Source organism: Peromyscus eremicus, chromosome 7, assembly GCF_949786415.1.
Source record: "Peromyscus eremicus chromosome 7, PerEre_H2_v1, whole genome shotgun sequence".
NCBI classification, from domain to species: Eukaryota; Metazoa; Chordata; class Mammalia; order Rodentia; family Cricetidae; genus Peromyscus; species Peromyscus eremicus.
In genome coordinates this window covers 31,132,259-31,203,136 of record NC_081422.1, presented here as the reverse complement: position 1 = coordinate 31,203,136, position 70,878 = coordinate 31,132,259, and the positions used below count along the sequence as shown (strand labels likewise).

At 42.3% G+C, this 70,878-nt stretch overlaps 4 protein-coding genes across 7 annotated transcripts; 3 read left to right on the top strand and 1 right to left on the bottom strand.

Annotated features, from left to right (window-relative positions):
* Positions 1-16,056: 16,056 nt before the first annotated feature.
* Positions 16,057-20,452, top strand: Pate4 (prostate and testis expressed 4). Its single transcript, XM_059267613.1, has 3 exons — positions 16,057-16,145; positions 19,233-19,343; positions 19,669-20,452. The coding sequence occupies exons 1-3, from the start codon at positions 16,079-16,081 to the stop codon at positions 19,788-19,790; spliced, it is 300 nt and encodes a 99-aa protein (XP_059123596.1). The 5' UTR covers positions 16,057-16,078; the 3' UTR covers positions 19,791-20,452.
* Positions 20,453-36,834: 16,382 nt separating this feature from the next.
* Positions 36,835-45,891, top strand: Hyls1 (HYLS1 centriolar and ciliogenesis associated). Of its 2 annotated transcripts, none has more exons than XM_059267611.1 (4): positions 36,835-36,880; positions 38,133-38,185; positions 42,916-43,034; positions 44,613-45,891. In XM_059267611.1, exons 3-4 carry the CDS (start codon positions 43,021-43,023, stop codon positions 45,541-45,543), a joined length of 945 nt encoding a protein of 314 aa, XP_059123594.1. In that variant the 5' UTR covers positions 36,835-36,880; positions 38,133-38,185; positions 42,916-43,020; the 3' UTR covers positions 45,544-45,891. The 2 variants fall into 2 exon arrangements, with proteins under 2 accessions (XP_059123594.1, XP_059123595.1); XM_059267612.1 differs by lacking the exon at positions 36,835-36,880 and adding an exon at positions 36,984-37,246.
* On the bottom strand, positions 39,526-48,175 carry Pus3 (pseudouridine synthase 3). Of its 2 annotated transcripts, none has more exons than XM_059267607.1 (5): positions 48,046-48,175; positions 47,251-47,425; positions 41,728-42,136; positions 41,051-41,619; positions 39,526-40,199 (listed from the first exon to the last, which is right to left on the bottom strand). In XM_059267607.1, exons 2-5 carry the CDS (start codon positions 47,259-47,261, stop codon positions 39,701-39,703), a joined length of 1,488 nt encoding a protein of 495 aa, XP_059123590.1. In that variant the 5' UTR covers positions 47,262-47,425; positions 48,046-48,175; the 3' UTR covers positions 39,526-39,700. The 2 variants fall into 2 exon arrangements, with proteins under 2 accessions (XP_059123590.1, XP_059123591.1); XM_059267608.1 differs by having other exon boundaries at positions 41,728-42,111.
* A 126-nt stretch (positions 48,176-48,301) lies between these two features.
* Positions 48,302-67,279, top strand: Ddx25 (DEAD-box helicase 25). Of its 2 annotated transcripts, none has more exons than XM_059267610.1 (12): positions 48,302-48,442; positions 49,010-49,076; positions 49,329-49,373; positions 49,843-49,978; positions 52,167-52,259; positions 52,368-52,470; positions 54,171-54,285; positions 55,622-55,739; positions 61,892-62,129; positions 63,031-63,193; positions 65,444-65,632; positions 67,081-67,279. In XM_059267610.1, exons 1-12 carry the CDS (start codon positions 48,380-48,382, stop codon positions 67,140-67,142), a joined length of 1,392 nt encoding a protein of 463 aa, XP_059123593.1. In that variant the 5' UTR covers positions 48,302-48,379; the 3' UTR covers positions 67,143-67,279. The 2 variants fall into 2 exon arrangements, with proteins under 2 accessions (XP_059123593.1, XP_059123592.1); XM_059267609.1 differs by having other exon boundaries at positions 48,305-48,442; positions 55,562-55,739.
* Positions 67,280-70,878: the final 3,599 nt, after the last annotated feature.

Genomic DNA, 70,878 nt, shown 5'->3' with positions numbered 1-70,878 from the left:
CACAGAATGCTGTGTTCTTTCCAGTACCTCCCATCCACAGGCATATGATTCTCTCTCATTACTGAAGATCTCGACTGATGACAAAGTGGTTTCTCTTCTCCAAAATCATTCACTTTGAAGAGTCAAGTCAAGATGGTGGAGTGGAAGCCGGCTCTGGGTGACACCAGGATTGAGAACAGTCAGGAAAACAAAGGAGAAACTTCATACTGAAGAGAGAGAAAGAGGAAGCACATCAGAATTCACAAAAGAGTTCATATGACCAGTGAAGATAGTTTCCCAGTGAGGGCAAGGGGAAGTGGAAGACTGGCAAGTTAAGCCAGGTGGCTCTATTCAGAAAGGACCTGGAAGTCAATCCTAGCCACAGAGCAGGCTCATATTTCTCACAACTTTTTTGTTTGTTTTCTTGGGGTTTTTTTGAGACAGGTTTTCACTGTGTAGCCCTGGCTGTCCTGGAACTCACTCTATAGACCAGACTGGCCTTGAACTCATAGAGATCCACCTGCCTCTGCCTACCAAGTGCTGGGATTAAAGCCATGCACCATCATCGCCCAGCTTAGTTCTCATAATTTTTAATCCAAGTGGAAACCTGAGTAACAAGTCAGAGTATAAGGTACTCACTTGGGCATTCTCTGTACCTTGGAGAACTATACCCACATACCATCTCAAAACAGAACATGTTTCTTGGTACAAAGCTTCTCTAGGGTCCTTAAAACAAACAAAAAGAAAATCACAGACTAGAGAGCCTGAAGATATACAGCCATACACCCTGGGTTGGAGCTGGCAACATAAGGTAGTCATGGAAACGGGAGCGCTGAATGCAGACATGCAAAAAAACTCAGATATACAGAAGCACAGACAAGGAAGAACTCATTGGTGGGTTGGTGGGGAGCCCTGCCCTTTCGGTGAAGAAGAGAGTAACATAAGAAACAGATGGCTTTTTGCAATAAGGGTCTGGGGGAGGATCTGGTGTGGTCTTGCTTCTTCTTGGCCATGAAGTTTTCCGTTTGCAGTATTGAGAGCACCAAGTTCATACATGTGGACATTTCCTACAGGTTCCTGCTTTGCATGAGATGTTTAGTGTTGAGCAGGAGTAGAAAGCACGGAGGTGAGTCCACTAGTAACAGCTCTCAGTGCTCCAACTGCTTCCTCTACAACCAACACATTTAGCTCGGGTTTGGTCACGTGAATAGCTCCAGTAGGGGCTCAGATCCATATGGTTGGGCTCTAGATAATGCAAAAAAATCCATGGAGTCTGTTTAAAAGGTGATAGAATTTATTAGGGAGGAAAACTCACTACAGCACAAGAGATTTATCGTAGGGTCCTGGAAAGCTGAGTTACATTCCCATGCTGTTCTTCCACCTGGTCCGTCTCAGCATCCAAACCCATGAAGGAGAGAAGAGAGACTGCGTACATGCATCTCAGGTCTTAGCTGAGAGGCCATGCCCCAGGGTATGTACTTCAAGGTCATAGGCAGATAGAACAATTACCTTCTACATCTCTAGGGCTGTGCTTCAGGATCATAGAACAGATATCCACTATACTTAGAGCATCCTTGACTTTGACCTTACGGACTCCAATATGTACAATCTGGAGCAACTGAGATCCATACTTGCCCATATGCCGCAAAGCTAATGCTGGTCAGAAGTGGTTCAAGATATGCATGGAAGGGAGAGCCAGCCCTAAACTTGTTTCAGCACTGTCAAGCAGCTGACATTTGAGCAGGCTGAAACATAACAGTCTCTAATTTCAACTCACCACACCTACCACCTAGAGAACGGGCTCCAATATTTAGAGAACTCAGAAAGAAGCTGTTCATTTTTCAATGAGATAGCCAAAAAGGTTCAATTATTTTAAGTATAAAGTAGTCCTAAAAGTCAGTTAAGAAATAATAACCCTCAAAAACATATGCACGTTGTAGAGACATGGGAGGTTCTTTGTGCTCATAGAAAAGCACTAGGAATGTTAAACACACAGGGTTGTTCCATCAAAGGAAAGGATACATAACCTGCAATCCCACCCTCCCCGAAGAAGGCTGGGAGCAGATGTGCTTAATAGCCTGGCAACCTTTGAGCTATGTGAGTGGCCAAGACCACACCAGATCCTCCCCCAGACCCTTATTGCAAACTTGTTTTTCTCAGTCAATCAATAAACCCATCTTTATGGAAGGTGTTATGTGAACTTTACATAGAGTTTTGATTTAGTTACATTAGATCTTTAGTTCGCTTACTTTGTGCTTTATTGTACACACAGGATTGAGTTAATCACCAGGGAGATTTTCACCAAATTGTGCTGTGCCTAACTATGCCAAAAATAAACTACTCAGGGTCAGATCCTCTAAGTTTGAACCAACACAGCTTACTTAGTCCTGTTGAATCAAACTACCTTCTTACATTCCATGGATCATTACTCTGCCAACGTTGGAGGTCACAAAGACCCCCATAGGCAAAGAAGGAAGAAACCATTCAAAATAAGGGAAGTGCAAAACCCTGCACAAAGAGAGTCAATTCTTAGATAAGACAAGTGCAAACACTACAGCAAGAATTGAATTTGATTTTCTTCTTATCAGGCTTAGAAGCATTGAAAAGTTTGACAGTCTCTCACATCACACAGGACCACACAAACTATTGGAGAACACCTAAACTGCTAACTTCTGCTCAGGAAGCACTTAGGGAACATCTAGCAACATAAAAATTCAGGTGATTATAAACCCCTCACTTCTTTTTTTAAAAGCATACTCTCATTCTTTAGGATTTGTGATATGTATATAAATATTTTGATCAAATCTGATCCCATACTTTCCCTCCAACTTCTGTCCAGTCTTCTCTTCCACCCCCACATCTCCCTCCTAACTTCATTTAGTCATTTTTTTAAACTACTGAGTCAAATTAGTGAGGCTGGTATATGTATGGGGAGAGGGCCACCACTAGAGCATGGGCAATCTACCCAGATCCACATTCCTGAAGAAAACTAGTGCTCCCTTCCCTAGCAGTCATCAATTACCAATAACTCCTCAGCTAGGGATAGGGCTTCGTGAGCCCCTCTCATTCAAATTGGAAATATGAATTCCTTGATCTTATGCAAGTCTTGTGAATGTACCACAACTCCAGTGAATTTATTCTCAATACCCATGTGGTAGCTCACAACCAACTGTAACTATAGTTCCAGAGAATGTGATGCCTTCTTCTAGTATATGTCATGCATATAAACTCACTCATAAACACACATAAACATGAAATAGACGAATAAGTGAATAGACTTTTCACTAAAAGATAACTATTTAGAGAGCAGTTTATTGCTATGTCACAACAACAAATAACACTAAAAACAAAATAGATTCTCCTCTAGGGTTTATGACTTACCCAACCACTGATTCTTGGACCAGGTAACATTACCAGGTATGTGTTCCATCTTGTGGGGTGGGTCTTAAATGCACTCAGAATGATTGGTCACTCCTGTGGCATTCAAAACTGTGTGCATATCTTGACACACTACTTATTATTGTAGCTCCTGGAGTTCACAGCTGAGTAAAATTGCTGACAATTTCTCTCTCCCAGCGTCATGTAGAGCACTTTCCAGCCCCGGGAAAGCTAGCTATAGGGAGGAAGCCTCCAGCCAAGCATCAGCTTGATTTCTCTGTGTTCTGTGACCAAAGTGTGCAGTGTCTTCAACAATACAGTGATACCATCAGGTTCGAGTGGTGGGTTGAGAGCAATGGATATACCCTGTGTTGTTTGGGGGTACGAGATCTACTTTTAAATTAATCAGTAAATAAACATATTTTAATCAGTAAATAAACATACTTTTACATATATTTACCCAAACAAAGCCATGATCTTTCATGTTAATAATAATTCCAGGACTATAGTTCTATGTGATTCAGATTGACATCATTACTGCCTCTTGAGATGTAACTACCATGACTGCCACTAAATAATCTTATTTGGTTTCCCATTGATAGTTTCCCATCATCTTAAAAACAAGTGAAGTCATTGGTGTTCTGGGTAGCTTTATGATCCAGAAACTTGTACCATCAGTCCTGAGGATGTGCCTGAAATTTTTGGTAAAGCATATATTGTTATATGATTATATTTATATAATTTTATATACTAATATATATTCTTTATAATAAGACAATATATTCATATAATAGGCATAATAATATGTTAATAATATTATTAATATTATTGTATTGATATTAATATAATATGTTATATATCACATTAATCATATTAATTAATATCAATGTGTTATTATCATACATTAATATTATTAATAACATAATATGATATGTTAATGTAACACTATTATATTAATATAGTAATATGTTAGCACTATATAATAAGATATTAATGTAGTATAATATATACTAATATCAATCTATTATATATTTGTAATAAATTAATATATAGTTATATATGTAATCATTGGAATCCACTGGTCTTGCTAGCAGTTAAGACCATGTTTCTGTCAGTAAATATCAACACATGCATTATGGGCATTTATGGAACTACCTTTCTTCTGCCTAAGGGCATTGTGTGGTCTGTTCATGTAAATTGGGACCCAGTGGTTCTGGCATAATTTTTAATATGTTTGTCTTTCCTAGATGATCATCAGTTTTGCCACTACAAGTACATCAAACAGCAAGATATGTTTGGCCAAGAAAGGCGTTTGAGACCCTGATCCAAAGTTGCCACATTTGCTTAGGGACTGGCCTTCTTGACCATTCTCTCGACTTCTGACTTGGTTGTTGCTGTTGTCATTTGTAAAATGTTTTGAACGTGTTTATTGTAACTAGACCAAAATGGTAGAAGGAAATAATTTTAACACGAGGCAACATGAGAGTCAGAATCTCATGGAAATCCAGGACAGGGTCAGAGTTCAGGAAGGCAGACCTGGAGGACCACATGGAGGGATATGACTCTGCTCTATCAAAGGCTGATGGTCTTCAGTTCACGCTCAGCTGTGTGTGGCTGTCCACTCCTGCTCTGTCTCCCTTGGGGTCTCTCTCTCCTCCTGCTGTCACTCACCCTCATCACATCTACTTCCTGTTTCTTCTCTAGTTTGAACCTTTCCCTTAGTTTCTCTTTGAACATGATTTTTGCTTGCTGGGATCATCCTAGGTACAATGAGCATACACAATAATTTCCCCAGTAATCATTTCATCTTGAGATCTTCCTACCAGTATCTCTATTCTGTCCACATGAACTAATTAGCCACACCCCAATGGAGGAATCTGCCATATTTTCCACCTGAAGTTAAGCTCTAATCTCTATCTTATTATTGTAAGATCTGGACGAATCCTCTCTTATTGACACTTCAAGTGTTTTGAAAGTAATTTTTAGATTTAAATGTTATTCTACTTACATAAATATAACATGGTAGAAACTAATAAACAATCACAAATGAGGAAATCAAAGAGGGACATTACTGCTATATCTGAAATAGTATTACAAATAAGTATATGATTATATGATTAAAATAGAGTCAGAGCTGGAAACTCTAAAACATAAGAGAGTTAACCTGTGAACAATGGAAATCTAAAGCAAGTGGTACATGTACATGATGGAATATTATTTAGCTGTTAAAATGAAATTTGCAGGTAAATGGATGCAGCTGTGTTTATAAATTCCTCCAACCATTTTGAAGTCAGCCTACCCACACACTCCATGTCATTCTATTAAATCAATCATAAAAATATCAGTTCATACTGGAACAGAATCTCTTGCTTCTTCATTTTGCTTGTGTTGATTTGTTACCTGGATGAAACACACCTTAACTTTGCATCTACATGGCATCCTTTCAGTTTGATAAGTCCAAGGTAACAAAGCATTTGTGAGTGACTTAATCAGTCCCTTTCAGAGACCACAGTCTTCCTGACTTGCCTGTGCACTACATCTACCAAGGCCTTATTTCCTTCAGAGTATGGCAACAGGACCCGAGCCTAACACTTCATCTGTGGTCTGACTGCTCAGCTTCTCTCTGAGTGGGTAGAACAGTCTTGGGAAAAGAGACAAGAGACGGAAGGAAAGATGATGTTAGCCTTTTACGAGCAGAAATTATTAATCTTTTTCCAAGGCAGACCAAGATGGTAATGATGACAGTGGCAGAGACTAACACCTAAAGGGAGCTATGACTGAATTGGTGTGTGGAAAGTAAGTTAGAGAGTTCCAGGATGTTACAGTTCCTAGACGATGCCTTTTCAGTACCAGCTGCCGCCTTCTCAGCGAAGCCACAAATACGCAGATGAAAGAGCACGACTCTGACCACCTTTGTTTCTGCCTTCCCTGCAGAGTGCCTAAGTCAGTTTGTGAGCCCATAGTTTATCTCATTTGTGTTCATTTTGTTCCTTGTGTCCTCTAGATGCTGGTTTCATGCGTTGAAGTCCCCCACTTTCTCTTCCGTGTCTAGACTCATGCCCTGAACATATCAGATCATCGGGATCATGGCAGACAGACGAACGGCATGACTAGATACAGGCAACCCAGGAAGTTTCAGGGAATGAACCAAAGGTGTTCTGACAGTCCCTAATTACAAGTTTACAGAATCAAATTCCTGGTCTTAAGTTTGCAAATTCTTGTCACTACAGAGCAGATAGACAGTAGACATCACAGGTGTTTCTGTGGTGGGGAGAGAGTGAATAGAGGACCCACTTATCTGACAAGGTTCCCAGAATATGATCCATGTACCTACCATCCATTGCAATCCCTCATGTCATGCTGGCTAGGAAGGTACCCACCACACCCACAGTTAGGACTAAAGCCCAGATTTCCTGCCTGCCTACTCTGTGCCTCCATGGCTCAAAAGGTGAAAAGAACCATTACAGGTATAAGCAATCTCTGAGGCAGTTATCAGGACTTGGAAACTTGTACATGGGTGATGAGGAAGAGAAAGAAACACATATTTAACTATAGGAAACCATAAAGTTGGCCTGGCCTAGCAGCTTTGAGAGGCAGGAATCATAGGTTTTTCTGGTTACAGTCCATGGCTCCTGTTCCCGAGAGAGCCACACACTCTCTCAGGCAGTGGCGGGTTCAGGCTGCTTTCTATTTCTCTGTATGTTCCCTCAATAGTCAAGGAAGCGTGGAAGCTCAACACAATTGGCCTTAGACATTAATCTTGTAAACCCTGTAAAATCTGCAAACATCGTTGTATCCTGGCAGCTACAATTATATTGATCCTGGCAATTCTGTTTCTGATAAAAGTATAAAAAGTCTGATTGTTCTCAATAAAATGTCACAGCCTCAGTCTTGCTGTGGCCCTTCCAATAGGCCTGGTTTAATTCCTCGAAGCTGTATCCGGTGACCTTGGCCCAGTAAAGAGGCGTGGATGCTTACATTTAACGATGCCCAATTTAAGAATGAACATTTAGACATTCGCCAGAATGTTGCCCATTTATTCTTAGAATTCTCTCACAGTATTGTGGGTTTGGATTCTCTGACAGTATTGTGGGTTAGAAATGACCAACCTAGTCTTACTGATGAAGACCAAGGGGGTGTTAGAGATGAAATGGTTTTTCTTATCAAGACAACAAAGGTGCACATCTGTCTGATTCAGCTGGATGTTATCTTTCCAGTCCAGCTCTGTATTTATGGTCTAGAACTGGTTCCCAGGGTTGGTCTGGATGGTCTCTACTCTAGAGACATTACAACAATGATGAGTGGGACACTATGGAGAGCCTTCTCCATCAAATAAAAATGAGTTTCTTTCTGTGAAGCGTGACCCTAATTAGTCTTAACAATAAAAATCTGGAGTCAGGTATCGAGGGTGAAAGCTGAAAGATCAGAGAAGCAGATCCGCAGCCACTAGAGACTTCTTACCTCTATGAATCCTCAAATAGAATGGAGGCTGAGATCCTGTCTCTACCCACCTTATATTCTTGTCTACACCTCCTTAGTGCTGGAATTAAAGGCGTGCACCTCCTAAGTGCTGGGATCAAAGGCATGAGATCCCAAGAGCTAGGATCAAACGTGTGAGCCACCACCACCCAATTCTGTTTCTCTTTTAGACTGGTTCAATCTCGTATAGCCCAGGGTGGCCTTGAACTCCCGATCTTCCTGCTTCCTTCTCCCAAGTACTGGGATTAAAGATGTGTGCCACCACTGCCTGGTCTCTGTGGTAAACTAGTGGCCAGCTCTGCGCTCTGATCTCCAGGCAAGCTTTATTTGTCAGAACACAAACAAAATATCACACATTTCTTCCTAGCAGAGACAACAGTTACTGTCAGATCCCATTGAGACTAGAAGGCTCCATGAGCCTGACTGAGCTCTAAAATTTACATGCCATTGTAGGAAAGAATTCCCATGCTGGTTTGGGGACCTCTTTTATGGGACTCACATTTAGAACATGTGACACTCAGCACAGTCCTAGGGGTTTGGGCTAAGAGCATCATGCTCATTCCTCCCAACAAAAGACCCCTTGTTGCGGCCTAGAAAGATGTCATGGGTGTCCAGTGATTAAATATGTTGATGGGATGTCCAGCTCCACCCAACCCCAGTCTACAGTTTGTCAAGGCAACTCTGAACATATTTCCCAGAATAAAAGTAAAGGAAATTTGGAACTATACCAATTTTGTGAAGAAGTAAATGAAAATCACCTTTATGTCTCTAATTCTAAGAAATGATGTACCATCTTTCCATCCAGTTTTATTTCCCTACATATATCACAAGTCCATGTTAACAAGCACCATCATGGTTGATATATTAATAAATGTGTGGTTCTGACTTTTGCACTTAATATGTTATTGATAATTTTCTCTGTCAGTTAAAGAATTAAAGGCAGGGAAATTTTGAGTGCACCGTGTGGACCTTCCCTTTGCACAGATTTCTAAACAGGATTGTTGCATAGGATTCATTACATCAGCAAAAGGGACCCCAGGTCTGTGTCAACCCTGTTCTCCTATGCCAAAGCACAATGCAATAAGAGATCTGAGATAATAGAACTCTTGGCATTTGGGATTCTCTGGAACCATATAGAATCCTGAGAAAAATCAAGTCTCAGAGCTAGATGAGGTTATGTATACCTTTAATCCCTGCACTCAAGAGGCAGAGGCAAGTAGATCACTGGGAGTCCAAGGCCAGTCTGGTCTATACAGTGAGTTCTAGGATAGTCAGGGCTGCAGTGAGACCTTGTCATGACCAAAAAAAAAAAATAGAATTCAGATGCTTCAGTCAGAGGCCACTTTTAGAGGAGAGGAAGGGACAGCAGCCCAAGGCGTATGGGTGACACTCTGGCACAGGAAAGGAAAGAAACTGGCAGTGGGGGATAGCTGTAAGAGTTGTCTGGAGAAGGTCACACAGCTTCAATATAATTTGCATGTTAGAGTGGGCAGGAAATGAAGAACAATTTCTTCTAGACAGCTTTTGAAGTCTGGGCTGAGGTTCAGAATGGGCTGAGTTTTCTCAGATAGCCTAGCAAACAGATTAGCTTAACTATCAGTCATGGGGAGAAGCCTGGAGCTTCTCCCCCGCAGCCCAGAGTAATCAAAGACACAGTTGCAGGGCTGTGGCCGTCAGGGACCTCCACACATGTGTCTGGAGCCTTGCTTTCTTCCTTCATCTACAGGCTTTCCTTCTTCTAGAAATGTTCTGGAAGTCTCTGAGAGCCATTCCTCTTAGAGGCAAGCTCTGAGGCTCAAGTAGTTTTCTTCTAGAACCCATAAGCTCTGGTCCAGAAAGATTAAAAGAGAACCCGATCCCAGACTAAACCCAGAGTCAGGCAATTCCTAAGTTCAGAGCACCGCACCAGGTCTGCCAGTCCTGCTGTGTTGTCCAAGAAGCATGCTCCTGTGCACTGCCATGACATCCCCTCTAGGGAGGGGACAGATGCTCTACTCAGCTCTTCCCTCAGCAAGGGTCTAGCAGAGGGCTTCAGACTCAGACAATGACCCTCATAACAAAGGATCAGAGCCCCTAAACACTGCAATTCAGATATCCACGACAATTCTCCACATTAGTCTGCCTTGGCCATGACAGAACTCAACCCACAGAAATCTATTTCCTTCTGGTTGGGGAAGCTGGAAGTCCAAGATCAAGGGGCCGACAGGGTCAGCTTTTCTGAGGCTCCTTTTCTTGGCTTGCAGATGGCCACCTTGATGTCTTTTCCTCTGTACATGCAAATCTCCAGTTTATATCCTCTTCTGTAGAGGTACTAGTCATTGAGTTAGGTGCCACCCATATGTCCCCATTTAGTCATAATGACCTCTTTAAAGGCCCTATCCCCAAATATGGTCACTTTATAATATACTGGGATAAGAGCTCAACATATAAACTCAGAGGACACAATAAAATAATTCATTCCATAAGTGGGGCCGTAGTAGAGCAAGGATTAGCATGACCCATGAAAGCGGCACAGAAGTGCATGTAATAAGACACCCTTTACCTTCAGACCTAATTGGAAGAAGTAGTTCTAAAAAAAAATCCCCTCACATGGGACTTATGAGACATAAACAGGAAACCAGAATCAGTATATTGACTTGCTCCTGGCTCAAGCCACTGAGTCCGGGAGGTAGCCAGCCTGAGGCAGAGGGAAACAGGCTCTTATCTAATCTTCCTAGACAAAACACAAATAGTGCAATCATTGTGAAATATAATTTAGCAATTTCTTACTAAATTAAAAAATACTTTTAATTCTCATCCTATGATCCAGCCATCATGCTCTTTGGCGAAGGGATTTAAAATCTATGCCGTCCACACATAGCTGTTACAGCCGCTTTATTGATAATTGACAGGACTCAGAAACAGCAGTGTCCTTCAGTAGAGGAGTGGACAAATAAACACCAGATAAGGGAATATGGCGGTACCATGCTGTGTGCTTGGGTCCTGGACTACAGAATGGGAACATGGGGACTCCTCTCCCTTGCTTCTTGACTTCAGATGCCATGGGACCAGCTGTCTCCTGCTCTTGCTGCCGTGACACCCTACTCTCTGGACTGAACCCTGGGACTGTGATCCCAAATCAACTCCTCCTCCTTTAAGTTGCTTATGTCAGGGCATTTGATCACAGAGACCACAAAGAAACTAATGCGTCATTTTTAGCCACCAGGAAATTGAAAATGAAAACTATGTTAAGATGCCATTTCATCCCAATTAGGTTTTTGTTTTTAATTTTTTTGTCTATTGGTGTCTTGTCTGAATGTATTTCTGTGAACCATACATGCCTGGTGCCCAAGATGGCCAGAATCAGATCCCCTGGAACTGGAGTTACAGATGTTGTGAGCTGCCATGTGGGTGATGCGTCTTGAATCCCAGTCCCCTGGAAGAGCAGCTAGTGCTTATAACTGCTGAGCCATCTCTCCAGCTACCCTGTTGGATTAGTTATCACTAAGAAAACAAAACACTAAACACTGACGAGGCTGCAGAGAAAAAAGAAATCCTTACACAATACATTTGTGTGTATTGATTTTATAAACTGCCACTTTGCCGACGGTGTTTATCAGCTAGCTCTAGGAGTTTGGGGTGTAATCTTTAAGGTTGACTATAGAATGACGTCATCAGCAAGTCGGGATACTTTGACTTCATTGTTCTATTTCTATCCCCTTTATTTCCTCCTCTCATCTTATTCCTCTTAGCTAAGACTTTGAGTGCTGTGTTTGTCCTCATGTATAGTTTTCCACGAAGCTTATCAGAGTTCACTTGTCACTAGCGTTGAACTCTTAGAGTCCCAATCTGTGACTAGTATCTTTCACTCTCCATTTCATTCCTGAAGAAAGTTAATTTTGATATTGCCCAACTTATAGCTCTTTAATGATTTGTGTTTCTCCTGTCTTCTCATTTGATAATTTGCACAAATGTAAAAGCAGGGTTACATTTCCAGGTGGACAACATTGCTAATCAGACTACCAAAGGAACACAAGTCATGAACTCTCCCTTAGCCGGGAATCCTAACAATGGAAGAGGGATGAATTCAGAGAGAAGTCAATAGGCTGAGGACCAAGTAGGAGAATAAAGTAATGGAGATATTTATAGTGATGCAGTCAAATATAGCCATCCTCCTAAGTAAACATTCTCCAAAGGCTTCACAAGGAAACAGATTTACCCTAGCATTGTGCTGTCAATGACACCCAGCATGCCTCCCATGAACAAGAGAAAGTTCTTATAATTTCTCATTCAAATATCATATTTTCTTGTGGCCGTTTTTTAAAACAATATGATTCTCTTTCTCAGGCAACTGCCAACTGCTCCTGCATTTCCAAGAATTATTTCTAAACAAACAGAGCAGAGTGACTGTACTCAGTATGAACAGAGGCATGGATCAAGTATTCTCAGATGTTCATCATGTACCTCCCTGGGGGATGTACTCACTGTTCCCTTTTGTGATATGTCCTTAGACTAGGCACAGAATGTTACAGATCATAAAATCAATTTCCAGAAAGGTTGTTTCCAAGAACACAGAATGCCTACCTGATTTATACATGCTCTCCCAGGAGAGTGCTCACCCTAATTCCACAGTCGTTAGAAAGCTGCTGCACAAAATACCCTATTGTATCTCTGTATTATTTATTGTAAAATTCTTCCTAAAGTTCAACCAAGTCTGCCCTCATCATTTCTACTCATTAGCTAATTTTCCAACTCAGTAAACTGTCACTGATCATTTTACTAAGTGTGAGGCTTTCTGTTAAACAAAGACACTGGTTGAGGACCTTACAGAATTTGAAACCATCTTAAAGAGATCACAGTGTGTCAAACATAGGTGGCTGTTGGGTACCACAAGGGATTAGGATTAGAAAATATTACCAGAGAAACCTCTATTCAAAAAGAAGGACTTTGACCACTCAGTATTGGATAGACAGTTAAGGAGTTTATTCCTGGGAAAAGACTAATCCTCCTCCTCTCAGCAGTCACTAGTTGCCTGTAGTTCTTTGTCACAGGTCCCCATGACATTTTCTCCTTCCATGTTAGCATGTCTTTGGTGTTTTCATTGTTCACATCTTGTATAGGCAGCAATACATCCTTCATGAAGGAAGTAAATCTCCCTGAGATATCATTGGTACAAATTATCAGCCCTGAAATCAAATACACACAAGCAACACTAAAAGGACTCAGCAGATTTTATGTATATATGTGTAACAATAATAATAAAAGAAAAGGAGATGAGGTCTTGAATTTGAGAGAGTAAGGGGAAGGATGCAGAAGGGATTGGAGGGAGGAAAGGGAAGGGGGAATGATATAACTATACTTTAATTAAAATAAAGTTTAACAAATAGAGAGAAAAAGAGGACTTTGAAAGCTAATAAGAAAGTAGTTCAGTGGAAAAGACAGTGAAGGCACCAGAGGAAGAGCAAATGTGAACGGAAAGAAGTTTTAAATAATGGGACAGACTGTTAAAGAAGTGGGTGTTTGCTACTGCACAAATGAAGAAGATATACGGGTGTGAGTAGGCCAGGCAGAGAGAGACGCACCTTATTGCAGAGGGAGCCTTTGGGCAAACAGAAGGGCCCACAGAGATGGTGTCATGATCTTGGTACTGAGAGTGTATAGTGGATAATGTTTTATTTTCTTTCTGTTGCAATGATAAAGCATTCTCACTTTGAATAAAGTCAACTAAGGGAAGAATGAGTTTATTTGGCTTGCACTTCCATGATCCATCCCTGAGGAAAGTTGGGGCATGAACTCAAGGCAGGAATCTAGAGACAAGAGCCATGAAGGAACACTGCTTTCTGGCTCACTCAATGGCTCTCTCTCTCTCTCTCTCTCTCTCTCTCTCTCTCTCTCTCTCTCTCTCTCTCTCTCTCTCTCTCTCTCCTCTCTCTCTCTCTCTCTCTGTATATGTCTGTCTGTATCTGTCTTCTATCTATCTATCTATCTATCTATCTATCTATCTATCTATCTATCTCTGTGTCTCTCTTTGTCTCTCTCTCTCTGTGTCTGGATCACTCACAGGTTCATACTTATCCAGTCCAGGATCACCTGCACAGGAATGGTGCCACCTACAGTGAACTGGACTCTTCTGAATCAATTAACAACCAAGACAATCCCCCACAGACATGACCACAAACTAACCTGATAAAGACAATTATCAAATTGAGTCTTTTTCAAGTGATCTAGGCTGTGTCGAGTTCACAGTACTAAATAGAAAAAAACTGCATAATGACTTCCAAATATTTTTATATCCCAATCTCTGTTATTGGGGAATGTTACTGTTTATGCCCCAAAAGATTATGGTAAGGACAGTGGGATGAAAGGTCATCATGTTTCATGTGGTTGGGCCCCTAAATATGATCACAAATAACCTTATAAAAGAGAAGTAGGGGGCTGAGGACATAGTTTAAAGGTAGAAAACCTGCCTAGCACATGAAAAGCCATGTACTTGATTATCAGAATCTGAGAGAGGGAGTTGACTGTAGAATGAGGAATGTGATATAATGATGAAAGCAGATTTTTGAAGTTATATGCTTCGAAGATGGAGAAATGGGTCACAAGCTATGGGATACTGGAGGAAAATATATTTTCTTTTTTAGTGTCTCCAGAAGGAAATAGCCTGTTGCTGACATTTTTATTGTGTCTTTATTGTAGCTCCACAAGATTGTATGCCTCTGGAACGTTAGAAGAGTAATTCATGGTATCAAAAGCCACTCTTAGGAGTTAATTTTTACCACAGCAATCAGGAGCTCATACAAAGTATATAACTCTAAGAATATATCATTTAATTCCTGTTCACTGTGGTGCAGTGTCAGGAACTGGATTAAAAATTAATATTTTTTTCTCAAAGGTTGAGGAATACACCAAATTCCCACTAATAAGAATAAATGTATGATTTGTAAATTTATCTCAGATGTAACTCTGTTGCTGACAATCATGGTTTCACATCCTCTGAAGTTTGCTAGCTGCTGTGTGACCTTAGGTACATTACTGAACCTTTCTGAACCTATAATTTCATTTGAAGAAATGATAATTATTATCTATACTTCCCAGAGTTGTTTTTAGGATCCAGTATGTGAAAGGTGCAGAAGGAAAGGGAGAGAGTCCTGTCTGTTAAGGTCTTAGAACATGTCACACACCTAATCCCCACAGAGGACAAGGCCAACAAGGAAACAGAAAAGATCTTCATGGTTATGGCTTTTAAATGAAGCCCAGACAATGGAGCTACACAAAGACAAGGTCACCTGAAAGACAAAGGTAATGAGACCTGGTAACAACTAGAATGGGGTGGAGAGAATGCACCCCACCAGAGATGGCATCCTTCATGAAGGAAGTAAATCTCCCTGAGAAGTTGGGGAGGCCACAAGGACAAGCAAGAAATTTTCTTCCAGAAGTTTGTTCTAGAATGTAGCTGAATGGCTCAGAGTGAGGTTGGGAGGGTGATATTTCATTTCCCTAGAGTCCACAGCAGGGACATTGTGTGAGACAGGGCTGAGTGTGGTGGAGGCATGGTCCTAGTTTTAATTCCAGAAGGGCCAGGGCAGGAAATAGTCAGAAACTGTGTTCAGACCTCAAGAAGGAGCTCTCACCAGAAATGCCTCTGAGAAGCACCCTTATTTCTGCCTTCACCCCTGAACTTCCCAACCATAGATTTGCTGGGAACCTGAGATATCCCAGACTTCCAGATATCCCAGACTTTCAGCATGATAAGCACTAGAACTTCCTAAGGAGGAAAGATGAAAATGTTGGAAGACAGAAGCCAGGGAGTCGTGTGTAGATTCTTAGGCTCAAACCTCCTCCTTTCCTAGTCTCAAGCTGGAGAGTTTTCCACCATTGGAATAAGCTATGCAGGAAAACATGTTACATGTTCCTTCTCTGGAAGCCTTTGATTTCTGAGTCACCATTTCTGAACTCAAGGATGAGCAGCCATTTTCCACTTATTATATAGAGAAAAGTTTCTGAAGGACCAGAAAACTACATGTCACACACTTGCACACAGAGAAGATGAGATAAGGGAGGGAAGCTCTCTGACTTAGCTGCAGCTAGACATCTGGGCAGCCTGTACTTCCAACATTATCATACATACAGTTTCTCAAAAGTAAATAGAAAAGGGCATTTCCTCCTTCTGCCAGTGTTGGAGATTTCTTCCTGTTCTCCAACTTTATAAAGGGAGTGAGTGGCCATCCTTTACAGTACCTCAAGACACCTTCTATCATCCAGCATGAATCCAGCGACAAAAATCAGCACACTGCTCATCGTGACCTTATCTCTTCTTTGCTCCGTGGAGAGTAAGTTTGCACCATGGGCAGGGGAGGGAGGTCTTAGGGGTGCTATTTTCTAAACCACTGTCCTCCAGTCTCACTCAGTCTTTGCAACTCAAACCTGAAGACTGAGGTTCTGGGCGTTAAAGAGATTATGGGATATACTAATCAAGAAGAGAACAGAGGAACCACAGAGAAACAAGACAGCAATTTTCAGACCTCCGGTTTTTGAGTTTTCATTCCTGGGTTTCCATTTCATTCCCCTTTTCTTGGAACATTGTTATGCTGCATTCTACACAACACTCCCCTCCTTCCCTTTTCTTGTCTCTCGTTACTTCTTCTCCACGTATTTTGCAGGTGTTAGGTCAGCAGGAATCTTTATTTACCTGATTCACTTTGGGCTCTTCAAAGCTCAGTACTACTCACACAGATCCCCTTCTGCTTCCAAGGCTCCAATTACAATTTATAGCTGAAAATAGCGAGCTTCACTCCTCAAGCAAATCTCTCTGCTGATCCTCCATCTCACACCAGTGAATGCACACTCTGCTCAAAAGTCAGCCTTGACACCTAGTTCTCCCTCATGACTTAATGAAAATCAATGTCTAATTCCTATTCATCTTACTTATGAAATGTACTGGAAGTACAGTGGTGTTTCTATTTTGTCCCCCTTTTAATACTAAGAACTGCTAAACCATAAAATATTAGAGAAAATGAAGGATTATTCTTTTACCAATTTGGGAAAGACCTTTCTAACTATAACTCAAAAACCTAGAGCTCTTAGAAGAAAGACCAGATGAACTGGAAAGAGAGCAAGGAGGGCATATAAGAGGTCTTGAAGGGAGGAAAGGAAAGGAGAAGTGATGTAATTATATAATTATGTCAAAAATAAAATAATATAAAGAAAGAAAGAAAAATTTAAAAACTCCTCATAGTAAAAAGCAAAAAGTCAATTCATGTTGTAGAAAATGGCTAATGTCCCTAATATATGATAACCTCCAATAAAAGAATTTAAAAATACACTAATAATCTAACAGAAAAATAAGTTAAAAACATCAAAAGTTCACCATATAGTAAATACAAATGGCTATTAAATATACAAAATTGTGCTCAGCCTCACTCCTTATGTAGTAAGAGAAGTACGTATTAAACGATCCTATTGTCAACAGTAGAAACTGAACACCACACTACTGTGTCCTAGTTGCAGTGAGATAAGAATACCTAAAAAGTGATAGCAAGAGTATACATGGTTTCTTTTCCTTTAAAGTGCATCTTGAAAAATCTATCAAAATAATAATTTATTTTTATCCAGAAATTCTGCTTATATGAAATTATCTTACAGATACAATCACATTCAAATGAAATTACATGATAACAACCTCATTGTATTATAGTGAATAATGTTCAGGGTTATTTCCTGTAGCAAGTAATATCAAAAAAGTAGAAACAAATGTACATAAGGAATTGATTAATTAAAGCATGCTACAAAGCTGCAATGGAATATTTTGCTTATATCATACATTGTTAAAAGGAAATCAAGATGCAGATTATGTACAGTGTATGGCCATCTCACTGTATTATAAAAGGCAACTCACTCCAAGTCTGCTCCTGATACCAAAAGCCATGAATGTTCAAGTCCCTGATACAAAATTTTATAATATGTTTGCCCCTCACCTGTGCACGTCTTCCTGTATGCTTTAAGTCATCATTACTTATAAGTGGACAAACTCTTGGTTCATGCAAAGACAATTACACTTGTCATTAGGGATTACTAGCAACATTTGTAAAGGCAGTTTTAGTAGAGCAGGGAGAGTGAAATATAGAAGACAGATGCTGCAAAACTGTCTTCGAAATTGGATGTAAGTCAATGGCGTTCAAGGCCTTCTTGGCTCCATATAGATTCTTACTCAATAATCTTGGAATGTGTGAGATGAAAGGTTGAACTAACACATTCCCTTTTCTCTCTATCAATATTGCTTAATCCTAAAAGCTAAATTTGTCATACTTTCTGATATCCTCTCCATGTCCTGCCTCTCTTGCCCTGTTACTACTTGATCACAGATATTCCTGGATCATTTTGCTACTTGGTGACATTCTGTGAAAGAGAGAAAGTCGGGCTGAGCTAGGTGGGATCATCAGCAAAGAATGTCACCTCAGCCTGCTCTAAACATTTCACTGTTATTCCAACCTCTATGCCCTCCCTCATAAGATCCTCCAACCCACAGATCCAACCTACATTTCCATATCTCCAATAATCAACTCAAGTCCTGGGCTACAGAAGTCTTGCCTTCTCGGCACAATGGAATCTGTCTGTTGTTATACTCAAATTGCATCATACAATTCATCCAATTGATTATATATATATATGTGTGTGTGTGTGTGTGTGTGTGTGTGTGCATGTGTAACTTTTATATATATATATATTATATATATATATATATATAATTTGATTCTCATTGTTTTTATTTCATCTTCAAATATAAGCAGGTACAAAGCAGGTAACAGAAATAACAATTCACCATTGTTTTAATCCAACCTGTTGCACAAATAGTAGATGGTCTTGTAATAAAAAAAAAACCTGGAACCAGATATTGGTATAAATGCTGAAAGATCAGAGACACAAAGGAACAAGCCACTGCCACGTCTCACCTCGCCAACTCCACGAATCCTCTATTTGAATGCTTCTAAGTCCTCAGTCAAAAGTCTTCAGCTGAAAAGAGAGCTTCAGCCAAAGAGCCTTCAGCTCCTGTCTCCAGACGCCTTATAGACCTTTCTCCACCCAGCCATACCACTTCCTTCTTAGTGCTGGGATTAAAGGCGTGTGACTCCCAAGTACTGGGATCAAAGGTGTGTGCCACCACTGCCTGACTCTATGTTTAATATAGTGGCTTGTTCTGTTCTCTGATCTTCAGGCAAATTTTATTAGGGTACACAATATATTACCACATACCCCCTAGCTTGACTCACAAAGCTAGGTTGAATACTAGCTGATGGAGAAAACAGACAGTATAGTCTGTGTGTAACACTGAAGCCTCTCTTTGATCTTGTAATCACTTGTTTCCATAGCCCTGCAGTTCATCCTAAATATCCTATTCTTTCCTTACTCAACAAATACAGGTCTGATCTGTAATGTCTGTGAGATCTCAAGAAATTCAAAATGTGCTAAGGGCCAAGAAAGATGCCTTGCACACCGTGGTCAGTCATGCTCTACCGTATCACACTACTTCCGTAAGTAGGGCTGATGTGGACTTCAAAAAAAAATGCCTTCAAGAGACTATTACTTCTACTAGTGCCTGGGATAAAGAACTTACCATTATTGAACGTTGCTAAGTGGTAAAGCAATGAGTAAAATGTTGGGAGGAGGGAATAGAGTACTTTCTAATTCATCATTGAGGAGCTTGGCATCCAGAGTCAGAGTCAATATGGGAGTGTGACCCCAAGGAGCCGGGGAAGGGGATCCAGTGTGAAGAGGTTTTCCTCTTGGCAGTGACTTTTAGGTAGTTGTATTAAGATAATCTCCTCCAGCATGTATAACAGGCTTCTTTATTTTTAGGAGGAAACCATCTGTACTCACAACATTTATGTATGCCTAACTGCCGTGAAAGAGAGGCCCAGAAAGGAGAGAAAATGACTTATGTAATGTGCTGTTACAAAAACTTGTGTAATACTTTCTAGACGGAAAAGAGTCTCTTGAAGAAGATCATCTTCTGTTCAAGATCCAAAATTACATGCCAAGCAATATGAAGAACTTGCTTTCCCACACTGGCCTGAGATCCCTGAGATGGCAACAGGGGCTGTATCTTCATTTCAGTGAAGGGTTCCTTGACCATACCATTAGACCCTTAAAATCATGACCATTGCAAAATGATCCCATGCTTACCATGTTATTTTACTCCTCCAGTTTGCAATTTCTAGCCCTGAAATAGTCTCCCAAGGACTTTCATTTTAATATCTGGAATCTGTGAATGCTGCTGTGGGTGGCAAAGGAGACAATGACAATTTGACTAAGAATCTTATTAATGGAAGGTTATTTTGGGATTGTCAGGGTGGATTCTAATTACAAGTACAAATGTCCTTATAAGAAGAGGCAGGCAGTGAGTTGACTATAAAAGAGGAAATGATTGTATGATGGTGGAAGCAGTAATTGTAGTGATGTCCCTTGAAGATAGATCAAAGGTTCATGAGCCAAGAAATACAGATGGTCACTAGAAACTGAGAAGGACAATGAAATTAATTTTCTTCAGTGCCATGTTGCTACTTGATTTTATCCCCCGTAAGATTTATTTCTGACTTCAGAGTTCTACAAATTGAATAAATGTGTGTATTGTTTTAAGCAATTAGGTGTGTAGTCATGTATCATCTCAAAAATAGGAAGTTAAAACAATCCTAATAAGTGTCTAGGAATTAAAAGAATTGGTAATCCTGACCTACTCAATGGGGCAATACGGAATTCTTTGTTTCAGATTTTGCGTAACCTGCAAGAAGAAAGGCGTCTTAGTTTGGGTTTCTTTTCTTGTGAAGAGACACCCTGACCACAGCAACACTTATAAAGGAAAAACAAAACATTTAATTGGAGTGACTTGGATTTTCAGAGGTGTAGTCCATTATCATCACGGTGCAACATGGCGGCACGTAGGCAGCCCTGGAGCTGGAACAGGAGCTGAGAGTCCTTACATCTTGAATCCCAGACAACAGGAAGTAATCTGACTCACTGTGGGTAGCTTGAGCATAGGAGACCTCAAGACCACCCCTACAGTGACACACTTCCTCCAACAAGGCCACACCTACTCCAACAAGGCCACACCTCCTAATAGTGCCACTCCTTTTGGGGGTCTTTTTCTTTCAAACCACCACACAAGGAGTAACTGCTGTGACTGAATGAAAGGTTAGTCCTTAACATTCAGCCTCACTACATGCTGCAGGTAATCCTCCGGATATGACTTCAGTGGTAACCTACCACTTTCTAAAGCAATCAAATATATGTTCTAACAGATTAACTTACAGTTTCTCATTGGTTCATATACTGACTGCACCTTTCTAGCTCTCCTGGTTGTTAGTTTCTGTGCACATAGTTTTGGTTTGCTTTTATTATGTTAGTGTTTTTATATTCAGGCCCCTAATCTATTGTGGGAAGTCACTCACAATATGCTGTTGAGAAAAAAATATCCATTATTGTTTTCCTAATACACTTTGCTATACAAAAAAGTTTTTATTTGTGATATTGTTTTATATTATACTAAAAAAGAAAAATTCACTGCTCTCTCTCACACACACAAAATTTATGATATCAAAGGTATGAGATTCTCCACACAAATGAATCTTCTGCATCTTCAAAGGACACTGGCAGAGTGTCCTACAATTTAACGCAATTCTGACATAAACTGGCAGCTCCTGTTCCTACAGAGTGTGAGCTGAGCCACTTCTCCACATAAGTGCATTCTTGTTCACCAGCTTAGTAGTACCCCAACTTCCTTTTGTTGAGAATCCTAACAGAAGATTCATAATTCATTGGTTATTTTAATTAAGTCATCAACTGTTGGCAATTAATTCAACCTCCAGTCCCTCTCCTATCTTCCCAGAGATTGAGGAGGGAGGAAGGAGGCTCAGAGTTCTAACTCTCAATCACACTGATTGGTTCCCCCATGACCAATCCCGATTCTGCAGTTATTTAAGTGATTCCCCCAAAATCATCCCCTCAGTGTGTCTGAAGTCTGTTATGAATAATGAAAGACACAGAGACGTTTCAGGAGCTGAGAACAGAAGGCCAAATACTATAAACACCAGGTGTTCCTGTTATTTTTATCACTTAGGAAATCACAGGAATTTTAGTGCCAGAAGCCATGTGCAAATACAAAATAAACTGCTCTTCAAGTTATGGTGGGAAACACCCCCATCTCACCCACTGCCCACTGGAAATATCATGCAGATAAAACTAAATTTAATATACTTAACCTGAGCAACTTAGCACAGCAACACAGTGCATTATAGGGTGTCCACCAGTTACCTTCTGAGTGTGGTGCTGACTCGGGGGGGGGGGGGGGGCGGGCTATAATTCCCTGCTACTGCTCAGTATTACAGACAGCATTGACTTTTGTGTCATTGGCCCAGAAAAAAAGAATATTCAAAATTCAATATTTGAAGTCTACCAAATGGCATCCTCTGACACTGCTATAAAGTCAAAAAAAAAAAAATGAGCAACGATGTATGAGAAAGTATTCATATAGATTTTCTGTTGTATCATGAGACAAGCCATTCTGCTTTAGTTGTCTGTTTGCGCTATGGTCTGAAGGTGTCAAAATTTGTGTGTTGAAACCTAGTCTTCAATATAATAATAGTTGAGGAGGTGACTATGCCTTAAGGGTGGGGGTTGGTGACTAGAAATGGTGACCTTCTAAGAAAATCCAGAGGCGGTTTCTGCCCTTTCCAACATGGCATAATTCAGCAAGAAGGCACCACTTGAGAAGAAGGTAAACAAGGAGAAGCTTTGAAACCAATGGGAGCAACACATATTCACAACATACAGAAAGATATCCCACAGCATGTACAGAGAGAGAGAGACAGAGAGAGACAGAGACAGAGAGACAGACACAGAGGCAGAGTTTAAATGGAGTTGTGAGTTGTTCTATAATGCTATAATGAGCCAACAATGCCCTTACATGACACAACAGACTAACAAATAAAAATACAGATAAACAAGGAGGCAGGGTTATTATATATAGCTGAACAAGGAGGCAGGTTTAGTTAATCTCGTAGGAGCATCTCTGTTGGGGAGCAGTCTTCCGGCTGTAAATATCCTGGGGGAGAAAGCTATGGTGGAGATTTTTTGCATACACAATCAGCATCCACATATGGACCAGAGAAAGACTCTGCCATCCTTCTGAGACTCACCCTGGGTGTCTTAGTCAGTGTTCTATTGCTGCAAAGAGATACCTGGGTGTTCCCAATGTCATCAAAAGGAAGGCAGACAGTGTGAGAGTGATACTCTGTAAAGAAGTGCAACCTTTGCTGGGTTTGAAAGTAATAAGAAACCATTAACTAACTGTCCTGAGGCACTGATTTTGCAGAATCAGTCGCCGATTCCTTCCTTTTACTGTGCAGATGCACAGTGCCATCTCCTGGGAACTCTGGCCCCTACAGTTCTGCCGCACAGAAACTTCAGAAAGCGGGGAAGAAATGGTAGAGTGAATTGTGATAAATTTATTACTGCATCTGGGGAGAAAAGAGTGTCTTTGTAGAGGTGATTAACTGGGTACGCCTTTAATGTAATAACAAATGTCCTTAAAATGTTTAGAAAGAGGGGTTGGGGATTTAGCTCAGTGGTAGAGGGGTTCGGTCCTCAGCTCTGAAAAAAAAAATGTTTAGAAAGAATACACATCTTTTTGACAGACCTGGAGACTGTCTGCTGATAAACTTTGTGCTACAGATGCAGAATAGTATTGTAATCAACCTCTCACTCTCCCTCCCTCCCTCCCGCTCCCTTTCTCTCTACCTCTATCAGCCCTGGGGGTCATAACAAGGACCTGTCACGAGTTAGGCAACTTCTCTAGCACTAGCATTTTACTGTACCCACAGCTCTGTTCTGGTACTTTCTGACTAGCTCAGAGGTTCTCAGCCTGTGGGTCACAGCCCCTTTGAGGGTCGAATGACCCTTTCACAGGGGTCGCATATCAGATATCCCGCATATCAGATGTTTATATTACGATTCATAACAGCAGCAAAGTTACAGTTATGAAGCAGCAACGAAAATAATTTTATGGTTGGGGGTCACCACAACATGAGGAACTGTATTAAAGGGTCACAGCATTAGGAAGGTGGGGAACCACTGAATTAACTGATTGTAAAGTCCAAGACTCAATAGGGAAATAGAGACAAAACGTTTGTAATTCATTTGCAGTGAAGAGGCACTTTTAAAAAACAGTGTCAAATGTGGGTGAAAATAAAAAGTAGAGACAGACATACACAGTCTACAAAGAGACAAAAGGTATGTGAAAACGGCCGAAACAGGCTTCACTGATACTCTGAGAACCAGGACCGACCGCTCCAGCAGAGTGAGGATAGGGCAAGAAGGGATTCTCCTCTACCGCCCAGGGAGGGAGCCCTGGGAGTTAGGCCATGCCGGAAATATTCTTCCCTATAACCACAAGAGGGCGCCTTTCAGATTGTGAGAAAAGAAAATTTATCTTTTTGCGCTAAGTTAGCGGCTATTTCTCTAGCCTCTCTGCCCTTACATGAATTTATTGTGCAGATGCCTAGCTCATCACACTGGACACCGTGGTTCTTAGACTCTGTGGTTCAAGGTCCCCCCTCCCACGAGTCTGCCCTGTTTGTCAAGGTCCCCGTATTTCCTAGAAATAATTCTCATTATAAGACCTTTCTTACAAATTAAAAACTATATTCTCGGCCTCCCACTTTCTTTGGAACCAAAGGCCTAAAGAAGGCATCTGCACCTACGGGACCTGAGTGGACAACGTTCAGGCATATGCAGTACTGTGGCCTTTTGTCTGCCACTCTACTCCATTTATCAAGAAGTATAACTCTCTGTGATCTCCTTCAGAAGACACAATCCCGGGGGCTGGAGAGATGGACGGCTCAGAGATTAAGAGCACTGGCTGTTCTTCTAGAGGTCCTGACTTCAGTTCCCAGCAACCACACGGTGGCTCACAACCATCTATATAGTGAGGTCTGGTGCCCTCTTCTGGTGTGCAAGCATACATGCAGGTAGAATACTGTATACATAATAAATAAATCAATCTTTAAAAAGATAAGAAGACACAACCCCTTTGTCATCTCTCATCGGGTCTTACTGTTCTCTCTCCAAAAATACTCTTCTTTGTGAATAACCCATATCTTTCTCTCTGGAAGGCCAGAGAACAAAGTGGCTTGTAGCCTGAGCTGGTCACATGCTTCCCAAACAGAGGGCAGTCCTGTGTAGCGCATTCCCAGCAATAGTGTCTGCCTGCATGTGCACTGGCTTACCAGTCAGGCTCCCTTGGAGCTAGGCGGGAGCATAGACAAGACAGGATTTCTCATTTTCTCAAGAATAACCAGGGCACACTGAATTCTGTAAGTGATGAAGGCCCCTGCACTTTGGACCTGTTATTTCCTTGAGATAGGGAGGTAAACTGGGGTGAACAATGACATAATAATTATATTATATAATAATTATTGTGGTCCAGAAAGGACAAAGCCCCATCTCTCTCATCACTGAGGTTCAAGTCAAGGACAGTTTCTTCTTATCTCTGGGGCCCCAGAAAGATGGCTGTATACTGCTTCAACACTGAGTGAAAGGGTACCTGGAGGAATGTTCATTAAATAAAGATGTCACTGTTTCCGGCATGTGATCATGACCACTCAGTCCCCAGTCAAATGAAAAGCTCTAAAGTCCCATGCAGAGGACATGAAACGTGTTCAAAGGTCCTCAACATTCAACACATGATACTGTGAGCCTGGAGCAGAAGCATGGAAATTCCTGGTCCCAGAGTAGCCATACAAGACTAGGGAAGTAGACTGTCACCCTGTTCAGGGACACAGATGATGGGAACAGCACATCAATAATGGCAGCTTAGGGATGGAGAGGTGGCTCAGAGCTTAAGAGCACTGGATGCTCTTCTGGAGGACCAGGGTTTGATTCCCAGCACCCACATGGCAGCTCAGAACTCTGTAACTCCAATTCCAGGGGATCAAATGTCCTTCTCTGGCCTCTGCAGGCATCGTGCATTCACATTAGTGCACGGGCATGCATGCAGGTAAAACACCCATACGCAAAAAATAAAATTAAAAGTAACTTTATTTTTAAGAAAAAAAAATTATTGATTAGTAGACATATTGTAAACCAACAGATCTTGGCTATAAGATAAAATATCAGTTGATTGATAAATAGAAGCAGTTACTTCAAATGCATCTCATTAGCCAAAAGAGCAGGAGAACCAAATTATCAGTAGGTCCAGTACAAATTTTTGACACACTGAATTTGGTCAAGCTTGTAAATTTTGTTTTGTGTCTTCAGGAAATGTATGATGGTGTTCTCAAGCAGTCAACACAAGGCATGGATTTTTGTGAACCGTGAATTTTCTAATTAAGTCTTAGATGTTTTTTCTAAACATAATTCCAAAAAAGATTTGTGATTTTTTTTAATTTTATGTATGAAGGAACTCAAATCAGTCCAAGCGTGGCAAATATGGCTCTGGCAGGCCTTGCCCTCCCCCCTGATTCCCTCTGCTTTGCTAAAATCTGTCAGATTACATTCCTAAAACTAGTCACCAAGGTCTATTTCCTTATTTGGCCACTTCCTCCTCCTCAGGCTGACTACCAAAGTCCAGCAATCAAAAGCTCCCCTTTTGGCTCACCTAATTAACATGCCCAATTAAAATTAAACACTTCATTCTAACCTGGGGCTTCCCCTTTTACTTTTATAAACTGTCATTTGCCTATGGGCCATGTCTGTCTCCTCTCTATCCAGAGACAGTCCTCTGTCCCTCTGGGGCAAATATCCCTTCCCCCCCTCCCTTGTTTCCTTCCCCTTTTCTCTCATCCTCTCTCTCCTGTCTTTGCCCTTTATCCCTGCCCTCAGTCCCTTAGGGGCAAATAAATCTCCTTTGTGCTGAGAACTTGCTCTTGGAGTGTCCTGAGTTGATACCGGTCCCTACAATGTATATATGTGCATGTGAGTTTGTGTACCAGTAAGTAAGGGTGCCTGAGGAGTCCAGAAGAGGGTGCTGGAGTTATAGGTAGTTGTAAGCTGCCCATTATGGGTGCTGGGAACCTAACCCAAGTCGTCCCAAGAGCAGTATGTGCTTTTTTTTTTTTTTTTTTTCTTACAAGACAGGGTTTCTCTGGCTATCCTGGAACTCACTCTGTAGGTTGGCCTTGAAGATCTTCCTCTTGAGTGCTGAGATTAAAGGCATGTGCCACCACTGCCCAGCCAGTATGTGCTCTTGACCACTGACCCATCGCTATGACCCTATAACATGATTCTTATAGGATAATGCTTTGCTTAAACTATCAAATATAAATTTCACTACAAACTATATTATATAATGCACATTATCACTGAATTAACTTCTATTTAAAAAATCATATGGTTTCACTTATATTATCCAAATAAATACTTCTGTAAAGAAAAAAAATACAAAAAACCAAAAAAAAAGAAAAGAAAAAATAAATAAAACAGAACCCAAACAAAGGAAAAATTGTGGATGAAGGAAGATTAGTCAACAAAATGTGGGCATATAACTGTTTTTTTTTTTCAAGGAAAATTGTAAGCACTTTGCTTAGTATTTAAGGAATTTGTGCATGCATTTAACGATTGTCATTTGAAAAGGTGCCATATGCAATAACATGCTGCCAGATTTGGTGGGTATCAAAGGCTGTGTCATAAGGACAAAGTAACAGATCTGAAACGTAAATTTGTCTTCTCAACAACAACAATCTTAAAAAAGGAGTTCCAATTCAGATTCTAATTATACCAAATCTAATTATTCAATTCAGATTATAAAAGTTAATTGTGTAGTAGCATATTCAGCAGCAAGAAAATCAGGCCATACTGATGGTGAATTTATTAAGCAATGTACAGGAAGCATAATAGACATAACATTTTATAAAGAAGGATATATAAAAAGAAGAAATATTGTAAACAAACAAAAAAGGTTCTCTCACCAGAGTATAGCCGGGTGAACTGAAGAAGATGGAAAATCTATGAAACACACTTTGGAGAGTAGATCTCCTACTTTCCAGTCTAAGCTGTGGTGATGGCAGTACTGACTACAGGAGCAGCTTAAGTTTCCTTTTTTACAGAGTCATTGATGATTAATACAACGTCACTGGGGAAAACGACTTTTTAGTGCCATTAAAAGACACAGCTCGGGGGCTGGAGAGATGGCTCAGAGGTTAAGAGCACTGGCTGCTCTTCCAGAGGTCCTGAGTTCAATTCCTAGCAACCACATGGTGGCTCACAACCATCTGTAATGAGATCTCATGCCCTCTTCTGGCTTGCAGGCGTACACGCAGGCAGAACATTGTATACATAATTAATAAATCTTTTAAAAAAAAAAAAAAAAAAAAAAAAAGACGCAGCTAGAGGTTGGAGAGATGGTTCTGAAGTTACCAGCACATATTGCTCTTGCAGAAGACCTGAGTTCTGTTCCCAGCAACCATGTTGGGCAGCACACAGCCACCTGCATTTCCAGTCCCAAGTATCTGACCTTTGTGGACATCTGCACTCATGTGTACATACCCACACAGAGATACATAATTTAAAAATAAAATGAAAATAAAAGACACAATTAAATCAATAAATCTATACAAATCATAAGAAATATTTTGAAATGACTTTCTTTGCCAATTATCAACATGTCTGGGGTAGAGTTACTGTTGACACTCTAAGGTAAAACAGAGAAATTCATAAAATTAACTGATGATGCAATTGCCACCCAAATTGATATTTACTGAAGTATCACTTCATAGCACGAAAAAATATGCACAAAAGCATTCTAAGTGAATAATTCTGCACAAATTATGAACAATACTGTGAGTTTCATAAAGCCAAGGGTTTAAATCATCACCAACCCAGGAAGTCTTTCAAAGGGTTGATAAGCACTACATCATCTACTTTCCAAAAGTAAGACAGATAAGCTTAGGCCAAATGTTAAACAGATTTTATGACTTGTGACATGTTTTCAAGTCACTCATGGTATCACAAACAAAGCTTGTAGAATTTGACAATGAAAACTGACTTACATATTTAGCATTGCTGGTGACTTTAACCACTCATTTAAAATACTAATCTTCAAGGCAAAACCAACATATCAATACAACATTTCAAGTCAAACAGTGTTATGAAACTGAAATTATAACAAGTTCAAATTAAGACACAATTTTATGCATTTCATTATGTTGACTCAACACAGTCCCCAAACGGTGAAAAGTATGCAATGCATTTTTCAATTTGATAAAAGAATATGAGACTGGATTTCAAGATGTCTGGAGAAATAATATTTTGGTATATTTGCAACCACATTTTCAGTCAACACAAATATGTTCCCTGCCCATTTTCCAATTGAATTCATAGAGCTGCAACCTGACATTCAACTTTTAAAATGTGTTCCTGACATCGAGACAGACATCCCTTACTTTATCATCTCATCTTAGCCATGTCACCACTTGCTGGCAGTATCTGCATTTGTAAGCAACTGTTTTCAAGAATGAAGTACACGAAAAGTAAAGCTAGAAGCAAAATCTCAGATCACAGAGAACTGAGGCACTCCCATCAAAACAGATGTGGATGCAGACATTTCTCAATACAATTTCAAATATCCCACTCATTTTATGTTATATTCTTTTGCTTACACAATGAAAAAAATCTTTAAAAATCAATGGAGTTTTGTTACTTAGATACACTTATTTTCTTTATTGGTGTTCATACACTCAGGACCTTTTCAATAATTTTAAACAAATATCCAAACAGGGAGTCACATAATTTGGATTATGTAAGGAGTGTTTGCTTATTTGTGGTAATAGATAACAATTACACCCCAATCTTTTTTTCCCTCTCATCAGCTTACATTAGTGTTTGTGTATGCAATGAGTAGCCTGAGATCATTCTTTATTCAATGTAGTCCAGAGAAGCAAAAGTTCAGATGCCCCTGTGCTGTGTGTTCTAGATGTTTAATGACATAAGAAGCTGAGGAATTTCAAAGTGGGTTAAATTTCAGCAATTTGAAGGCAATTAGACAGGCTTGGTAGAAAAAAAAATGGAATGGAAATGAGCACTAAAGAGGCACAAGATTTGGGAGGAGATAAGAGAACATTCTAGATTGGGAAGTCACTATGGAACTCAAAGTTAAACAATCCAAGAGCTTGGGGAACATTGAACAAACGAAACTGGCTAAAGAGGAAGGCTCATAGAAGGGGACCCTGAGAAATAAGGTTGCAAAGTAATTGTGGGTTGTCTTGGTCATGGGGGTCCCTTCAAGTGTCACAGCCAGGAAGGAAATGATCCATGAGGTAAGGAGGAAACTCGGTTCAGCATGAATTAGCCTGCCTGGCTAGTTCAAACTTCTAGAGTCTGACCCTGAGCAGTTTACTTTTTTACATATTTAAAATAACAGTAAAACTTTGAGGGAAAGTTTCTTCATGACAATTATCAAAACAAAGCCTAAGGCATGGCAAAACTCCTTTGCAGAGTACTTTTCTTTAGCAAAGCAACTACCACCTCTTCCACAATGGATTCTATTGACCGAGAAACAATGCTCAAGATAAGGGTCTAGGGAGGAAGGGTTTGTAATAAGCATAATAGCAAAGCTTTTTTGCAAAGTACACGGGACCTCTTTCATAACAATGGGTTCTACTGACTGAAAAACAATACTCAAGTGTTTGGGGAATTCAAATGGTGGCTAGCTCCACAAAATAGCAAAAGATCACTAGGTAATAAACAACATCCATGCCAGCCTTCTTGGTGAACAGGTATCAATTTCTTGCATTGAAGAAAAAAGTCTGCATGTTTAACAATTCTGGTTTCAATAGTGCTATTTGTAAGCACATGAATCTCCTGCTCTCTTGGTCACTGTTCTATTCCTGTGAAGAGACACCATGACCACAGCAACTCTTATAAAAAGAAAGCATTTAATTGGGTCTGGCTTACAGTTTCAGAGGTTAGTCCATTATTGTCATGGTGGGGAACATGGTGGCATGAAAGCAGATATAGTGATGGAGAAGTAGCTGAGAGATGCATCCTGATCTGTAGGCAAAGAGAGAAATACTGGGCCTGGAATAGGCTTTTGAAACCTCAAAGCCCATCCCCACTGACACATTTCCTTCAATAAGGTCACAGCTACTCCAACAAGGCCACACCTCCTAATCCTTTCCAAATAGTGCCACTCCCTGGTGACTAAGCATTCAAATATATGAGCCATTCCTTTGGTCCTCCCTTTGGTCCAGATTATGCAGGGTCCAGGGACAGAGTTTACTCTGCAGGTACGTAAGCAGAGTGACTTGATTATCATTTTAGGAAACCTCACCTGGCAATGGTGTTGAGGACAGATTGATCCATATAAGATATAAGAAAAGGCATGGAGCCATTATCTAATGAGAATAAAGAATAAATATAACACACCATTGTAGATGAATTTCTAAACTGTCTTATTAATAGAAAACACAGAGCCAGATATAGGGGTGAAAACCTGAGAGAGATCAAAGGAATAGGAACAGCCACATGCTAACCTTGAAAGGACCAAGCAGATGCCATAACAGGCTGCTCAGTCTTCTCTCAGAGATCAGGCCTCAATTTCAGTTTCCTAAGACTTGAGCAAGCAGTTTCTGGGAGGGCCATGAACAAAAGACATAGTCCTTGCAGTAGCTTCCTTTCTGCATGTACTCTGACTGCTGAAGGTTCAGCCAGTTCTTTACTGTCTGGGACCCCTTACCAACGTAGAGCTAAGTAGAGCATGGGTCAGTGTGAACATGTGAGTCCAGCCAGCCTCCATGGCAACTCTCAATTCAAGGAAAGAGCCTGGGCCACTGAGTCAGCCCTCACAGTCAGTATGTGCTAGGCCAGCCAGCCCCCATGGCAACTCTCAACTCAAGGAAAGAGCCTGGGCCACTGAGTCAGCCCCCACAGTCAGTATGTGCTAGGCTAGTCAGCCCCCATGACAACTCAAGGGCAAAGCCTGGGACTTATCCATGCCTGCCCCCAAATGAAAACTGTAACCCCCAACCAGTAAATTCAAAGGCTACATATCCTCACCCAATCTTATGATGCAAAGGCTTGTACCACCCTGCTTGTGGTTTTTCCCTTTAAAAACCCCTCACCCTGTGGTGGCACACACCTTTAATCCCAGCACTCGGGAGGCAGAGCCAGGCGAATCTCTGTGAGTTCAAGGCTAACCTGGGCTACAGAGTGAATTCCAGGAAAGGAGCAAAGCTACACAGAGAAATCCTGTCCCCCCCCCCCAAAAAAAAAACCCTCACTGGCGGGGGTGGGGGTGGCGGGGTGGGGGGTGTGTATGTTGAGATCTGACCACAACAACCTCACCTCACCAACTCCGAAGCTTCCAAAAGCAAGCTACTTCCTGTCTACCCATGTCTATATGCCTTGCTGTTCTGCCATCTAATTTGCTCTCTGTCCAGTTATATCACTTCCTCTTCCTGCTCAGCTCCATCACTTCCTATCTGTCTGTACAGACCTCCAGACCTCCATGGTTAACTAGTGTTGGAATTTAAGGCATGTGCCATCATGCCTGGCTCTGTTCCCAGTGTGGCCTTGAACTCATATAGATCCAGACAGATCCCAGCCTCCCAAGTGATAGGATTAAAGGTGTGTGCTACCATTGCATGACTTTTGTGTTTACTTTAAATGGCTGGCTTTTTCCTCTGATCTCCAGGCAAGCTTTATGTATTAGAGCACAAATAAAATATCACCACACACTGTATCTATGTGTTAAGCTATTTGGTAGGTACTATGCTAATATGCATTTTCTCACTTACTGATCATTCCAGGTTTATCAAGCTTACAAAAAGAAGATTATTGAGTAGAACAAAAATTTTCTCTCAGTTCTCACACATCACTTAACATACTTCTTTATTTTATTATTTTATTTATATAAGAGTTTTGCCTGCTGTATGTATGCGTACCATGTGTATGCCTGGTGCCTGTGGAGGTCAGAAAGCATTGAATTCCCTGGGCCTGGAGTTACAGATGGTTGAAAGCTGACACATGGACACTAGGAATCAAACCTGAGTCCTCCGCTAGAGCAACAAGTGCTCTGAACCACTGAGTCAATTCTCCATTGACACAACCAATTTTTTTTTAATGCAACTGCTTACTCTCATCTCCCCAGGATATCTCAAGGTATCTTCTGGATGTGTAGCATCCCTAAGCTCAATGACTTGAAGGACTGGTCCCCAGTGGGTGAAACTACTCATTGGAAGGTGATTAGATCAGAGGACTCCAACCTCATCAGTTGATTAACCCAGTAAAGGTTCATAATTTGGTGGCATTATTAGGAGGTGGGGCCTGATTAGAGGAAGTAGGTAAACAGGGTATGCCCCCCTTCTTATCTGCCTTTCCATCTCCCTGCTTCCCAGTTGCCATAAGATGAGCAGCTCTGTTCTGCCACACCACCCCCACCACCCCCAGGAACAGTGAGCAGGAGCTCAATCTTTGAAGCACAATAGATCTTTCCTCCATTTAAATTTCTCTGTTAAGTCACAGCAACAGAATACTGATGAACATCTCAAATTCAGCATGCTCAAAACTTAACTCTACCTCACCCAAGATTATCTTTTTCCAGTATCCCTTGTCTGAGAAAACAGCATTCAGCCAGGCAGTGGTGGCACATGCCTTTAATCCCAGCACTCAGGAGGCAGAGCCAGGTAGATCTCTGTGAGTTCGAGGCCAGCCTGGTATACAGAGCGAGTTCCAGGACAGGCACCAAAACTACACAGAGAAACCCTGCCTCAAAAAACAAACAAACAAACAAACAAAAAAAAAAACAGCATTCAGCTGTACAAACCAGAGACCTATGAACCAATAGAGCACACCTGCTCTCTCATACCTCAACCTCAGCAAATCTATGTTCTGGTCATAGACACAAAATACAACTATCTGCCCCGATCTTAATATCTTGGCCATGACCATCCTCACCTAAAGTACCACAATGTACAACTGGAATATGCATTTATTTCCCATTTAGATTTTACATAGAATTGTGCACTCCTTTAATCCATCTTCTCAATGCAGAGAAAGTAATTGCGAGTGTAAGCCTGAGTATTTCACAGCACACCCCAATTCTGCTTCAGACACCCAGTTTCCATAGCCCTTTGGATAAAATCAGAATCCCTCCCATTGGCCTTCATGACCTACCTCTTAATTTCATCTCGACCATCTACCTTTGTCCTAGTTCTCAGTTTCTTAAGTCTAAGTCTCCCATCTGCCTACATCTTTGCATACGTTTTTCCACTTCCGATAACATACCTTTCACTGCATCTCTACCCTCCTCACCCTTTCACTCATCTTTTATTTCCTGGTTTGTGACATAATACTGTGTATCCTTGTTATTAGAAGTTCTCTATGAAAAATTTGCCACCGTTAAGTGCTGACACCATAATTTTGATTTGTGATCCATCAATGTCAATTACTCCTAAATACAAGAAGTTTTGTCTTTTGGTTTTGGTACTAAGGATTAAACCCAGAATCCTGCACATGCTAGGTAAGTGCTCTACCAGGAGCTACATCTCCAGCCTCTTGTGTTCTGAGACATAGTCTCCTTATGTAACCCAGGCTTGCCTCCAAGTCAAGATCCTGCATTCTCAAGTCTCCCACTTGCTGGGATTTTTATTCAATTATCAAACCACCAAAACATACCACAGTAAATTGCACGAGTGCCCAATAAATATGTATTGGGTAAACTATCAAATACTCACAGGACTGAGCAAGACAACTGAAGTTGCTGACTGTTGAGATCAATGGCGACTATCAAAAGCAGCCTGAGTTTACAGAGGAGGCAGAATTCAGAAGCAGCTGAGAGAGTGTGGGAGTGAACGTACAGGCAAGCTGACAGGACAGCAGCAGTGTCAAGAGAACGTTGCTTGTTTTCACTCTGCTGTTGTCTGTACTGTTATTCCTCTAGACTAAGAAGACCAAGAAGAAAAAATGGAAAATGACAGAGACAGGACATAATCTGAGAACTATAGTTAAGAGGACTTTAAAGTGTCAACCAAGGGGTAAGGTAAGCAAAGATATCATAAGAGTTGCTTAACTTAAGTGTGACCATGTGATCAGTTGAATATATTTAAGTCTATAAATAAAGATACTGGTGGGCTAAAATCAACTACGTCTAGCTGGGGGAGCAAACAAGAGCACTGTGTCAAAAGGCAGAGAAGACACTCACTAGAGGGATTCATCAGAAGCCTGTAACCGGACTCCTTTAAAAAGTAAAAGTATAAGGAGGGAAATGGAGATGTTTCTAGAATAAAAGAAACTTAAGGTCATGTATGAACCATAGGACTACGGTTACGTTTATCTTCCTTTGCCGGCAGGTGGGCACAGGCCTACAATTGCAATTCTAGTGGAGACAGGGAGGAGATCTTGAGATCAAGGCCAGCTACACGGCAAGTTCCTAGCTTGAGGAATAGGGATAAAGCTGAATGCCCAAAAGTAGGTAAGAAAATAAATCATCTACCCTTGTTTGAGACACGTTAACTGGAGGTTCTATGCCAAAGAAAAATCCATACAAGTATAACACAAAGACATTTGTTCCTGAGTAAAGAATGTATGCACTAAAGTAGTGTTATTTTTCTTTTTTTTTTAAGATTTATTTATTTATTATGTACACAGAAGAGGCTGCCAGATCTCATTACAGATGGTTGTGAACCACCATGTGGGTGCTGGGAATTGAACTCAGGACCTCTTGAAGAGCAGTCGGTGCTCTTAACCTCTGAGCCATCTAGTCGATAAAAAAATCCCCAGTCTACTTCTGCCACTATCTCCATGTTATTCACTCAGTTTTCTTTAAAAAAAAAAAAAAAATCCTCAAGTGCCTCAGAGGTAGAGCAAGGACCTTGAGAAAAAGTGAGCTAGGTAGAAGATAGGATGAAGTGTTTGGAAGAGTTACACATTCTAGATTTTAAGAAATAAAATTTTAAAAAGTAAAAGAAAAAAACCAGGCGATGGTGACTCGTGCCTTTAATCCAAGCACTTGGGAGGCAGAGGCAGGTGGATCTCTGTTAGAGGCCATCCTGGTCTACAAAGGAAGTTCCAGTACAGCTAGGACTGTTACACAGAGAAGCCCTGTCTCAAAAAATTTAAAAAAAAAGAGAGAGAGAGAGAGAGAGAGAGAGAGAGAGAGAGAGAGAGAGAGAGAGAGAGAGAAAGAAAAATATTATTTGTGTTGGGAAATACAACCGAGGATTTGGCCCAAACTCTTTAGATTTGATGCATACCAGTGACTAGAATGTTGAACTATGGGGACCTCTTTTCCAATCTTATCCTCGGCAATTCCCAAAGCACTAGGGTTCCTTTTTTTTTTTTTTTCAGGCACATACGCAAAAAAAAATTTTAAACGCCTGGTAATAATTTTTTAAAATACTTTTTATTTTGTCAAGAGTACGCTCAGATAAAGAGGGTAATAACAGTGCACTCTGTGCCGCGGGAGAGGTGAGGCTGGCATTGGTCAAGACGTGGTACAGCGGGTTGCAGAGGAGGCCTAACGTATGAGCCGGGCCAGCTGCGCCCCAGAATCTTTCCCTCCGCTCACCTCCTATGCCGCCGACAACGGCCAAGGGCGGCTGGGGCACGGAGCAGGGCCAGCCCCTTGTACCTCCGCCAAACTAACGCCTGGGGAACCAAGACCAAGGCTTCCGCGCCACTGCCCGGCGGGTTTCCACTTCAGCTCCCCGCCCCATACCCCGCTTCCGGGCCCGCGGGGGAGGGCCGGAAGAAAACGTGCACCAATCTTTCTGTAGGCGTGGAGGACGTCTGGCCTCTAAGCCAATCAGAGAGCTGGTGGGCGGGGCCAAGGGCGTGGGCTCGCTCCGGGATTTAAACTTGAACGGCCGACCGTTAACGACTGCGTGGAGCGAGGGTGGGTGGTACGCCTGCGTGAGTGGGAAGCAGTGGTCCGCAGTGAGCGGCGACGAGACGACTAAGCCCGCAGCAGCAGCGGCGACAGGGGCCGGTGACGTACGCGGACAGTGGTGGACAGACACTTCCTGGGACAGGGTGCGGCGCGTGGATTCGCGTTCTCCTCCCTGGCCGGGCTCTTGCGGTCGAGGTAAATCCCGGGGTGTGCTGCCTGGGGCGTCCTCAATCGGCCACCGGGGCAGAGGCCGCCAAGTTCCTCCAGGTCACAATGTGCACTGTGCGCCACTCTTGCCCGGAGGCCGAGCGAGCTGACAGAGCCCTCGGAGTCAGCGTGGAGGCTGGGGACCGGTCCCCTGGGGAAGGAGCGGAGCTCTCGGCACGCCCACGGCCGGATGGTGCTACGGGTGTCCTCATTGTTCTAACAGCAGGGAAGTCGTCTCACGTTTGGGTTGCACCTTTCGTGGGCTCATGCCTACAACCAGCCCACCATTGCGTTTGCTTAGAATTTAGGATAGCGGGTAAAACTGAAGGAACGGCTATAACAGCGCCCTTTCAGGTTTGTTAGGTTTTTCAATACGCAGTGCTGATGAACGTGAATAAATACAAATAAGCATGCTAACCAGTGTGTCCAGGTAGTAAGTTTTTCTAGAGAGCAGTTTGTCATTTGACAAATTGTACCATAATTTCAGTTATATCCGCATCCGGGAATTTAAGAGTTAAAAATACCACCCTCCAAATCCTTTCAACTGTAACTAGGTAACTGCTTAAGTTTGTTTTTTTTTGTTGTTGTTGTTTTAGAAAAGATAGGTATTTTGGTCAATATTAACCATATTTATTCACAAAATATAAGATGGTAGTTTAGCTTGTGTGTCTCTCTCTAGCTTGTGAGATTGCCGTGTTTTATAAGAAACCAAAGGAACTGAACATAACCTATAGACCTTATGAAAAGTTGCATTTCACTCTGTAAGCATCAATTGAGGGGTAAAATGACGGAGACATAATTTGAACACAAAGGAACAACACTTTAACGATGTCTAGTAAACACGCCATTAAAAATCCTCATGGCTTTAGTGTCTAAAATTCAATTAAACTTCAAAACATTGAAGTAATTCTGCTTTCTAAATGTAGAAAGTAAACCTTAAGCCCGTCTTTACATTTTTCCAACCTTGGAGTTCATATAAATATTACCTCAGTGGTTTTGCAAAAATACATTTTGGGGGCTTCTCCTTTGCTTCTGTGATGACTGCCTACCAAACATAAGGTCACTGAATCCATTCTCTTTTAGATTCCTAGGCAGGCAACCTCTTGAAAGGATTTTACTCAGATTTAAACCTTGAACTCTTGCTTCTATAGACTCCGGAGTAGAACACCTTTTACTTAGGGCTTTGGAGGCAACTTTTTTAAATAGGTACTATTTCTTAAAGTCTGTTTTTCTTTTCTAGGTTTTTCCTTTTTGTTAACTCAAATACTGCTAGTCAAGGCAAACCAAAATAAGGTAAGAAACTGCTCTATCGGAGGACCAGAGTTGGGATCCCAGCACCCAGTGGATGGCTCACAACTGCCCAGTTCCAGCTCCACAGAAGGTTAAGATGCCTTCTTCCAACCTCTGTGGACACCCATGTGATGCACACATACAAATGTTTAAGACTTAAAAATTAAACAACAAAGCAATCCTTTTTAGAATGTTACATTGACAAGAAATCCTAAATCACTTTGTATGCTGTTCTCCTGGCTGTTCTACTAGGTTGTAAAAGCTATTTTTACATTGTACCATTTCTGCACAAGTCACCTCACTTTTCAAGCTACTTACCTTCTAAAATCCCACAAGTCTGTGATTATATACTTCACCACTAGGACTCCAGCACTTAGACAGCACCAGATTACTGTTAAATATTGTTTCTAACTGTCCAGTTGTTCCTTATATTTAGCAGTTTCCAGATATAATCCCTATATGTTTTGAGACTTGAACATAAGAACATACTAGTTACTGGTTGATTGGGTTTTATAAACATGTCTAGTAAATGTGAATAACACTATTGCAGGGACAGTTACTAAAGTAGGCATTTTTAAGTTCATTGGCTATGGTATGAGTCAAGAATTTCATATGTCTGAATAATAGTAGTGCTTTTGCTGCATAATTTTCTGGCTTTTAAAACTTCTTAGTGGCCCCTAAAGATATGAATGTGACACACTGACTTACCTAAATTAAGCTTTTGTCACTTTGTAGTCATACTAAGTATGTGCTAATTCCCAACTCTTTAAAGGACTTGTATTTTCTACCATAGAGTTCAAAGCTTTTTCTTGTTTGGTTGTTGAGAAGGAGTTTATTATAGCCCAGCTGGCCTTGAACTCCTGATCCTGCATCCACCCAAAGGCTGGGATTATAGATGTGTGCCAGTATACCCAATTAGCTCAAAACCAAAACTTTTTTTTCCCCCAGTTCTGCAAAGTTGAACCTTCCAGAACTTAGCCAACAATAAACAAAAATGTTTTTACATCTCTAAAAGGTCATAAGAAGAATGCAACATAGTATTTTTTTCAGAACCTAAAATATTTGCTCTTACCCTTAGTAAAAAGAATCTGTCAGCTCCTGCACTTAGCTGCCTCATTAAAAACATACTGTGCTACATTGAGTTAGGTAGATTTCAAGTAGCTTCACACCTGGCACTAAACCCATCTATCCAATCTTTAATTGATGGAATTTAATAAGAAAGTAAGACATTTTGGCAAAGATCTTTCAGATCAGTGGTTATTACATTTGCCTTGGAATAACAAATGATATTTGTGGGATCAGGCTTTAATGAATTTGAACACAAGACACAGATTTCCAGAGGCTTATATAGCTCACAAGTGCTTTTTGCTTTTATTCCAAAATTCTTTTGGACAAGGATTAGAGAATATTTAGACCCTTTACTGTTTAAGACTTGTTAGGTCTTTTTAAGAGCCAGTCATTAGAATTTTAGCTGATTGTTGCTTCTTAGATCCTGGTAGAGATCCTAGCTTGCTGGGATTATACAGTACTGTTAATCTCTGCATCTATTATACAGACCCTCTTTGTTGGATTCTCTAAAACAGTATTTTCTTCTGTGTCGGCACAGTCCCTTTTGGCCTTTGTTTCTTCCTTGTGGAGTAAATGTGGGTGATCAATGCGTCCTCTCTGTACAAAATGCTGGATCCGGGATTCCAGTCCTTGGCATTTAGGGCGATCCATGAGGGGCTTATATGTGCGCATTTTCACTCCTTCTACAAAGGCACTAGTTTGCTTTATGACAGAGGGCTTAATGTTTCTCCATTCTGTTGCTTCATCCATCTTTGTTCCTGCCCCACATGTTATTGTGACAGAGTCTAGTCCTTGTAGCATACTATACAGCATGTGGGTTTTAACAGCATGATTAGCCCATAGCTGTTGTAGGTGGGTAACATTGAACTCCTGAACCTCGTGATCATAAATCCATTTGGTATTCTCAAATTTACAGTCATACAAGACTAGAGGAAATTCAACAGCCATGCTAAAGAGAAACAAGTGAGAATGCACAGCAGTTAGCCAATAGTTCTTTTTTATAATACTGAGCTTTAGTTGAGATTAAGGGGGGCAGGGAAGATCTACTAATGTCAATGGTTAGTAACATCCAAGAATACAACACTGTCTTAATCTGGAGCAACTTTATAACTGCTCCTTAAAAGGAAGGAAAAAGAGCAATGATCAATTTGCTCGGTATTAAGTGGCAATAAATCATCAAGATGTGGGTTGATAAGAAAGTAAGACACTGGCTCCCCATCATACCATAAAATTTAAAGCACATTATTTATCCAGATTTGTTCATGACATTCTCACAACCTAGGAATGAACTACTGGTGTCGCTGTTAGTCACAGCCCGTTCACAAAAGAAAAACCTCTTTTCTACCTTCCCTATAGTTTCAGAAGCTGGGAATTAGAAGCCTGGTCTAAATATCTATTTCCTTACTAATGGGATAGAACAATGAGAAAACTAGTAGATAGCAAGCACCCCCTCTTACATGTTCACAACATTCTACAATCAGAAGTTTGTGAAAGGAGCTGGGGAGATGACTCAGTGGTTAAGAGCACTCACTGTTCTTCCAGAGGACCTGGGTTCAATTCCCAGTACCCACATAGTAGGCCACAACCTTCTGTAACTCTGGTTCCAAAATATCTGACACCCTTTTTTGTGGTTACCAGGCACACAAGTGGTGTACAGGCATACATGCAGGCAAAACACCAAACACCTATACACATAAAATAAAATCTTCTAAAAGTAGACAGTTTAATGAAGACAGAATCAGTGGTTGAGTTTTTTCAAAATCATGGGAGAGAAGGATGTACTAGTTTGGTTTAACTTACCTATATTGAGGTTTCTGGGGATTTTTCTCTATGTTTAGCAATTCATCAATAATCTCTGGCTTCTCCATTCCTTGGCCAATCAGAAAGAGGATAGCCATCATACACCGGACTTGATGATACAGGAATGCCTGGCCAATCACTTCAAATTGACATAACTGGAAAGGTTCTTGCCTTCTCTCCTCACCCAGGCTCTGAGCCACTAGTTGTACTTGTGCAGACAGAACAGTCCTCTGAAAATTAATCACTCCATTGGCCACATCCATTTTACACAAGTTTCTGAAATCATGAGTGCCGACATACTTCTGAGCTGCGTAATTCATGGTTACAATATCTAAATCAGCACGAGGGAAAAAATAGCGGTAAGTCCGCTCAAGACAGCTAAACCTAGCACTGAAGCTAGGCTCTACAGGAGCCCAGGCCAATACTCGGATATCTGCAGGGAGCACCCGATTGAGAATGTGGGTATAACGGATCTCTTTAGCAACATCATCGGCTTCATCATCTTTTAAATTAGAATCATCTGAATCCCTGCCCCTTGGAAACTGAGAACGTAGGTCCAGAGAAATCACCTGTGGAATTAGAGAGAGAAACTGTTTCAGAGATGATCTCAAGACTCAGTGTGTACACTCAGATTTCCTGTTACTACTTGCTTTAAGAAACAAGGTACTGGCCCTTACCTGACCAAAGGCACTAACTCCTTTGTCTGTTCGACCACACCGGTGATAGTTGGATGTCTGTCTGTTTTCTATTAGTCGGGTCTTGGTTAAAGCCTCAAACAGTTTCTCTTCAATGGTATTGCTTGTGTTTTCCTGACTGGCAAAGCCCTGGTATCCCCAGCCTAGGTAGGCTATTTTTAGAGCTACATGTCTTCGGCCATGAGCATTGAAATCAAATGCACGCTTAGCTTTTCCAGAGCCTAAAGAATTTTCTCTGATGTTTGAGTCTTTGATACTGTTGGCCTGTTCTTTCTTAAGTCTTTTCACCTCCTGCTCCAGTTCCTTTACTCTGCTTAGGAGTTTCTCAATCTGGTTTCTGTCTGTGTTTTCAGCCATGACAGCCGTCTGAAGAAAAGACAAGAAAAACCGTCTGTGGGAAAAGAGTGAAGGAACACATCAGTTTCAGTGCTAGTTCCTTTGGATATGACAGTGTAACATGATTAAATATCATCGAAGCTGGGCATTGTAGTGCAGTCTTATGGCCCCAGTACTTGGGAGGCACAGACAGGAAGACCACAAGTTCCAGTCTAGCCAGGGGTACAGAACAAGATACTATTTCAAGAAAACAAAAAAACACTAAGATTTAATTTGATGTTAAAAATGTAGGTTCTGCTTGCCCAAGGTGCCCAATGACACCAGTTTTATTATTATGGATTCATCACCGTTTTTTGGTGGGTTTTTTTTTTTTTGGTTTTTCAAGACAGGGTTTCTCTCTAGCTTTGGAGCCTGTCCAGGAACTCACTCTGTAGCCCAGGCTGGCCTTGAACTCACAGAGATCTGCCTGCCTCTGCCTCTGAGTGTTGGGATTAAAGGCGTGTGCCTCCACCACCCAGCTCTTCACTGTTCTTTTACATTCTATCTGGCCACTTTCACAAAAGAAAAGTGAAAAATTCACCTATTTTTTTTTAAAATTTAGGAAAATGCCTCAATTTCATTTCTCTGTTCCTTACTAACCAAGATGAGGATTCATGTAGACCAGTTTTCTCCCTATAACATTTCCTCTTGATTTCTCAGTACATTTGTCCAGTATTTTTAATAGTAAAAATTATTTATATGGGGTACTTATGACTGCTTCTGTTTCTATTGTCTTATACTATTTCAAGTAAGTGGCCTATATATTGTTATCTAATGTTCTGTTTTGTTTTAAAGGTGGCACAATAGAAGCTATCTTAATTGAAGAAATACAATCAATGATTATATTTCACATTGGAAGTAGAACCTGGAGACAAATTTTTCTTACCTTAAGCGGTTGTAATGGCAGAAAAAAGGTAATTAATAATTACTGGCTTTTTTTTACAAACAACTTCATGTGTTCCTAAAAGATTTCTGTAACAGTTATACAAGAGTTAGTCTGACATAATTTGGATCTGGAAGTTGAAATTTCTGGTGTATTTCAGTAACCAAAGGGCAACAATACCACAGTCTGAACACTGAGGTGGTTCTAACTAATCTGTGGCTTGTAGTTACTTGGTTAGCATTTCTATATTCATTCTAAGGCCAACTATGACTAAATGGAGTTTATGAGAGATTAAACATTTAAATCTTATAAGTGACACTAATATTACTAGCAGAAATATGGGAAAATGCCTTTTCTTATATTATTAATTATCAGAAAAAGCCTGGGGCCTGGGGTTGCGGGGGACACCACCACACGGACAGATGACACTAGGAATTTGACATAGAGCCTCTTGTATTCTATGCAGTCACTCAGTCACTAAGCTATATTCCTTGGAGAAAGGCATTGCTAACTAACACATGTTCAAGTGAGAACAGTTAATTGTGGAATGGTCTCCAAGGATGGGAAAGTTTGATGGTATATCACTGTGGAGGGGTGGAAAACTCACTTAGAGGTAACCCCATGCTAGAAATTGAACCTATGCTACATGCTTGTGCAAGTGTATAAAAGCTTACAAGACACTCACTATACATTAATTTTTAACAAGTGATTATAAGTCTATGTTATATCAATAAGGGACTGGATAAATTCGACACAACATTACATGGTAAAGTAAGTTTTCATGTGCTGACAGCTGAATCACCACAACTTTCTTCAAAGTTCAGAGAGGTTTTGTGCCATGCTCCTTTATAGTGTGAAAAACTTTAGTGTGAATACAGAAAATTCTAAAAAACTGCTAAGAAACTGCCTTTTAGACAGAAATTTCATTACGGAGGGGAAATCCTTTAAAATTATAAGCATGTATTTTTCAATTTGAAGAGAAAAAAAAAGTAGGGAAGCAAAGTAGCAGACAATAGATAACTACCTTCGACCCAGTCAGGAAATCAACCACTGCGTGTCTCGGTGGTTGATTTATATAGTTATTTTTTTTAGGACAGATTTGTCTTAGAGTATATGCATACACATGTGTGCTGTATGTGTGCAGACCCCATCATGCTGCTATTTTGATGTCTGATTCAGACTGCTGAGGTACAGTTACAGCTCCGGTACTTACTAACTGTGTACTTTGGGGCAAGTAACTTCTTGAAGCTTCCTGTGAAAAAGAACTAATCCTAAAATGCAAGGATTGTATGGATTAATAACCATATGAGAGTAATGCCATATACATAAAGCATCCTCTAAACATGTTATATAATGTTCACCAAGCATCATGCTCCATTACATTTAGTCTCAAGCTTTCCATATGCCAGAACTCAGCCCACATCACAGGAGCCACATGTGACAAGGCAATAGGAAGTGAAAGAAAACAGTAGACATGAGACTAAGTAATAGATACATCTCTACCACAACTATTGAATTTATTATTGCTTTGTACTTTCAATTGACTCTAAAACTGAGACAAGAATGGGCAATTAATGAGGTGGAAACTGACCAGTGTTATCTTTTACAGACAGCCTTATAATGTAGAGGAAGCAATGGAACAACTGATAGGACCCGGTGGACAAAAATGGGCCACTATGGATCCAGAAGAACGAATGTTAGCTGCTGCTACAGCTTTTACACATATCTGTGCAGGGCAGGGCGAAGGAGATATTAGGAGAGAAGCCAAGGCTAGCCAGTATGATCCCTACAGTAAAGCCTCCGTGACACCAGGGAAGAGACCTGCTCTTCCTATGCAACTACACTACCCACATATAAGAAGCCGCGTCACTTCATCAACTGTTTCAGAGGCTTCTCAAAAATGCAGAAAGCCAGTGATGAAGAGAAAGGTTCTGCGCAGAAAGCCAGATGGGGAAGTACTAGTGACAGATGAGTCTATTATCAGTGAATCTGAATCGGGTACAGAAAGTGACTTGGACCTCTGGAACTTAAGACACAGGCTGATGAACCTACAATTTCAAGAAGGCACAGAATCCCCAAGTGATGCTTCTCAAAAATATAACCTACCACATGAGTATCAAGGAATTTCACAAGAAGATCAGCTCATTTGCTACCTACGAAGAGAAGAAATGGGACCTCCTGTTTATGAACAAGACTTGATTGTTGCCAGCCGACCCAAGTCCTTTATTCTCCCCAGGCTGGATCAGTTAAGCCGAAACCGTGGCAAGATAGACCGGGTGGCCAGATATTTTGAGTACAAAAGGGACTGGGATTCAATGCGGTTTCCTGGGGAAGATCATAGGAAGGAACTACGCTGGAGTGTCCGAGGACAGATGCTTTCCAGAACAGAACCCCAGGCCAAACCTCAACATGTTTATGTTCCAAACAATTACCTAGTACCAACTGAGAAGAAAAGGTCTGCCCTTCGGTGGGGTGTGCGTTGTGACCTTGCAAACGGTGTCATACCCAAGAAGCTTCCTTTCCCTCTTTCTCCTTCTTAAGACTTTTTTTAACCTGTCTCCTTCCACGGAATTTAGGACAACTCAGTTCTTTATCTCTCTACTTTTAAATACAACTGACTTGAAAAGCCCACAGAACATAGGGGAAGGACTTCACTGGTCCTTCCTAATTTTCCTATGTCACTTTAGGTATCATACACCACTTAAATTTCTAAGTTGATATTCTCAAATACAGCAACTGAGGGAGGGGACTACCTGAAATGTGGATTTTGTCAAAGTAGTCAGTGCCATTTTGAAAAGACTTTGTAAACTGTGGTGTTTTGTTTTGGCTTTTTTTTTTCCCCCCATTAGTGGGCATTAAGCTCAACTATTAAAGAATTTGGAAAATGATGAGTTTGGACCTTGTTTTAAGTACTTCCCAATATAAGGACCTCAGCTCTAGGCCATGATTCTTCCTGTGGTCATCTAATGATATTCAAAGTTTCTGTATATAACCTGACATGAAGACACAAAAATGAACAAATTGTCTTGGTACAGATCAAAATACTAGTTCTGTTTTTTGCTAGAACTTACATTCTTGATAGTCTTAATAATCCAGTAAGGAATACCTAAAAAAAAAAAAAAAAAACCCACCACACACAGTTGTCTATTTCAAGCACTAGATTTAGGCCTGAAAGCTGACAGCAGAATGTTTGTTCAAGAAGGAAAAGCACTATAAACATGAATACCCCTGATCATTACTAGCTGCTAAAACATCTTCTGAACAATATTTGAGGCTATAGATAGAATACATTTACCCAGTACCACCCATAGCTAGACATGTTATTAGGAACTCAGCTACATGTTGTAGATACACTGACATCAAGTAAAAACTGCAAACTCCAATGGTACATCTGAGCCAGGACAATGCCACAAATGCCTGGGAATACAAATTATTGTAACTCAAACAGCAAGATCTGTCATGTACAGACAAGGAATAGTTAACTCTAGGTGCAGGGTTAAAAGTATGACAGCTTTTTCGAAACAGTTGATTAAAAAAAAAAAAATTCCTTTCCCTGGACCTCAAAGTTCAAACTGCCAAAATAAAAGGGTTTTCAAGGTAAGTATCCCAGTTTAGCTCTTTCTAAGCATGAGAAGATCAACGCAGTCATGAGGCATATTTGTTTTAAAAGGGACGACCCCAAGACTCTTGGCCCAGCACACTAGGTTTATCAGTGAAATTCAGAAGGTAAACAGGTATGCAACGGTGACCAAATACCCACAAAGGGAATTCCTGGGTGTACTAAACATTCACCCTAAAAATAGCCTCGAAGGCACGAAACTTTTTGAAGTTTAAAGGGAGTAGAGGGTGGATACACATTTCCTCTTGATAAAGGGTTCAAGACGCGCTATGATCATTAACTCTGAAAAGTATCGCGTAAAGCAAACCCCAAAATAAACTGCTAGTTTCCGCCACACCTTCCTCCCATACCATCTTTACTGGGCTACTATTGTTCGTATTTGAGCAATTCTGGTGCAGCAGAGGCCCTCTAAGCCAGCTGCAGAATCTAAGCCCCGCTGGCGGGACTTTCTTAGCTCCAACAAGTCCCAGGCACGACACCACATGCGTTGTCTTAAGTCCCACTTCATACACCAGTGCCTTCCTAAAGCCTTTAAGTACCGGGGTAGGAGGTAACCATTTAGTCTCCCTGCATTTGCTCATTCCTCTATAGGACTCAAAGCATCCCACCGGGGAGAGTCCACGCTTACCTTCCGGTCATCAGCTCGCGACCACGCGACTAGCCGGAAGCTACGGCTTCTTGTCTCCAGTAAGCATGCGCGGTCTCACCGGAGGCGCGCCTGTGGTTCTGGGAAATGTAGTTCCGAGATCCGGGTGCCGGCTTTAAGCCCAAACCCACCGTAAGCACAGGTTTCTGATGCAGCCCTGTTTTCACCCCAAGGCACAATCAATACAAGAACAAATGGCGAAATTACAATTCTGGTCTAAAATAAAAAGGTTTTAAATGCTGGCTATCCTATATGAAAACTAAGAGATTGAAGATAGTTTCCCAATCTTGCACATCGTTCAATTAACAGAAATTTAATTGAGAGTCAAAAGCGTTTACTATTAGGATGTTAATGTAAAGGCTAAAGGGGAATGCTATAGCCTGAATGAAAGACTGTGACAGTACAGGGCAAAGGAGTGCTGCTTCAGCACCACGGAGAGATCATGGCGACAGCTTTGTTCCTTTTCTATTTTTGCCGATTCTAGAAATGTTGCCACGACTCTTAAAATTCCAGTCGAAAAACAGAAAATCCTGGTTCTTTGGTCCAAACTTAGCATAAGGGATCTACCCCCGAGCTGTGCAATATACGTGTAGGTACTGGTGGTCGAGGTTGCTTTAACAAGGGACCACGCCTTAGAATAAAAATTAAAATACGTGTATATGTGGGCACATCAGAAATACGCAGGACGGAGACAGATGTCTGCACTTGAACTCTGCGTTCTTTCCGAACCTCCAGTCTAGCCCATCAGTCCCTCCACTGTCCTATGCAATCTCACACCTTTGATGCCCAGATGGAGCTGTCCAGGGAGACACGAGCCCGAGAGCCTGCAACGCGGTATGGGTACCGCCTCCGCGCCCCGATTCTCTCCGCCGTGCTGATGGCCAGCTGGCCAAACGGAAAGCTCGCGGGTGCCCCGCACGGCTGCGCCCCGCACCTCTCTCTCCCTCCGCCCGCCCGGCGCTGGGCCCGCGCCTGCGCAGTGCGCCGCGCCACGGGTGGTCGCGAGGCGGACGCCGGTCCCGGAGCCTAACCATTGGCCACTGAGCCGAGCCGGCGCTTCCCCGCGCGGGGGTGGCAGCACGTGCCGGGGGCGAGAGCGGAGACCGCAGCTATGGCGTCGTTACTTTGGGGAGGCGACGCTGGGGCGGCAGAGAGCGAGCGGCTGAACAGCCACGTAACCGCCGCTGAGCAGGGGAGGGCCCACGGGCGGGAGCTAGAACAAGGACTCCCGAGGGAAGTCCCCTGGGAGGGGGAGCGCCCCTCTGGCGTTTGGAGTAGGGTGTCAAGTGATGGGGGAGGTGTGGGCAGGGGTGGAAGGGCCACGGCAGAGGAGACTCCCAGAGGGAGGGCACACCTTTGATTGGAAAGGGCGAAGACCCCTGGAAATTCAGACAGAGAACGCGGCTGCTAGTCCTAGCTCTGAGTGTTCTCCTCTCCTGATTTTGACCATTTAGCAGGTTTCCCTTCTTTGTGGTCACCTTTCCCTTGTAGGTGTTGTAAACCACCTTTCTCCCAGGTACTGGCCGTATTCAGACTAAGAGACCTCTAGAAGAGACGATGGAAGCTCCCATCTTTTTATAGCATAATTCATACAGTGGACCGATTAATGAATTCACTAACCCTTAACATTGCAAAGGAAGGAGTTTGGGGTGGTCTTCCCTGCCCCTGCTGTGGGATAGCACCAGGCTTCTGCTTGATGTCTTGCTTCCTAACATTGGTTGAAATTTGTGCCTTTCAATAGTTTTCAAATCTCGTCCACCCCAGGAAGAACCTCCGTGGTATCAGGAGTACCACAGTCCCAAACATAGGTGAGTGCGGTTAGGCTAGAGCAGACTGGCTTGATTAAAGATCTTTCGGCCTGTATCTGCCAGCTGAAATAGCTTTGGCTCCTTTAATTTTATTTACATACAAGATCCTCCACCACCTTCCCAATCACTTTAACTCTTCCTGGAGATGACTCTGTTTGCATACACTAAACCCTGTGAGAAATTTTGAGAGTGCACTGTATTGTTTTTGTAACGTTTTTCTTTACATTTATTATTTCTCTCTTGCCCTTTTAGACGGCTCTCTGAACACCGAAGAAGATGATGAAGAGGACGATGTAGGTAAGAGACGTTTGTTTGCATGTTCTTTCTAACATTGCTTGGTTTATCATCCCTTTACCAATAGTAACGAGTGGGATTGCATTGGGAAAGCACTATCTTTGCTTTCTTTTTGAGTGAATACAATCAGACAAAAATACTAAATTAGGAGGGGGTATATTTCTTTAGACAAAGTGGAAACTGCAAGGAATGGGCTAAGAATTTTCAGTTTTGCAAAGAAGAATTAGGTCCTGCCATGATTAGATGTTGGTTTGCTCAAGGTCAGGGGTTGTTGGTGCAACAGAGCATAAGAAACTGGACTTTTGTGAAAGAGGGAGTTCTCAGTGCTGTGGCATTCCTTCTAGAACTTTCTATTAGAAGAAAAATGGGAATAGGTTGCAGCTGTTTTGTATATTTCTACCGAGTGTGAGAAAACAGTTAATTAGATGCCATTCAGGAGGCTTGATGTCCCCTTTTGTTTTTGCTTTTCTAGTGGATTTGGCAGCCAATTCACTCTTAAACAAGTTAATCCGTCAGTCCTTAGTAGAATCCAGCCACAGAGTGGAAGTCTTACAAAAGGATCCCAGCTCTCCACTCTACTCGGTGAAAACATTTGAAGAACTACGGCTGTGAGTATCTTAACTCTCAGTATGTAAGAATGCTTATGCTAGCAAGAGCTAACTAGCATACTGGTACTAAAAGAACATCAGAATCTCCTTTATTTTCTAGTAGGCTGTGTTAAAATAGATTGTAAAATATTACATGCCATTAAAATACAACTCAAAGAACACTTGGATACCTAAGTTGCCCAGCAAACTGAGCACATTTTGTAGTAAATCAAAATATTTTAATCTTGCAGGAGTCAGGGGAATACCAAGCCAAGCACAGCCATGTTGTCACCCTCCATATCAGAATCGACACAGGCATTGATGCCCCAAACATTATCCCCTTAACCACCATTTAAAAAGATATAAGCCTTTACTTTGCTAATCATAATTTATTTCAAATGGTATTAAAATGAGTAACTTCCTCAAATGAGTTTTCATCCCCTAGGGCTGAAATTGACATGAAGAAAATATATTCTAACAAAAAAGAACAGATGACAGATATGTGTGGACAAAACAGGCTTATTTTGCCTGCTAGGCACAGTAGGCAGAATGGACCTGGTTAGGTAGCAGTTTGCCCAGCCACCCAAAAGGCAACTGTAGACACACCTTTCGCCATTGCCTCAGGGGCCCCATTGCTTGAATTAAGAGCCTGTGAGTGAATGTGAGCAGCTGCTGGACTGCTCATCCCAGGACTTGCTGTATTCAGCGTAGCTGATATTTAGCATGAAATTTTACTTTGTAGTAGAGAAATGGCTTGTAGATCTGGAAGATATCTTACTTGATTACAGACGATTGATTGGATTCCTGTTTCTCATTTGGCCTTTGATGCCAGGTTCCAATTGGGAACACCCAATATTTGGTTTCCAAGAGAAAGATATAGTAACATGTGAACTTACATAAAGGAAAATATCCAACATCCTGATGCCCAGATATTTTCTAAGTGGTAGAGAGTCCTGCCTATGATTAAAATGTGGCTGTCAGTCATCCACCACGCAATGTACCAAATTAAGAACATCCAAATGTAGCCAGGCCACTACACCTTTAATCCCAGCACTCAGGATGCAGAGGTAGGTGATCTCTGTGAGTCTGAGGCCAGCCTGGTCTACAGAGACAGTACCAAGACAGCCAGGGCTACAGAGAGAAACCCTGTCTTGAAAAAACAAAGACAAAAAAGAAAAAAGAAAAGAACATCCAAATGTGTGAGTGACTCGGGAAAGGTGCAAACAGTCCAGCCCGCTCACGTTGCTCTCGTTCTGACATTTTGCAGAGGAGTACAGGAAAGATGCATTTAAAGTTCTTTCGTCAGCAAGGTGAGATTATAGGGTAATGAGTCTGAAAGAAATGATAAAAGAATCACCCCAATCAAATGTTTTCTTTTTCTGGAAATGTCTGTCATTCATGAAAAGGAGTTAAACTGTCAATGCCACTTTGCTTCCCAGTTTCATGGGAAGATAACACTTGTGGTATATGGATATACACCTTTTATCCAATGAATCTTCATCCCCGGCCATCTATCTCCCTAACAGAAAGTTTAGCTTTAGGCCTTCCCCACTTCCTTTAACCTAGGCATCTAGCCTAGGTTATTATTGTAGTGGTCCAACTTAGAGGCATGATTGTATGTAGTTGGGGGAGGGTCAGGGTTGAGGTATGAAGAATGTGTTTCTAAGTATTGCTTTCAGTGCTGGGAGCTGGCTAATCTTCATTGCCAACTTCACTGGCTTTGGAATGACCTAGGTCACACACATCTGAGTATGTCCCTGAGGGTGTTTCCCGCGGGGTTTAGGTGAGGAGGAACGAGCATCTGCTTGTGGGTGGCACTGTCTCGTAGACTGGAGTCTCTGAGTAAAAGGTAGGACAGGAGAAAGCAAGCTGAGCATCAGGATTGTCTCTCTGTTTTCTGACGGCAGACACAGTGAGAGCAGCAACCTCACACTCTCACCGTCGTGGACTCTACCCCTTCTTAAACCATGAGCTTCTGTTGAGCACCGTGTCATAGGAAAGTGATAATGCTTAATTGCAGAATGGCTTACCTCAGAAGTGTATCTTTCAAGTATGCATTTCTGAAGGCTGCTGGTACATGTGTTAATGAGGCTGCTGATTAGCAGAGGCTTTGCATGTTTGAGAATTTTTATTTATTTATTTACTTATTATTTATTTATTTATTTAGCTATCTATCTATGTACCCATCTATTTATTTATTATTTTACAGAAAGGAAGAGTTACTAAAAGGGATTTACGCAATGGGATTTAACAGACCATCCAAAATCCAAGAGATGGCCCTCCCTATGATGCTCGCACATCCGTGAGTTTACAGGGTAGTGGTCTTGCAAGTTGGTTGTTTTTGGTTTCTTCTGTTTATACCCAGGATCTTGTGTTCAGTTTCTACCCAGCCCTCTCCTCTTTTTCACAGTCCCCAGAACCTCATAGCACAGAGCCAGTCGGGAACTGGAAAAACGGCCGCCTTTGTCTTAGCGATGCTAAGCCGAGTGAATGCCTTGGAATTGTTTCCACAGGTAAGGAAGGGCTCTGGTGGGAATAATTGTAGCTGTGATGCCAACAGTGTTTCAGCAATGCCTGGTCTTTCTGCAGATATATGATTACCGCAGTAAAATGAAGACTAGGCATTCCTTCATAAAATCCTAGAGTGTTGGGGAGAGTATGGGGCTAGTACCGAGTAATACACAGCCCCAGCCTTAGAGTCCAGCTGCCTCCAATTCTAGCCTTGCCACAACTGCCTGCCTAGCTGGGTGTCAGGGGCCAGTTAGTAAGTCTCCCTGGGTCTGTTTTCTCTCTGCAAAGTCAGCAGTCTAAAGGTATGGATCATCATTGATCTCCTCATGCTCGACTCCTCACACCCAGTGTAGCCTGCATTGTAGAGACCATTCCTTAAGCACTGAATGACAAATGAATGTGTGAGTGTTTTTCTCCTAAAGTTATCATGTGCATTCATCACTGTGCTTGGAATAAGTAAGCATATAGTGATGGTGTCTGCATGGCTTTAGGGTCAGAAGGGCATACAGTTCACTCATTTATCAGAAACTCTTGGGGAGAAAGTGTCTTCCTGAGGTCACAGAGTGGCCGGTAGAGGCACCCAGCTCACAGTTCTAGCCTCATTTCTTTTCACAAAAAGAATCTGGTCCTGTTTCCCTCTTTCCTCCAAAGGACACTTAGAAAGTTCTTTCCTGGGCTGACTTCCCATATATGCTAAAAGCCTTTCTCAGCCAGCTGACAGTGATTCCTAGAAATTGTAGATGCGTGTGATGGGGGCCAAGCACAGGAAGTGTGCTTTCCACATAAGGTCATTGAAATTTAGATTGAAACTGTGGTATCCGTTCAATTATTCAAGAGAGCCATGCTTGAGCCCATGTTATGGAAATGTGTATGGAAATTATTTTTAGCACTTTGGTGGTTGCCTTCCCTACCATAGACCCTGCATATGAACACATTAAATAACCACCAGTTTTGTTGGGAATCTCCCCTGGAGCTGCCTTCTCCAGACCCCACCCAAAGAAAGCCCACCAAGCAGTGGATCCTTCCCCTGGAGGGTATTTAAGGCCCCTCCTCGGGAGCAGCTGCGTGGTTCTCCCGCTTCCCCTGAGACCACCCGGGAATGCTTTGCTCAGATTAAACCTGGATTTAGTAATCTGGCCTATTGCATCGGTGGAGTTACCCACCCCCTCAGGATATTTTACTTACCAAGTTCCTTCCGTCAGAATCTTCATTCGACAGTCACTACTTCTATGGGAGATGAACTAACGAATGGGAGTTGGGGGGAATATTATTCTGGCAGGATTATGCATTTATAATGTGGATTAAGCAAAGCATGCTGGAGACAGACAGACTCTTAAGAGCAAGTAAGAGGTGATAGGTATTGTACAAGCAGTGGTTTATCTTGCCTTCTTCATGGATTCCCAGCTCCCTATATCCCTTTCTCTCTCCATCAAAAGACAGTGACTTATCTAAATAACCCTGTAGAGAGGAATATATAAAGTAACTATTTCTTTTTCCCTTCAGCTCCAACCCCTCCCCTGAGTATTCACCTCAAACCTATCAGCTATTTATCAACTGTCAAATTATATTCAATTTAAAATGTTTCATTCAGCGAAAATCTTCAGTGACATTTCTATGCCTCTTCCCATACAACTTTTAATTGTGGTTCAAATTTGAGCAGTGGCTTGTATGAACCTTCCCCCTTCCCTCTTCTGTCTCACAGTGCCTCTGCCTGGCTCCTACCTATGAACTGGCTCTGCAGACTGGCCGTGTGGTTGAAAGGATGGGGAAATTCTGTGTGGATGTTGAAGTGATGTATGCCATTCGAGGAAATCGAAGTATGTACCAGTCAGCCTGTCTTGGCTATTTGTTAAATCCTGGCTTCACACCTAACTTCTCTGCTTTCTCATCTCTAAAGTGGGGGAAATAACTTAAATGAAGTGGTCCAGACTTAAGCACTGGTACAGTCTGGCATATAATGAGGACAGCAAACAGTGCACTATTTCCACACCTTATAAGAGAATGCCCTTTTTATAGTCTGCTTTTTGAGACTTGGTGATTTTGTGCCAAACAAGTTTTATTGGAGATTTTTTCATTAAAATACTACATGCTTATTGTGGAAACTGAAACTTTAAAGGATGAAGATTAGGATATGGAAGTCTGTTCTTGTTTGCCCCAAGAAAAAGACAGGAAGACGGTGTTTGCTCTTCCTTGAGCCCATGCAGATGCATCTGCACATCTGTTTCACTGAGTGCTCACATAATGGGGGCACGTCACACCACCCTCTGACTGGCTTCACAGCATCCCATATTTTTTACATCTAGACTATTATTGAATGTTTTGTTGTTTCCCGTTTGGAAAGGCTTTGTGGTTTGGAGGGCTTGTTTTTGTTTTGGGGGTGCTGGAGATAGACACTGGGGCTTTGTGCGTGCTAGCTGAGTGTTCTCATCCTGAGTGTACCCCAGTTCCTGTAGCTGAAATGGGATCTCTCAGCTCATGCAGTGGCAGGCTGGGGACACTAGCTGCTCTGGAGACTGCAGTAGTGGCCCCGGCCTGTACTCCACACCTGACCAGTTTCCCCACAGTCATGCCATTGTTCCCATAGGACAATAGAAAGTCGGAATGTGGTTTTGTTTGTTTGTTTTGCTTTTGGTTTTGTTTTGGTTTTTTGGTTGGTTGGTTTGGTTTGGGAGGGGTTTTTTTTGGGGGGGGGTTGTTGTTTTGGGTTTTTTTTTTTGTTTTTTTTGACAGTGCCTTACTGTGTTGCCCAGGATGGTCTTGAACTTAAGACCATCATCAGTAAGCAAGTGATCATCTCACTTCAGCTTCCTGAGTAGCGGGGCCTACAGGATGCCACAGTATCCATTTTATCTAAGTGTAGCTTTTTAAATGACCACGGAGCACAATCAAATATATAGGGCTATTATTACCATAAACCTAAAAGTCTGAAATCCATCCTGAAATTCTGCAGAATCTAAATACATCCATGACCCGCAGGGTTTGCACTTGAAAAATGATACCAAGCACTACGTCCTGTCACCCTGGCCTGTGTCCTGTCACTGTGAGGTGAGCTGTTTTGATCTACAGGAACACTTCAAACCCTTTTCTCCACAGTTCCTCGGGGCACTGAAATCACCAAACAGATTATAATTGGTACTCCCGGGACTGTCTTAGATTGGTGCTTCAAGCGAAAATTGATTGATTTGACTAAGATCCGTGTATTTGTCCTGGATGAAGCAGATGTGATGATTGACACCCAAGGATTCTCAGATCAGAGTATTCGTATCCAAAGGTAACCTTCACGTTCATCCATTCCTCCTAGATTTTCAGTCTAAATGATCAATTTTGTTGCTCTGCTCTTCCTAATTACTTCCATTGCTTAATTTCTTGGTATTGTCACCTCCGGACTGACTTCGGGTTTGTCTTAGTTTCACCAGCTCAGGGACCCCTCAGACTGCTATAATGCTTGCCTTCACTGTGCGTGCCTCTCTGCTGTGCGTTTGCAGTACAGACTTACAGGTGAAGTGTGTGTCCTGGGTCGCATGAGGTTTTTCCAGTCATGTTTTATATCCTAAGCAGAATCCTGAAGGAATCTGCTGAAGGCTGCCTTGAGGATGTGATGGCCATTGGGCTAGAATAGAAAACACGTGGTGTTGGAGCAGGTCTAGTCCTGACTCCACTTCTAGTGTGTAAGTAAATTATACCATTTCCCCAGATTTCTCTAACAGATCACCTGAAGGGCTTCCGATAATACATTTCTGGGCCCTTCCTCACACTCACTGCATTAAGATCTGGGGAGGGAAGTTAAGAATCTGCCTTGTTCTTTTTTTTCTTTCTTTTTTAATAAAGTTAAGGTGGTGGTGCATGCCTTAAATCTCAACACTCAGGAGACAGAGGCAGGTGGATCTTTTGTGAGTTGGAGGCCAGGCTGATCTACAAAGCAAGTTCCAGGATAGCCAGAAGCTGTTACACAGAGAAACCCTGTCTCAAGGGGGAAAAAAAGTAATATTTACTCAACTTTAAATTCAATAGTATTTAGGAACAGTAGACTCCTGCCTGCTCAGTCCTAAGAACATGCCTGTCTTTTCTGATGCCAATCTTCAGATCTTAAATAATATGCTCACATTACTGTTTCCTGATGTAAAGTCACCGTCTCCTTACTTCTCAGTGTAGAAAGTAGCCCTGGATTCTTTTGAACTACTGCCCTTGCCCACTCTCTACCTTCTCTCAGTGGTTAAATCGTAAGCGTTTGATTGTGCCAACACTGTTTATGTCAGTCTGAGTACACATGCACATGCAGGCACACACTGTTGGCTGCTGGTCCAGCAGTGTAGTGTTCTTACTGTGTTTTTATTATACAACTTTCCCTTGACTGTTGTTTTTTTCCCATGCATTAGCTCTGTGCAGGGATCTTTAGCTTTTCCCTGACTATTCCATCAGCTGTGTCATATGGAAGAGGTTTCTTCACATAGTCGAATCATGTTGTTTGTGTTTATAATTTTTAATATTTCTTTTATTTTTGAGATTATAATATAATTACATTACTTCCTCCTTTCCTTTCCTCCCTCCAAACCATCCCATTTAGCCTTCTTTGCTCTCTTTCAAATTCATGGCCTCTTTTTTTTTTTTAATTATTGTTACATGCATGTATGTATATGTTTATACACGTATTCCTTAGTAAAACCTGTTTGGTCTGCATAATGTTACTTGTATGTGTGTTTTCAGGGCTGACCATTTGGTGCTGGGCAACCAGTTGGTGTGCCCTGGGGAAGACTGTTTCTACCGCTCTCAGCATTGCTTTTTACCCTAGTATTTTGTGTAGGGTTGAAGCCCACAGATACATGCAGTCCTCACGCCAGGAAACTTTCTCTTTGCAACAGACAGAGACCATTATAGAAAACCACAGCTGATCAAAATGCAGAGTTGTAGAGCTAAGACCCATTGGGTACATCTACAAAATTCTCCCCCACCTAAGGCTCAGAGATCATTGAGGAAGAATGGGGGAGAGACTGTAAGAGCCCAAGGAACAGGTAGTCTACTGTGATACTGTGTAATGTCAAAAGCTCCAGCCATAAAGTGTCACTGACCTGGCTGCCTGCACATGAGCAAACAAGGACAACAGCAGTAGACATGCCAGAGTGGATGGAGGAAAGTCAATGAGGCCTCGAGTCATGTTTTTAGTCGTTGACTTCTGTTTATCCGGGAGGTCTCTTCAGGTCTCCCTCTCCTGCCTGAGTGTCCAGCCCTGTTGTGTGCTTTAATCATGGCTGTGCTATTGTTCATTTGCTGCTTTGCATCTCCCAGTCCCTGGGTTCCTGTGTAATTTCCTGAATGTGCTGGGTTGTATTTTCTGATCTCCTTTAAAGTATACAAGAAGTTCGTGGGTTGTTTTTGTTTTTTAGCTTGTATGTGTCTCAAAATGTTTTTACTCTCTTGTAAATCTGGTCTCTATTGCATAGGAATCCTATATTGAAAAACCATTCTTCCTCCCAATTTCAGGTGCAATGTTGAAAACCAAACAGTTTCCCTGGGTAACTTTATGTGTAATCAATACTGTGAGCTTCTGCTTCTGTGGCTGAGAGGTTGGATGTCACCCTGCTCCCCTAGACCTTGATCTTAGCCTACCATTGGGGTCTCCTGCCGCCTCCAGATCCTGATAGTTCTCACTGGAGTTTGTTGACTTTTATTATCAAACCTTGTGCCTGCAAGTTCCGGAAATTCTCTGAAGTTGCTTCTTTTCCTAGAGAGAGCCAGTATAGGACACAGTCATCACAAACAAGAAGTACTAAAAATGGAAATAATTATACACATGTTACTAAAAAGCAAGGGTTGCTATTTCTGTTTCCTGGTGATCCATTCTCTATTCTTCTCGCTGTGTTTCCATTTTGGAGAAAGACATCTGTTTTCATTTATTGCACATCTTTCCAGAGACACCAACAGTGTAGTCACCATATGAGTTCATGTCTTCATAGTTAAAGGTCTTTCTAAGTGCAAACTTTAAACTGAAAAGTATCCCAAAACTTCGATAAGGAAAGTCTCAATATCATGGTCAGATATTACATGCTTTTAAACTTGTCAGGCGCAAAGTATGCAAGACATGTAGCCGGTAGGACCATTTTTGTTTTATTTGATAGAGAATTTGTGGGATGAATAGAATTTGCCAGAATTTTTATTTACACGCTACTACTAGTTTATATTTGGGTAAAATATGAGCAAACCTGTCTTTTATTTTCTTTGTTTTATAAAAAGTTCATAAATATCATCTCCATTTTTAAAATTGAAGTATCTTAGACTGTGTGTGTGTGTGTGTGTGTGTGTGTGTGTGTGTGTGTGTGTGTCTTGAGAAAGACTTTTTCTGTAGCCCAGCCTGTCCTCAAACTCATGACAGTCCTACCTCACCCTCTAACTGCTGAGATTACAGGTGTCAGCCAGCTTGCTTGACAGGGACACATTTTTATTGCTGGGGTGTGGTGGAGCACGGATTACACGTCTGAAGCAGATTCTGAAGAATCAGCTCTCACACAGCAAGCTGTGTCATCTGTTACCGGCATTCTGCCTTTCCTTACTCACAGAACATTTTATTTAGGTCTATAAACCGTGTCTCCCCCTACCCTTTATTGAAATTAGATTCTTTTCTCATACAGTATATCCTGATTATAGTTTCCCCTTCCTTCATTCCTCCCAAGTTCCTCCCCATTTTCCCTCTCCTCTAGATCCACTCCCTTTCTGTCTCTCATTAGAAAAGAACAGGCTTCTAAGAGATAACAGCCAAACATGACAAAATAAAATATAATACGATGAAGCAAAAACTTTCATCTTAAAATTGAACATGGCAACCCAACCGGAGGAAAAGAGTCCCAGGAGCAGGCACAAGAGTCAGAGACCCACTTGTTCTCACACTCAAAAGAGTCCCATAAAAATACTAAGCTGAAAGCTGTAATGTATACTCAGAGGGCCTGGTGCAGACCCGTGTCAGCCCTGTGCTCGCTGTTTCAGTCTCTGAGTTCATAGGAGCCTTGCTTAAGAGGGCCTTGTTCTCCTGGTGTCCTCCATCCCCTCTGGCTCTCTTATACTCTTTCTGCCTCCTCTTCTATGGGGTTCCCTGAGCTCTGGGATGAAGGATTTGATGGGGACATCCCACTTAGGTTTGTATAAACCAGGTCTTAAATTTTCTCTACTTAAGACTCATTTTCACTGGAGAAATTTTTACATGACTCCAAATATTTAGGTACATAAGTATACATGTCAAGCATTTACTGAAAATGAGTCATAAAGAGATTTATTTTAAAACTCTTTAGTTTGTTAGTATGCATATAATTTTACATTAATGATAAAAATAAAATTTGCATAATAGCTGGATATGCCTTTTATTTTTATATCAAGAATTAAATATTGCCTGAAACAAAAGATTCAGTATTTTCTAGAGTTCATTGATATTTTTAAATTGCCAATGCTGGAAATACCATTTTGCTTAAGTATTTAATACAAATAGCAGAAATATGTTTCACACCATTTTGGAAATTATTAGAAATTTTTCCTAACCTCAAGTCACAGTTAATGTTTTTTGTTTGTTTGTTTTTTATGAAATTCAAGTCAATAACTCAGAAAGTTTTAAAATCAAATAGTCCAGCAATTACGACATACTGATTTGATAAGAACATGTTAAGGAATGTTTCTATGAGAGCAGAAAGCCTTGTAGGGAGCTCAGACGAATACAGTAGTGACCAGTTTGAGCTGAGTGTCTCAAGCAATAGTCATTGGTATTTTGTATGGCTTCAGGGGCACGCACAGCACAAAGTGAAGCTGCCATGTGCTCAGAACCAAGACAACAGTGCAGCCACACTATGCACCCCAGGCAAGCTCCGCTAGAAACACCTCAGGTTCGTAACGGGTTTGATTTTGAATTAGTTGTTGGCCTTTGCCCACTCAGATATCTTTTTCCTGAATTGCAGACTTTTGCACACTCCTCACATTCAGTTATACAGCCCAGATGGGGTCACAGCCCATAGTGTAAGATGCTTTCTGTAAACCCTGAGCTGCAGCTACTCCATGTCCTGGAGATAGATCCCAGGGACAACACTCTAACACATGCTCATGTGGGTGCTGTGGCTGAGCTAATTGAGGGGCTACTGTTTCACCTCAGCACTGGGCTCTTGGAGCCACCTTTAGAAATTTGAAAGCACTGCCTTTCTCCCCTAAACTTCCAAGTCTGTCTGTGCACTGGCCCCTTGCATCCCTGACCCTAGCGCCTAGTCTAACCCTTGCCTCCAGGTGCTCTTTAATCGGGGGTTTCTTGTGCACTTCCTTCTGTCTGAGGTTAAAATGGCCGTCTCGGCTTTCTTTTTCCTGTCTGACTCCTACTGGTGGTATTTCTTGGTTGTTTTTTTTCCCTCACTTCCTTTTCTTGTGTTATGGATACAACATCCACCCTCCCTCACTGAGGGTACTAATCTCAGTAGTGTTGCAGGGTGGTGCTGCTGCTCTTTGGTTTCCGTCTATTCCCAGTTTCCAACGTTGTCTGAACTGGCCGGCTCTCCTGTTTTGTTTGTTTGCTGCATCCGTCTTTTACAAAAGGTGGACCCTTCTTCTCCCCATCTGGCAGTGCTTGCCGACTCTTCATAATCTGAGGGACTGAAATCCCAGGAAGCATTCCTTTCGAGTGGTTGCCATAGGGGACGTTAGAACTAGGTGATGCTCTGACCTCTTCCAGGAGGCAAGCAGCAGCGCTTGGCGGCTGGCAGTCTGGATGAGAAGAGCTACCAGGAAGTGTGCATGCTTTCATTTGATTCGTTCCCTTCTGCCACGTGACTCACTCCACCTACCATTAAGGCTTCTATCTCCAAATATGGAATTTCTGTACTAGTTTCCTAGTAGTAAGTGCTTAGCTGCTGAAATAAGGGACCCAATTGTTTGTTCATTATGGCCAGAGGCCAGGGGAGACTCCCCTCTTGCCGTCCTCTAACCAGTAAGTTAGTGTGTTTTCGTTGTAGAGTAAGAGTCAGAACTCACGACTTAGGAGTCAAAGGGGGCTTCTGAAAAGGTCCCTCTTATTTCCTACTCAGGAGAAAGCTGTATAATAGTTAAAGCACTTATGTTGGCTGCTCAGCACTCCCTATTTTGATTTCCTTTCTTTTGGTTGTTAAAACAATTCCTTTAAGTGGTTCAGCTCATTCCCTTCGGATGTATTCCCAGTGTGTGACTACTGAACCTTTCAGTAGGAGGAGATTGGCGTGTGTGACTGCTGGCCCTCCAGAATGCTTGGAGATTCACATCCCACATATATTTTTCCAAATTCTTGGTGGCAGATAGGGACAGGATGTTTGACTTGTTGCCTTAAGGTGGAGCTGATCACAGCACACAGCACCACGTAAGCTTACAAGTATGCCCATGCTTGAAGAGGGACAGTCTGGCAGCTGAGTGACGGCCATCTTCCTTCTCTTTCAGAGCTTTACCCTCCGAATGCCAGATGCTCCTCTTTTCGGCAACCTTTGAGGACTCTGTGTGGCAGTTTGCTGAACGAATCATTCCTGACCCCAATGTTATCAAGTTACGAAAAGAGGAATTGACCCTGAATAACATCCGACAGTATTATGTGTTGTGTGAAAACAGAAAAGACAAGTATCAAGCCCTGTGTAACATCTATGGCGGCATCACCATTGGCCAGGCCATCATCTTCTGCCAGGCAAGCCTGCTGCCTGTGTCTTTGCCATGGACAGATTCCATACAAGTGCACGGGGAGACTGTACCATGAGTAAACGCCATCGAGCCAGGCCCTGTGTTCACTTTAACCCTCAGAACAGCTTTGAATAGAATCTTCAGCTTCGGGGTGAAACTTAGGAAGGTTGGCTGATGGGATAGATCTTAAATAAAGGTCCCTTTTAGAAACCCTGCCGCTAGCACATCCACACTTGGCTTTTCCAAGTCTGTGATGTTACTTATACTGATATCTATCCCACTATGTTTATTTTATGTGGGCTGGTAGGGGGGAGTTGTGTTGTGTTTGCTTCTTGCCATCTGACCCTTTTCATGCTCATATACTTTATTTTCATTCCTACCATGTGAACATGCTTAGCATTATGAGCAGGGTGTTGAGACATATCCCCTGCTCTAGACTGGCATCTGCTGGCATGTGGACAGAACTGAAATCCTCTGTAGAATGAAAACAAGTTCAGCTCTGCCCCAAGATAGCCATGTAAACTAGGCAAGTTACTTAGCTATAGAATTGCTTTCTTTTTGGTCCATTTAACAAAGATGATGATGATGATAATGATGATGATGATGATGATGCAGATGCAGAAATGGGTAGCTATTTAATTGTGTACATAAAGATGTTTATCACATGGCTCCTACAAAGAACTCTTGTAGTGTTTGTTGGTTTGGTTTGGTCATCAGAAAAGAAGGTCAAAGCTTGGTCAAATTGAGAGACTGTGATTCTTCAAATCGCAGAGAATGTCATGCCACAGTCTAGACCTTCTTGGAAGACTGAGGGAGAAGGAAACAAGCCCTCTGCAGCTTTCCCCCTTCACCCATGAGCATACGGGGCAGCCAGTCTGCTTTGACTCATGCTTTGATTTCTCTCATAGACACGGCGAAATGCCAAGTGGCTGACTGTGGAGATGATGCAGGATGGCCACCAGGTGTCCTTACTAAGTGGGGAACTCACAGTGGAGCAGCGAGCTTCCATCATCCAGAGGTTCCGAGATGGCAAAGAGAAGGTCCTCATCACAACCAATGTCTGTGCTCGAGGTTTGTGGAAGTTGAGTGTTACTGGAAATGTATGCAGTCATAGAAACACCACTGTAATCAAAATCAGAACCCGCCACCTCCCCAGCATGGTCCTAACTTTCTCTGCACCAGTCTCCTCCCAGCACATAGCCTCTGGCAACTGCTGCTGATGCGATTTCTCTTCCAGACTGCTGCCCACATTGAATCATATAGTGTAGAGCCTTTGTATGTGATTTGTCCACCTAGCATGATGTTGCTGAATTTCCCCAGCTTTGTTTGCTAAGGCAACAGTAGTTTTGTTCCTCTTCATTGGCAATAGTACTCCATTGATAGCTCAGTCATTTTCCAGTTGGGTATTGGAATTGCTTGCAGCTAGGGGTTACTTTGAATGCGTCTGCAATAAAAAGTCATGTGTAGGTCTTTGTATCCACACACGTCTTCATTTCTCTTGGGTAAATACCTCGCTGTGGAACTGCTTTCTAAGAAACTGCAGCTCTTCCGCTGTGTCTCCACCACTGTGCACTCCCACCAGCAGGGTGCGCTCCCATTGATGATGTTCCACGCCCTTGTCATTCATTAATCTTGTCAGTTTCTTGTTTCAGCCATTCAGGTGGACGTGTATTGTATCTCCATGCGGTTTGAATTTGCGTTACCCTAATAACTAATAATGCCAACATTATTAGTATCTTAGGTGTTTCAAGTTTTAAATCTACAGTTTCGGGCTGAGGAGTGTTAAGAAAGAGGACTGCCTATTTTTTTTATCCTTCTCACATCGTTGCTTGGACCCTATACTCAAGTTGGACCCCAGACTCTAGGTCAGCCTATACTCAAAATACGTTCTCTAGGTCAGCCTGTACTCAAACCATGTTCTCTAGGTCAGTCTATACTCAAACCACGTTCTCTAGATCAGCCTATACTCAGACCACGTTCTCTAGGTCAGCCTATACTCAGACCACGTTCTCTAGGTCAGCCTATACTCAAACCACGTTCTCTAGATCAGTCTATACTCAAACCACGTTCTCTAGGTCAGCCTATACTCAAACCACGTTCTCTAGGTCAGCCTATACTCAAACCACGTTCTCTAAATCAGTCTATACTCAAACTACGTTCTCTAGGTCATTGAATAGAACAAAGGCTCTGCTAGCCTTGTCTTGGAAGCCTAGCCTCCCTGAAAAAGGGTGAAGCCCCTGGCTCTTGGGAACTGTTCTTGCCTGGAGCTATCCAAAGGGACTTTGTGCTGTCCAGATGGTGGCCACTAACTAACTGTATCAGCTCTTGAGCACTTGAAACATCACAGTATGACTGAGGAACTGGATTCTTTTTAATTTGGCTAATTTAAATGTGAATAGTCATATGGAGTTTTATGGTTTCCTTTTTGGACAGAACAATCTCAGCCCTGGGGGCGGGGGGAATGGCAAAGAAAGCTCCAGGCTGAAGGCTCAGAGCAGAGAGGGCAAGATGATGATGTAGGCAGCCTGTCAGTGTGGACATGGAGGCCCAGATGACAGAGAGGTGTCCTAGGCAGCACTAGGATTGAAAGGTATTGAAGAAAGGAAAAAGTTCAGATTATTTTTAAATGCTGGGGATTGAACTTGGGGCCTTGTGCTTGCTAGGTGGGCACTCTACCACTGAACCCCAGCTCTAGTCAGAACAGGTCAGTTGGGTAGGAAAATACAGTGGCTTTAGAAAATGCCTAGCCCTTGTAACTGGAACTGAACATGGAGATGAGGTGAGCCCGTAGGTGGTTTGAGGACTCGAGGAGCGTGTATTCTAGGCTGTGAGCACAAGTGCCCTGGACATGGCTGTGGTGGCCATCCTCTGTGACGTTAGAAGAGTGGGAGAAGAGATTGAGGGAAAAGCATTGTAACGTGGAATGCAACATGGAAGGGATGAAAAACAGACATGACAAGAACATAGCCATGGAGTAGAGTTGAGCTGCATCCCATAATGGGTAAGGAGACCCTGGACCTACCAGCCTGCTGGGGACTAAGCTCCACAGAAGTAGGGAAGAGCTTGGCCTTGTAGGCTTGGTGAGGGCCTCTCTCTCTCCCCTTTCCCCACTCACATATACATGCTTTGTACCCATTTAGATTTGTGCAGAATTAGCCTTGATTAGCTTGATTGCTACCCAGCATCACAGACACCACAGTGCGCAAGCAAACTGACCTGCTTTAGGACCCCCTAGTGAGAGTTCCTTTGGCAAATACAGTTCTTGGTGGATTTGTCCTGAAGAAATTGTTGCAAGACCCTCTAGTGTCTCTCTTCTCCTAGGAATTGATGTGAAGCAGGTCACCATCGTTGTGAACTTTGACCTTCCTGTAAATCAATCAGAAGAGCCAGACTATGAGACCTACCTCCACCGTATAGGACGGACAGGACGCTTTGGGAAAAAAGGTCTCGCCTTCAACATGATTGAAGTGGATAAGCTGCCCCTGCTTATGAAAATACAGGACCACTTCAGTAAGTAGCAGGCTTTCGCATGCGCAGTAGGAGCCCCAGACTTGCTCATACTGTCCATGAGGGCAGTGAGAGGTTGTGTGAAACAGAAGCCATGAGAGAATAGCTTCTAGTTCATAGGGTGAAAGTTATAACGTAGGCCAAGTGATTACGTGATTCCTTTATGGTTAAACGGAAGTTTAAGTGTCAAGTAGAATTCACATGAGCTCATTCTGCAACCTGTAGAATTTTATGCCCATAGAGCAATACCACAAAGTAATGACACCCTTTAGGATGTATTGTGTCCCAATTTTCCTCTTTTACAGTTTCTCCTTCTGTTGTCTCACCCTCTCAGACAGGACAGTCCTGACTTCTGTAGGTTGCTTTGCAACCTTTCCCAGCCCCACATCTGAACAAGCAGGCTCAGCTAGTCTGCTGGGCCCCAGAACTGTCAGAATGCACTCATGGGAGCGTTAAGGGTTACATCACTTGGTAGCTGTACCCCCTCCCCTGCAGAAGCCAAGTGTAGTGGTACACACCTTTAATACCAGCACTCAGGAGGCAGAGGCAGGAGGATCTCTGTGAGTTCAAGGCAGCCTGGTCTTCATAGTGAGTTCCAGGACAGGCCAGCCACATAGTAAGACTGTCTTGAAGAAACAAACAAAAATTAACCCAAACCCAAGAGAGCTGTGTAGATGGCTTTTCATTTAGATTATATGATCATACCTATTTTTGAACCTGGCCACAGATGGGGCGTGGCGGGGGGGGGGGGGATCATGGCAAGAAGGCATTAAGTACCATCTTCTCGTGGGACTTTGTTGGAAGCCGTAGGCACGCTCCCCAGGAAGTGGACTCACTGAACATTGGAATGGAATTTGTAAAGGTTTTCAGACTGACTGCTGTACATCCCACTGACCCTTTAAAGTACTGCTTAGGCACCCCATCTTAAACTACCTGAGTGGCTAGGAGAGAAGCACCCATGTAGGCCACTACTGCTCTGCTGAACTCTTGGGAAGTAACTCCAGTGAGGAGGCTTGGTCCACCCTGGCATATCTCACTATCAGCAAAGCCTCTTTTTGCTCAAGGTATCCAGACATGTCCACTCTGGATCCAGTCTATTTGCTGCTGTTTTAGTTTATGTGGGCCAACTCTTTGGTAAGTGTCTTGGGGCTTCCTATACAAAATGTCACAGGAGCAGGGCGTTTGTTCGTTTGTTTGTTTGTTTGTTGAGACAGGGTCTCACTATATAGCCCTGGGTGTCCTGGAACTCACTGTGTAGACCAGGCTGGCCTCAAACTGACAGAGATCCACCTGCCTCTGCCTCCTGAGTGCTGGGATTAAAGGTGTGCGTCACCACACCCTGCTTAGAAACTGTATTTTAGAGGTGTCACTGTTTCTAGTATGGCTGGCTGGAATGAACTTGCATTTAGGACCTGGGATGAGACTGGATCCTTTCTCTTTCGTTCTTTCAGATAGCAATATTAAGCAACTCGACCCAGAAGACATGGATGAGATTGAAAAGATCGAATATTGAAGAGAGGCCTTTGTTGTTTGTGGGCTTTCCTAGTTTGTGAGAATGTTGCAGCAGGTTTTGAAGATAATTTTCTATGTTGAGGCTCTGTCAAGGTGAAACTGTCACAGACAACAAAATAAATGTCATGGTACTCTTCATTCTAAGACCCAAATTGATTCAAAGCATGTGACCGGTTTAAATGAGAATGCAGATTCCTTCTTCTAATCTGTTTACAGGTAGCATCTCCCTGAGCTGCTGCGGAGATGGCTTTTCATTTAGATTATACGATCATACCCATTTTTGAACCTGGCCACGAGGGGGCAGTAGAACATCACCAATTTTAGAATGGAAGCTGGCAGGACAGGTGGAAAGCCACCCATTTTCAGACCTCGCTCACAGACTGCCCTTTCTGTGTATCAGTTTCCCCATTCCCACCCCTTGCTCTCAGGTGAAAGGATACTTTAAAATTTTGGAAGAGACAGAATTTTAGTATTTCAGGTTTTATTCAGAATTTCTGAATATTTTCCTCTTCTGCTTGTTACGGTGTTCAAATCAGAAAAGATTTGTTATTTCACAGTCTTTAAAAATGTGGCTTTATCTAGATATTTCTCAGAAGAGGGCAGTGAAGGTTCCAAAAAGAGCAAGCCAGGCCCTGAGGAGATGCTGCTCTGTGGGGACAGTGCTGCTTGTGTGATCGTGAGGGTCTGAGTTCACATCCCAGCACACAGCTGGGAGCCAGACACGTAGATCAAGAACTCACAGGCCAAGTCAGTCCAACTGAAATGGCAAGTTCCGGGTTCAGTGAGAGACACTGTCCGGAAACCAGGTGGAAAGCAGTGATGTCAGCCCACAAGCATCTGCACGCACACACGCATGCACATATGCACGCACACACATATATGCGCTCACCCATGCACACACCTCCACACAAACATGCATCACAGAAATCCACCAAAAAATTAAACAGAATAAGCCCAGAAATAACATGTCAGGGAGTCAATGATGTTGTTTGTAAAAGCTTCATGGTAGCAGAGCGTGGTGGTCCGTACCTGCAATCCCAGCATTCAGAAAGCAGAGTCGGGGGATTCCCACAAGTTTGAGGCCAGCCTAGTCAACACAGCAAGACCTGTCCCAGAATTTAAAAAAAAAAAAAAAAAAAAAAAAAAAAGTTTGTTTCAAGAAAAATTTAAATCTTCCACGAGAATCTAGACATTTTTTTGTAAGCAAAAATTTTCTTAATTACCACATATGTTACTTAGAAATTAAATCATGAGCCTGAAAAAATGGGGTGAATGGCTGGATTCTCACAAAGCTAAAGTCTGCAGCTCTGCCACACTCCCAACTGCCAGTGGCCTCTCCAGTGAGTGAGAGCCACCCTGCTGTAGACGAGGCTCATGGCTTGTCGATTTTGATAGTCCACGTGGCTGTCACTGTGCCCATGTTGATCCCTAAGTCCAGGGCTCAGAAACGGGAGAATCAGCAGGCTCCCTCATAAAACACTAGGTGTTTACCATGCATCCTTGCTCTAAGCAGCAGGGAAAGGGGAGATAAGATTCAAGACACCCCGGCAGAGAGTGTAATGGCAGAGACCCCGTATACGCCAGCATCCAAACAGCTAAAGGGGAAAAACACATGTATCCAGGGTCACACAGATGGCCTCCAGGATATACCAGGCCTCCTACAGGGGGCTGGGATATACCTAGCACCATGGCAGTCTCCTAACATGGGCCCCCTGGGACAGTGTTCCAGACCCAGCTCGTCCTGGGCGTTACCTAGAAAGCCTAGGAAAAGCTGCCAATCCCTTGTCCTGGGTAGACAAAGCCAGATGTTCTAAGGATCCAGAAGTACTTAGGTAGACAGCTGGAAGTGTTGGCACAGGAGCGGATAGAAAGACCTGTCTAACAAGAAGATGCTGAGGCAGAAGTTCTCTGAGACAGAGTTTGCCAAAAGGAGCCGCCATTTGGGAATATCTGCTCCATGGTTTACACTGCATCTGCTTTCCTCTCTGTGACTAGAAACCGTCAGTCTTTGTCCTCAGGACCTCACCCAGCACGGTACCCATAATAGCAACTCCATGAATATTTACTCTCCTAGTAAGTAAGTATTTTTCTCCTTTTGCTCTCCTCATTCATTGGCATTTTCCCTGGTTTTGAACCCCGATCGTAAGACATAGGATAAGAGCGAGAGACATAATAAGGTATTTTGTCTAGCTATTTGAGAAAAGACTTGGGCTCTCCACCCTACTCAGCTCAGCCTTGGTGTCCTAAACGAAACCGCAAACGCACACCATTTCCAGTGCAGATCTCCGGCAAGGCCTCAGCAGGCCACTACCACCACAGGAGCCTTGGGTAGGCTCCGCCTGGCAGCTCTTCCCACAGAGTCTGCAAACACTAGACATTCTTCTACCTTGTCCCTCTTCCTCCATCCCTTTGTCTCACCACCCAAGAGACAGCAAGGTCAGAGCTGTATTAAACCGCTGTCACAGGGTGGTGAGTCAGCAATCCCAAGACCACTTTGCAGGGCCAGTTCCTTGCTCAGAAATGTAAGCAAATTTCCTATCTCCACCATGACCTGGCCGGGGTCATCTCTCTGAGTGACAGCTGGATGAAGGAATAAATGGAGAGGCAAGAAATAGCCAGATGGTTCCAGACCATCTGTGAGCTGGTTTAATCAGCTGTGTGTTACTTGGCCCCAAAGACTAAACCAAATCCAGGAGGTTTATATTGGCCAGCTCAGCACTGGTAGCATACCGGACTTGGTGATTACATGTGGCAGGGTTGTGATTTGCAGGGGAACTGTGAGTGATCACCTCACAGTGATCAGCCTGGGCCCTGCGGCTGTGATGTTAGGTGCAGGATCTAAGGCAGCTGTTCATAACTGAAGAGTTGCCCACACTCTGGTAGGGTGTCTGACAGTTCAAGGGACATCACTGTGTTTAGGGTTGTTCCTCCTCAGTAGAGCTTGGTTACCGTGAAAGCCACTGGCAGTCTGCACGTATGAGCAATGAGAAAAGTCTTAGAGGATTGCAGGAGTGGGTGGGGGTGGGGAAGTAAGCAGTTCCTGACCAGACACGGGAGAAAGCCTGGTTGTGCCAAACCTGCATCTGGTTCTTGGGCTTCTTAGTTCATGCAGGCTCCCAGCTTAGAAAAAGAACCCAAGCAGAGCCGGGCGGTGGTGGTGCATGCCTTTAATCCCAGCACTCAGGAGGCAGAGGCAGGCAGATCTCTGTGAGTTCGAGGCCAACCTGGGCTACAGAATGAGTTCCAGGAAAGGCACAAAGCTACACAGAGAAACTGTCTCGAAAAACCAAAAAAAAAAAAAAAAAAAAAAAAAAAAAGAACCCAAGAGGAGCCATCCTGCTGTTGGACTGGTAACAGAAAGACAAGTTCAGACCTAGGGCCTCCAGGCTGGGCATGCACTCCCTTTCCACTGGACCTTCTGCTGGCACCATTGAACAGGCAAGCATACTGCCCTTCTCAGTGGGCCTCCCAGAGCCAGCACTTTGTGTCTATTAGTCTCCCAAGGGAGCTTTCCAATCCTGACCACTCCGGCCCTCAACCACTTCCAGAGAATAATCAGGAACTTCTAAGACCTGTGTGTCATTTTGCCCCACAGCCTGTGAAAATGCTTTGAGGACTACTAACGTTCAAAAGCCGCCATTGGGAGAATTAGCTATCACTCTGCCCCCTCATGCCTGTCTGCTGGCTCCTTCCCCCTTCTACTCCTGCCCCTCGTTCCCTGGATAATGTTCTAATAC

What these genes read in the sequence shown, in the direction of transcription:
- Pate4 (XM_059267613.1), top strand. Translation starts at nt 16,079, where the DNA reads ATGAATCCAGCGACAAAAATCAGCACACTGCTCATCGTGACCTTATCT. An exon ending in TCTTCTTTGCTCCGTGGAGA is followed by an intron (nt 16,146 to 19,232) that starts GTAAGTTTGCAC and finishes CAACAAATACAG; the next exon opens with GTCTGATCTGTAATGTCTGT. An exon ending in TACCGTATCACACTACTTCC is followed by an intron (nt 19,344 to 19,668) that starts GTAAGTAGGGCT and finishes CTTTATTTTTAG; the next exon opens with GAGGAAACCATCTGTACTCA.
- Pus3 (XM_059267607.1), bottom strand. An exon ending in GAGTTAGTGCCTTTGGTCAG is followed by an intron (nt 41,620 to 41,727) that starts GTAAGGGCCAGT and finishes CTAATTCCACAG; the next exon opens with GTGATTTCTCTGGACCTACG. An exon ending in CCCCAGAAACCTCAATATAG is followed by an intron (nt 40,200 to 41,050) that starts GTAAGTTAAACC and finishes GTTTCTCTTTAG; the next exon opens with CATGGCTGTTGAATTTCCTC.
- Ddx25 (XM_059267609.1), top strand. Translation starts at nt 48,380, where the DNA reads ATGGCGTCGTTACTTTGGGGAGGCGACGCTGGGGCGGCAGAGAGCGAG. An exon ending in CAGAGTATTCGTATCCAAAG is followed by an intron (nt 55,740 to 61,891) that starts GTAACCTTCACG and finishes CTTCTCTTTCAG; the next exon opens with AGCTTTACCCTCCGAATGCC. An exon ending in AGGCCATCATCTTCTGCCAG is followed by an intron (nt 62,130 to 63,030) that starts GCAAGCCTGCTG and finishes TTTCTCTCATAG; the next exon opens with ACACGGCGAAATGCCAAGTG.